Raw genomic sequence first — 72,089 nt, 5'->3', positions numbered from 1 at the left:
CAGGTGGGGTGGCTCTCCAATCTCTTAAGTTCTAAAGGGTTTCCTCGAAGTCCTCCTTGAAGGGTCCTTAAACTATAAAATTGCAACCGTGACTTCCCCAAAGAATGGTACGGAGCCCGCAGTCGTGTTAGCACACTGCACCCGTCCTCCGTGGGGTTCCTATCTAGTCACCTTGGGTGGTTCCTTGGGGTCGTAATGATTCTCCCCTGGAGCTCACTGTGTATTGTGCTACTTACAACTGTTCTATTGATCTCGTATTGTGTGCTTTGTGTTCTATCCTCGGGAAGAGGATACTAGAGAGTGTTATATTAATAAATAGATATTTTTCTATAACTACGGCGTGGTTTCATTTAGTTAATACAGGAAGTGATATTCTGGTAAAACAGGCTGCTTTACATTCCTTCAAGATTAAACCTGAAGGCTGCTCTCCACAGCTAACACTAGGATAGCTTTCTAAAGGTTATCTTTGACCTCATATATCATAAGGGTCATTTGGACAGGCGCAAGGTGCCCACTTTAATTAGTGGACATCATACACCAGGCCAACTTCTCACAACAGAGAGGGATGAAAGAGAGAAGAGTGAGAGAGATGTATATAGCGATGGAGGAGTGTACGGATACTGGTGACAGAGAGAGATGAAAAAGAGGTGGTAATGATGTCGAAAAAGATATGCTGGTGTGAAAGAAAGGTATCAATGCATGAGTATGGAGAAGAGGCGAGACAGAGGGTACAGAGGCAGAAAGGGAAAGGGTGGTAAGGGAGGAGAGGTAGAGTTGAAACAGCGAGCTCAACTGAGAGAGCAGGTAGTGTGCACATATGTGTGTGAGAGAGATACACAGTGACAGGGAATGATGTGTGTTAGAGTGAGATAACATGAGGTGAGTTATGGAAAGGACTGTGAGGTAGAGAGAGAAATGAGGCAGAGAAAGAGAGGAGGTTACCAAGAGTGAGATAGAGGGACCAGTGAGGTCAGAAAACTTGCACTCATGCCATGCTTTGGTCTGATCCCTTCTTAGTCACATTTGAGATCCCATATATGGCACATGTTTGACATAGGGCCAGTAAAGTAAGCCACTTTTCGCTGCTGGAATCACAACACCCTAGCACCTTGACGGTCTCCTAGCATGATAGTCGTCCGGTTTTCAGCACTTGGGTTGCGGAAACTGTTCTTGAATTTACAAACTGAATTAAGGAAACCATGCCCTAGCCAATGCCCCTGAAGATCTCTATCTATCCGTATGGTTATCCCTAAGAGATATGTAGAAAAACACCCACAAAGGATGCACACATACGGTTCAATCTCAAGTTACCACATATAATCATACCTGATGGCCTCGACCAAAATAAATAGTCATATATTATCCCTGAATGTAAAAGGCATCAATCACACATTCAAGAGAGGGAAGATACTTGTATATATATATATATATATATATATATATATATATATATATATATATATATATATATATATATATATATATATATATATACATATATATATATATATATTCACTGAAAAAACCATAGGTTATAGACCATATATAGTTAGGAATTAGCATTTAAAAAACCTTATTTTACTCACACAAAACCATTGAAATTCCATATATAGTTAGTTGCACTAACTATATATCGCGCACCCGCAATCCACTGCTGATGATGTCACATATTACATCATTCATGACATGGTCAGTGACATCACTGATGACATCACTGATGACATCTCAAATGACATCACTGATGATGTTTAGTCTTTGCAGATAACGAAAAATCGTGTAAAAAAAAAAAGAAAAGGAATCGAGCAAAATCAGTAGGCCACTAATGGGATCTCTTTTTGACCTCGCTAAAATAGAAACATTAGGAACAACCCCTCATGACAAATACAAAACTAGTGAAATGAACTGAACTCCACACAATGATGGCTGCAAAACAGCTTGGCTCCGCCACCCACCCCGCCCAAAATAACGATAAAGAGCGGCTGCCATGATTGGTTGCGGAATGGCCACGACGGAGCTACGAAATGGTGCTACTCTCATGCTAACCCCAGCTTCAGTCTGAAACATCCAGAAACACTGTAGACTACCAATTCGATCAGTTCCGGTAGCGCCCCAATGTAACCCGGTAGAGAAGAACTAGCCCTCCCCTCTTTGACTAATGGTTCTTGTTGCCTGTCCCTTCTGTTGTCATTTAACAGAACTATTTAGCCTGCTGAAAGGGGTTGTGTTCCGACCGCTGGTTGGTGGAGACATTTTGACTATATTCTGGACCTGCGTTGTCGCGTAATGCGTCATATGACGCGCCGCGTTAGCGCATCCGGAAGTCATCCGGGGCGCGCAGCGCGTAACGTAAGCATAACAAGTCATGTGACTTGTTAATAAAATTTTTCATTGGTTCATTTTACTTTTCTTATTCTAATGATGAAAGGCTTGGTCATATGACCTAAAAATTACGCTTTTTATTACTTCCGAACATTATTTTTTCTTAAATATATGTTATAATGTTCCAGGCTAATGTACTTTCCCGGAAAATTTACAACTGTCCTGCAAGTAAAATATATTCTTTTTTCGAGAAAAAGAGCGTTTCTTCGTCCCATGACGGAGCCGTTGAGCAAAAGAGGGTCGACCTGCTGTCTTAGTCGCCGATACGCCTGAATATGAAATTCTTATCGATCACTTTATGTTGCAGGAATAGAAAACACAACAGCCCTTGACCATTTATCTTTACTGCGTTCCTTCGTATTATACCTTTTACCCTTCATGTAATTGGTCTGCTTTATTTCACTTGCCTTTTAATGATTCTAAAACAGTGACTATTATTAAAAACTTTACCAATGTATATACTACTACCATGTTTTCTTTTAAAAACCTTTATTGTGAAAATTTCATTATACAAATACGAGCCTATAACCACGTGGGCCGGCCACGGAGCAAACTGTAATCGTATATGAGTAGACATTTACACTGTAGAGGAACGTAACGGGCGGGCCATTAGGTTGCAAGAACTAAGGTGTCTAACAGTTACGGAATAGGTGGACGTACATTTTATAATTAAAATACGACAGGGCCAGTTACAATAAAATTATCTAGATATACATTTGCGGGCAAGTACCATGGGTGACGTTAATTCGAACTTTCAATAGTACAGTAATCAATAACACATCAGAACTTAATATCAATAGGGATGTCAAAATATTCAATCAATTCTCGTCCCCGCCCGCCATGTGCTTCAAAACTGCATACGTATCTCGTGATTTCAAGGTTCTGCAACCAGTACACAACAAGGAGTTACGAGTCCCATTTATTCCGGCGCCATTTTGGGCGAGGACGGGCAGGTCCAGGATATAGTCAAAATGTCTCTACCAACCATCGACTATGATGATGTTCATATGCTGTATTTATTAGAGTAACACTCATCTGTCCACATGAAATTAATTTGCCACAATCTAAACATGTAATTTTAATCTTTCCAAAGTTCTTCTAAATATTTGGGACTGTTTCCCTTGCCTCTGATGCTGTCAGTGCCACTTCTTTGATGAATGTACTAGCAGGTCAGGGGTTCTCCTCCAAATCTCTCTTTTATGCAGCACTATAATTAATTGGTGCCACCTCTCCATATGACGATGCATGGTATAGTTACCATAACTATATTTTTTTTCGGTTCCTCTGGAGAGTTCATCGTGGCAGATGAAGCGTGTAACGTACCGGGCATTTACCTTTTTTTGCATGTACAGGAAAGGAAAATAAAATCGAGCGTCCGAGTTCTAAGGTGTCCCAGGGCCATTTTAGTGGACCAGGCCCAAATCCAAAGAACAGGCCACCATTTTGAGAGTCCTGTTGCAGCCGCCTGTCGCTGTAGCATCAAGAGCAGCCGAAACTCAGCTTAATGGCAACTGAAACGGTAAAGGGGCGCCCCACTGCAGCAGACGAGCCTCCACCTAGGAAGGCCCGTTCACGCCGCCCCCCCCCCTTCGGGCACCCCACGCCGTTATTCGGAGCAGTATTGTAGGATGGCCACACCAGTGCGGCAACTTGCTACACATCACCTCGGTGGTAACCGAATCTCAGCGCCTTGTGGTGTCTTCTCTTCAGAAAATATTGTTGCGCTGCCTTTGGCCCCATTCGCACATCGGTCCGCTACTGACGCCATCTCACAGGCTAATGGGGCGCCCCACGCCGAGTTTCAGCATTGTAGGATGACCACACCAGTACAGCAACTTGCTAGACATCACCTCGGTGCCATCCGGATCTCGGCGCCCCACTGCAGATGAAGTGCCTCTCAACTATGAAACCACCATGGTGACATCCGGATCTTGGCGCGTTGTGCTGCCTTCGGCCTATTCGCACATCGGTCCGCTACTGACGCCATCTCACAGGCTAATGGGGCGCCCCACGCCAAGTTTCAGCATTGTAGGATGACCACACCAGTACAGCAACTTGCTAGACATCACCTCGGTGCCATCCGGATCTCGGCGCCCCACTGCAGATGAAGTGCCTCTCAACTATGAAACCACCACGGTGACATCCGGATCTTGGCGCGTTGTGCTGCCTTCGGCCTATTCGCACATCGGTCCGCTACTGACGCCATCTCACAGACTAATGGGGCGCCCCACGCCGAGTTTCAGCATTGTAGGATGACCACACCAGTACAGCAACTTGCTAGACATCACCTCGGTGCCATCCGGATCTCGGCGCCCCACTGCAGATGAAGTGCCTCTCAACTATGAAACCACCACGGTGACATCCGGATCTTGGCGCCTTGTGCTGGTTCCGGCCTATTCACACATCGGTCCGCTACTGACGCCATCTCACAGGCTAATGGGGCGCCCCACGCCGAGTTTCAGCATTGTAGGATGACCACACCAGTACAGCAACTTGCTAGACATCACCTCGGTGCCATCCGGATCTTGGCATCTCAACGCCTAGTGGTATCTTCCATACAGAAAATATTGTTGCGCTGCCTTTGGCCCCATTCGCACATCGGTCCGCAACTGACACCATCTCACAGGCCAACAGGGCGCCCCACGCCGACTTTTACCATTGTAGGATGGCCACACCAGTACAGCAACTTCCTAAACATCACCTCGGTGCCATCCGGATCTTGGCATCTCAGCGCCTTGTGGTGTCAGTCAGAAAATATTGTTGCGCTGCCTTTGGCCCCATTCGCACATCAGTCCGCTACTGACACCATCTCACAGGCCAACAGGGCGCCCCACGCCGACTTTTACCATTGTAGGATGGCCACACCAGTGCCACAACTTGCTAGACACCACCTCGGTACCATCCGGATCTTGGCATCTCAGCGCCTTGTGGTGTCTTCTATTCCGAAAATATTGTTGCGCTGCCTTTGGCCCCATTCGCACATCGGTCCGCTACTGACGCCATCTCACAGGCCAACGGGGCGCCCCACGCCGACTTTCAACATATTAGGATGGCCACACCAGTGCGGCAACTTACTAGACACCACCTCGGTGCCATCCAGATCTTGGCGCGTTGTGCTGCCTTCGGCCTATTCGCACATCGGTCCGCTACTGACGGGAAACTCACAGGCCAACGGGGCGCCCCACGCCGACTTTCAGCATTGTAGGATGGCCACACCAGTGCTGCAACTTGCTGGACACCACCTCGGTGCCATCCGGATCTTGGCGCGTTGTGTTGCCTTCGGCCTATTCGCACATCGGTCCGCTACTGACGCCGCCTCACGTGCCAACGTATTTTCTCCGCATTTTATACCCTATGCCGCATAACAGGTCATGTGACTTGTTTATAAAACTTTTCATTGGTTCATTTTACTTTTGGTTTCCTAATGATGGAAGGCTTGATCATATGACCTAAAAACAACACTTTTCATTGGATGAAAACTTTTTTTTTTCCCAAACGATGAAAGCCCCACCTTGTTTCTGGATGTTTCAGACTGAAGCTAGCGTCAGCATGAGAGCACCACCATCTCGTAGCTCCGTCGTGGTCATTCCGCGAGCAATCATGGCAGCCGCTCCCCACCAGAAGCCTACAGGAGTCGGGGGCCCCCAAAACTTTTGATGAATCCTCAAGGCGGAGGGGACGCTTTCGAGAATGGGGTCCAAGACCTAGCAGACAAGCGTCCGATTTCCAAGGTGTCCCAGGGCCATTTCAGTGGACCAGGCCCAAAAAGGAAACAGCCTGCCGCCATTTTGAGAGTCCTGTGACAGCCGCCTATCGCTGCACTGCAAGAGTGGGCGCAACTCAGCTGAATTGCGGCTTTTGACACAGTGGACCAAAAACGGACGGAATGGCAACTGAAACGGTAAAGGGGCGCCCCACTACAACAGATGAGACTCCACCTGGAGAGGCCCGTTCACGCCGCCTCCCCCGGGGCGCCCCACGCCGTTATTCGGAGCAGCATTGTAGGATACCAAAACCAGTGCGGCAACTTACTGGACATCACCTTGGTGCCATCGTTCTGCTGCCTTGGAACTATTCGCACAACAGTTTGCTACTGATGACCCACCCCCCGCGACGCCCCACGCCAGAAATCTGGACGTTGTGCTGCGTTGGGACTATTCGCACAGCCGACCGCTACTTCGTTGTTTTTCCCTAAAAATGTTTATATGTTATTACTGTTTTTGTTTTCTTGTATATATTTATAAGTTATTAAAGTTTTATAATCTTACTACTTTGTCGGAGTGCTATATATTTTTAATGTGACACATAATTGTAAAAACTTTGATGTACAAAGAGTCATCCCTGGAATCTTCCGCTTCAGGCTCGGTCCCCTCCCCAATCACAATACAGGATGGTTTTTAGATAATAGGAACGCGTCTGCTGTGACGGATCTCATCGAGTGTGGGCCTTGATCTACTATAACTCCTTTGAAGAGGGGTGATTCTTTACAGCTGGGGCCATAAACTACATCTGCAGGGCTAGCTGATACCCTAGGACCGGCCTGGACAATCGGACACAGAGGAAAAGGAGTGTCAGAGGGTGCGGTAGTGAATAGGGCGAAAGGGAGGTGTCGGGCGGGCACAGGGTGTGATTCTCAGGGAAGAGCAGCGCAGATGGGGGGAGGTTTATTACCCATGCATAAGACAGAGAGCGGGGGTGACCACTGCCTGGGGAGATGCTTGCGAGGGTGGGGAGCCATGCTAAGGATCGACAGCGTGCACAGAGTGGGTCTGGTCAAGGCATCTAAAATGACTGCCGTGCACGACAAAAGTGTGGCATTTGAAAAAAGACAAGATGGCGCAGACAATGTTTTTCAACACTTCCTGATTTCCTTCGAATCGAACGTTAACAGACGTTGGGGCATATTACCAAAGTTAAGCGATATATCTATCCCTAACGATGCTTAGCAACGATTTTTTTACCGCTAAGCATCGTCAGAAATTATCGCAGATAAACCTTGCTATTATCAAGGTTTATCGCAAATACGATAAAAAATGACCGCAATGCATTAATATCGCTGAAAACTCGGCGATATTCATGCATTACCGAGCTAATGCTCTTAGCCATGTTATCCACCTCCCATTGGATAACATGGCTAAGAACTGCTCAGGGCAGGTGCTAGCTTTTGGAGATATTCGCGCTTATCGCGAATATTTCCAAAAGTTGATAATAGGAGATAGCGATGTTAGCGACTGTTTCCAGTCGCTAACATCTTGGCATGCCCACTTTGCATGTCATTAGTGATAAATATCACTCACATGCAAAGTGGGGCCCAAGATGGTCGCTATCTCCTACTAGCCGTCGCTAACTGGTGTTAGCAACAGCTAGGTAATACAGATATAATTTTATCTCCGCGAAGCGGAGCGCTGTTACAGATATATATCTTGTTTTTGAACGTTAATTTCTCAAAATCCACTGAAGCACATATATTGAGACCTAGCAAAGGCACATCGAGCTACCAGTCCCTACAATTTTGCCAAGTTTCGTGCAAATCCATTCAGCCGTTCGATTATTATTATTTTTTGCCCCGCGGGGCCCTTTTAAAACCTCCACATCAAACCTAAGAGGTCAAGGAGGATCTACTATGCCCCCTTATGGTCATTTGCCCCTTCGCTTTGGCCTCCTCTTGTCTCTCGATCCTACCGAGAGACAAGATGGCGGCCGCTACGGACTGTTTGGAATGTTCACAGACGCCGGAGAACCAATCAGCTTCGCTTCACAAAGCTCCGTACCGCGAAAAGTCCGCGAACCGGAGCGCTGCCCGGTCCGCTGTTACAGATATATATCTTTTTTTGAACATTAATTTCTCAAAATCCACTGGAGCACATATATTGAGACCTAACAAAGGGACATCGGGCTACCAGTCCCTACAATTTTGCCAAGTTTCGTGCAAATCCATTCAGCCGTTCGGGCTAAAAGTGAGGCCAACCGCCCTATGGAAAACTCAATGTTAAAAACACGTTTTGGGACCCCCCTTTTTTCTCGGCCCCTCCTTGACGAACCCCCCCCAAATTTTCAAGGGCTGCTCAGAAACAAAATGTGCCATTTTCTTGAAAATTTCAGCCAATTCCGTCCACAAACGCCAAAGTTATTAGACATAGAATTTTCAAAAATCCCATAGAGAAAAAATCCTAACTATATATACCTACTGGCGACCGCCAGTAGGTAATATATATATATATATATACATATATATATATATATATATATATATATAAAAACAGAAACATGATATTATTCCCCTCTAAGAAACAAAGATTGATTCCAAACAATTCAACTCACTTAGAAATAACTTCTACTCGGAGGTAACAGGTTCTGCTGCCTTAGGCAAGAAAAATGGGGTACTAACACTCATTGCAAAGAAAGGAAACATCGACCTAGTTACAAGCACAGTTGATTCGTAAGGTAGATAGGTCATTTTGAAATTGATTAAATATGACACATAATTTTACATCACAAACATATATGCACCACCTCTTTGACCCTGGTTTCTGGAAAGATCTCACAAAGCAACTCAAGACAATCCGTGACACAGCCATGCATATACTTGTGTCAGGCTTCAATCTACCTCTAGATCCAGCTCTGGATAGAAACTCACTCTGTCCTTCCTGAGCCAATACATCAGACAAACGTCTTAGAAACATGTTCTGTTATGTTAATAAGCTTTTAAAGGCACTTCTACCCAAAGATGTCCTGACACTGATCCGTGCCCAACTGGTTACCAGAAATGAATATGGCTATTCAGAAAACAGCCAAGTTTTCAGCCCCATCCTGAAGGAGAGGAGCTTGGTAGCATTCCAGAGATATACTGGCAGGTTGTTGCAAGCTTTAGCAGCACAAGCTATGAAACTTCTGCCACCCCAATTGGCTTTTTTAAGTTGGGGGACGGACACTTGCTTTGCCTCTGCGGATCGCAGTGTTCTCCCGGGGACATACCATTGAAGGTAATTCCTAAGATATTCAGGGCCCCTGCCTGTCAGATACTTAAAAACCGTGCAAAGCGCTTTGAATTGTGCATGCTGTTTCACTGGGAGCCAGTGGAGTTGCCTAAGTTCCTTCCTAACAGAGACAAACCTAGGGGTGCCGGTTAACAACCAGGCTGCCGCATTTTGCACCAGCTGGAGTCTGTTTAGATGTTTCTTGTGAATGTTCAGAGACAGACTATTACAATAGTCCAGCCGAGACAAAATGAGCTCTGTAACTGCCGTCCTAAAACTATCCTCAGGTAGAAAGAATTTTATTTTCCTCAAAACTCTGAGGAGATAAAAGCTTGTTGAAACAACTCCGCTAACCTGTTCCCCAAAAGTAGTTTTACTATCCATGATCAACCCTTTAAGTTCTTGGCTTTCCTAGTAGGGGTCGGGGCATTCCCATTTCTTCAGGCCACTAGTCAGGGTTCCAGATGTTAGGGTTGTTGCCAAAAATAATGACCTCCGTCTTGCCTGCATTTAATTTCAGATAATTTGAGGACATCCAGCTGGCAATCGCTTTCATGCATTCACAGCCTTTTAGGCCAGTTTCCAATTCCTTGCCTCGCTGTAGGGACAACACAATTTGTGTGTCATCTGCATAGGATGTTAACTGGAGCCCATACGATCTTATCATTGCTGTCAGAGGGCCCACATATATATTAGGAAGCATGGGACTAAGGGAAGAACCCTGCGTGACCCAGCAAAAAAGAGAAAACGGCTTTGACCTATGCCTACCCAAGTCACCGTCTGAATTCTGTCAGCCAGGAAAGATTTCAAAAGATTCTAGGCTTTGCCCTGAAACCCTGCAGCCGATAACCGGTCCATCAGAACTTTATGATGGACCGTATCGAAGGCTGCAGACAATGCAGCATACTCAGGATTGCTGCGCCACTCTGGTCCATCGCCTCTCGAACCTCCTCCGTAGCTTTGATCAGGGCTAGCTCTGTGCTGTGTTCAGCACGAAAGCCGAATTGAGTAGGATCCAGCATGTTGTTGATCTGAATAAACTTGCTAAGTTGTGCGTTCATAGCCCTCTCAATAATTTTGGCTGGTAATGGGAGGCGAGAGATAGGTCTATAGTTGTTCGGATCCAGCAGGTCCACATTTTTTTTTATCAGCGGAAGTATTGACTCTGATTTCCAGGATTTGGGAAACTGGCCAGAATTGCGAATGATATTGAACAAAGGAGTAAGGATAGAGGCAATGGCCTCAGGGACACTTTTAATCACAGACACTGGACAAGAGTCCATTGGAGATCCGTGCGCAAGCAATTTAACCTGTTTGACATCTCGAGAACATATAATCCCACAGAGATAGATCATTACTTTCTACTTGTTCCCCATAACTCATACTCATGCATTGATTACCTTCTCATAACTGGTAATCTCATAAATAGGATAGATCAAACTTCCATTGAGTCAAGAGTAATATGGGACAATTCATGCATTACACTATCTATTTCTCATCTGATACCTGTTAAAAAACAGCCCCTTTGGAGATTCAATTATGAAGTTATCTCATCAGTAGAAAATAGGCAAAGCATTGAAGATATGATTAACAGTTTTCTTAATGAAAATAATTTAGGCATTGCGACACTTCTGAACTCATGCGATGGGATGCACTAAAAAGTACACTGAGAGGAGAGATCCTCAAAATAAGATCCGCCATGAGTAAAGAAACTAACAGCAACCTCATTAGACTAGGAAAAGAAATTACAGAGCTTGAGAAAAAAACATATCTCCTCCAGATATGGTCAACTGCTAAACAAAATAGTGAGAAAGAAATACGAGTATACTAAAATTATAAGCACTAGAGCAGGGGTATGGGTTGATAAACAAAAAATTATCAGACTCTGTGAATCTAATAAAGCTGAAAATTTGCTAGCCTCATACTTGAAATTTAAACTCCAGAAAAACACAATAGGTGCATTATTAGATTCTAGAGGCACTGCACAAACCAACCCCCAAAAATATCAGATATATTCAAAGAATGTTATCAACATTTGTATTAAAAAAATCAAGAACTAAATGCGTCTAAATGCCAAAGCTGTTTGGATACTTGTAAATTGCCCACTCTTTCAGAACACAATTGAATTTCAATCAATGGTCCAATAACCTCAGAGGATATCGTTGACACAATTAAAAAACAAGGAAAACTCTGTCCTGGGCCATACGGCTACAATGCCACATACTTTCAAACCTTTCGCTACCCCTCTAATTCCCCCTCTTCTGAATCTATTCAACCATTTTGCTGATGCAGACCATGTAACGCGGACTCCATCAGAAGCAATCATCATGGTAATTCCCAAGGAAGGGAAAGACACTTTACAGCCTAAAAATTATAGACCAATTTTGCGGATAAATTTAGACTGTAAGATATATGCAATTATCCTTCCTAACTGGCTACAAAAACATATTTCTAAACTCATACACCTGTCAGAAGTAGGTTTTTTAAGCAATAAACTCTCCAGCGACAATACCTCCTATCCTATGCCATGCGTTAGAAAAAGCCAAATTAGCAGAATCCCCCACAGTAGCTATTACGTTGGAAGCTGAGAAAGCGTATGACAAAGTTGATTGGACTTTTTTCTTAGAGCAACAATTGAGAAATGTAATCTTGGCGAAACTGACTGCTAGAGTAAGAGCTGGCGGGACGATTTCCTCAACTTTCAACGTAATCAAGGCACCAGACAGGGCTGCCCACTCTCTCCCTCCCTATCCCTTTTAGCTATAGAACCCTTTGTATACCAACTAAGGGAAAATAGAGATGTCGCAGGACTTCGGTTCATTGATTGTACAATCAAGATTTATGCATACGCAGATGACGTCTTGGTTATCTCGGAACATGCTGACACCGCTATCTCAACCTTATTGTCCTCAGTACAAGAATTCTCCAATGCCTCTCGATATACGCTCAACAAAGATAAAATAGAGGTCAATCTGCTCAACGACATAGGTAGCAAATAAATCATTGGAAACTCTGGCCTGACATGGCAACCCAAATACATCAAATACATTGGATTAGAATTTACAAAAGAATTTATCACTACTCTACAAACTAACCAAAATTCCTTAGTCAAAAAAATCTCCACCCTTCTAGAGGGGTGGTCACCTACATTTTTATCATGGTGGAGTAGGGTTGAAAGATTAAAAATGATGATTACTCCACTAGTCAACTATCTAATATGCATGCTACCTATGACCCTAGCTAACCGATTTATTATGAAATTAGACAAACTCTTCAACTCTTTCCTTTGACAAGGGAAGAAACCCAGAATCTCCCTTAAAAAACTCCAGCTAGCTGAAGAGAAAGGGGGAGTGGGCCTCGCCAATTTCAGAAATTACCAGCCGGCATATCTCTGCATTCAAGGTTTCAATTGGTTTCTCAATGACCCAGATTATCTTCCGGTTTGGGTGAATATAGAGAAATCACTCAAAAACAATATCCCACTGCCCCCATTTTTAACAATGAACATCTCACATCTCCCTCACTCTATGTACATCAAACAGAATACAAGACAAGCTCTACTATGCCTAGATTACCAAACTGGCGAAAAAATCAGTTGGTCAAATCTATCCTCACTATGGTACAATCCAAGCCTAAAAATAGATGGTGAAATGACATTCTGGCAAAAATGGTTGGATAACGGTATAAACCTTGTCAAAGATCTCTATGTGGACAAACTCCCACATCCCATCTCCAACCTTCAAACAAGATGTAATCTCAACACCATTGGCTTTTACAAGTTCTTGAAACTGAAAGCCCAACTAACGTCAGACTCAATGTTGCCTATAAATCTGACAATCCTTACACTATTGGGTCACCTACAAAAATCGGGACACATCGTTTCCAATATCTATAAATTGCTACAGTCAAAGCCACACAAATCTCATTCTCGTAACAAACTAAAATGGGAATCTGAACCAAATTGCAGGAATATTTCTTTTGGCTGGACAAAGATACATAATACCCCCTTCTCAAACAAGATCTCACCTCTACTTTCCCAAACAAAATGATAATCGATAGAACATATCAAGAATTTTTAAACTCAATCTAAGTCAAAGCCCAACCTGCTGGAATTGCAAACTACACAAAGTGGACCTAGCCCATATGTAATTCCACTGCCCTACTTTACAAACCTAGTGGAACAAAGTATTTAGCTGCATAAAATCTCTTTTAATATTGAGCCTTCAAGAGGATTCGCCTATCTGCTCTTGTGCTTCCTAGACCCCCAACTACAAAAAGTAAATGACTGCTTCCTTCTGGACTTAATGCTTACACCTGCATGTCAACTAATTCTTACTAATTGGAAGAACTCCAAAGCATTTTCCTTTAGGATGTGGCAATATTGACTTTCCTTCCTTAGAGACGCTGATAATATTGCCCTACAATACTCACCATGGTGATTCCCCCACAGGAAACTATGGGACTCTCTTGATGCCTTCTCCTTTACATGTGATCCCCCGTGAATAAACAGAATAAGGACACACCTTGGGAGTATAATATAATATTCTCACTAGATGATAACATATAAATGATACTTAGTCAATGCTATCAACTTTCACTTAAGGCACACACTGGTGCTCACGGTCTCTTCCTCTGTTCCACCATTTGGAGTTTATGTCAAAATGGACATGCTATACACTATTAGAGGGCTTTAAACTAAGGTTTTAGGATGGGAATAACAATGCATTAGGAAAAGAATATGTTACATTTGCGAACTAAGACATCACATAGAATGTAATTCATGTATAGGATGTGTTTTACTTGTTTATTGCAGTGTTTGACACAATGCCATGATGTCATCTTTTTCAGCTGTACTCATAGGTCGAACACATATCAAAAATCATCATGGTCACAACTTTGTACTTTAAGTTACTCCCTCATAGCATGTCTACATAATGGAACCTTCCTTTCCTCCTGTATTTGTGTTTGTTATTTGTCAATAACTACTGGTTTTTTTTCACTTCTGACCAATTTTTGAAAATTCCAAATAAAACTACTTGAAAAAAAAAATGTAATTGGTAGTTTCTGGAATTCAAGTGTATTAGAGTGTATGACTTCCATGGAAAGACATTAGGTTCAACCCCCTACTCTAGGGTTCGTTTTTCTCCGCTCAGTGGTAGAACTATGGAGAAGTATGTGTTGGTATTCAGCCCTTCTATGTTGAACCAAGGACAAACTAGGAACTGGAGCTACTCCTCTGTAAGCAGCTTCCCACAGGTCTCTAGAAACCGAATGGAGAGTGGTTGAATGAAGGAGGTTGGTTTGCATTCTCTCTCACCTTTCCTCATCTCTCTTGTGTTAACAACAGTTGAGGGAGGTATGGAAATGTAAGTGACACTCTTGCCCCAGTAACCACTGTCTTCCCTGTCAACTCCTGGTCTGTAGACCAGCGCTTGATTGAGACTCGGTCTGAGCAGCGATTAACATGTCTCCGGCTCTGCGAACTCTCATTGGACGGGGTAGAGGTGGATGTTACTAAGTACAGTGGAGAGGATTTTAGGATGCTGTATACCTTTCTTCGAGGGGTAGCTCCTCCGTTAGGGCAGACGGGTGTTGCCCCACTACTTTCTCGCAGTGCAAGAAGCAGAAACATAAAATGGTAAAACTAACATTTTGTTTTTGCTTCGGCACTGCAAGAAAGCAGAAGTGGCTGGTTGTGGGCGGGCAGGTCTGTTGGAAAGCAGGGGAGGCGCTTCTAGCCCACAGTCATGCGCCCTTTCCCTTTTTTCTATGTAGCTGCACCGAGCCATGCGTCTCCCATTAGACGCCTGGCTGGGTGCCGTCCGCACCAACCACAGAGATGCCTTTGCAGCGTTGTGATTGGTGAAGGGGAGGGGAGGAATGCTGCCTGTGGGTGTCTACTTCCTGAGGAGAGCTGGGGCAGTAGAAAAACTCAGGACCCGGGTGTAGGTAAGTTTTATTTAAATTAAACCTCTCCCGCCTCCCTCCCCCCACGCGCTACCCCCACACAATCCTCCCTACCCGCCCTACATGCCGGCCGCGACTGCACTCTATAGCAGTACTGATCGCTGCCAACTTCCTACCTAGCTCGATGGTAAAGGCTGGCACATTCCGATGGTTGCACCCGACTTGCTCGGCTGTGATCACTGGTCTGGACCACATCTGAAATTGCTCTGTGCACACATGTTGCACACACACATGCCCCTAGGACATGTGTGTGTGTAACCTACAACTTTTAAAAATGCACTTTAGTGCATTTTTCCAAGTTTTTGCAGATTACCATCAAGTTCAACTTGAAGGTAATTTGCGCCCCCTAGAAGCAAAATTGTTATTCTAAAATGGTTCTTGCACTGCATTTAAGGAATTGCAAATTGCAATTCCTTATATGCAATCGCAATTTGAGAAATCACAATTAATTTCGAATTCTCAAATTGTGAGTGCCTTGAACCTTGATGCATCGCAAATGCCATTTTTGTGGGCGCCAACTGACGATTTTAGCGATCGCACCATTTGCCCCCTTGAAAATGGTTGATGCATGTGCCTGTAGGTTCCCAAGAATCTTTACTTTGCAAAACTTCATTTTGGTCAATCTATCTGTACTAATATAAAGAGAGAGCCCAAATCTTTGAGGCGGGTAATCTCAGGAACCACAGCACCAATCACAACACCCAATACAGCGTTGGAAAGGGCAGTTGCAGCAGAAGGACATAGGCTATGCAGACACCCAACATATACATTTAAAAGGTAAAAGAACCGTGCCAGCAAAGTAGTCCCTTGTGGGAGTGTCTGTGTTGTGCTGTGGGCGTGTGCTGGGGGCGTGACAAACGCTGGGGGCGTGTGGTACGTTCCACCCATCATGCCATGTCTCATATCGTGTGCTATGGGCATGTGCTGTGGGCGTGGGCGTGTGCGGGGAGCAAAAAAGCGAGCGTTGTGCCCAATATTTCATTGTTTTTTCTTCCCAGGTTCTGTACATTCCAGCTCCGGGTGTGCTTGCCCCGCGCTCCCAGTGACGTGCACCTGCTTTACTGTATGGAGGTCAGGCATGACGCTATTCCCAAGGGCCGGAAGGAGCGCAAACAGGGGCCATTGTGCAGGAAATGTAATCTCGCCTTAACTTCCGGTGACGCCTGAAGCGCATACTGGAGATTTTCCACATCTGTTGCGCACAGGCCTCGCGCCACGCCCATCCGGACACAAGGCCCGCCTCCACGGAAATAGCAAGAAAGGGACTATCCCTCCCCCGGGAATATGTGATGATATTCCGCAAACCAGCATCCCGAATAGCATCACTCCGCAATTTTTATAACGCGTAACTATAACTCTGCAAAGACATCATTTCTAAAACTTTTACAACGCGTATGACTTTATCACGCATGCCATTATAACGCAAATACATGTGTGGTAAAGTCATATACATTGTAAAAATACATTATTAAAACATCAAATATATTTTATATATATGTGTATGTATATATATATATATATATATATCTTCACCCTAGAAATATACCCTGTACCCCAAAACCCAAACCTATCCATAAACCCTAAAAATACCCCTGTACCCCAAAACCCAAACCTAGCCCTGAACCCTATAAATACCCAGGTACCTCAAAACCCAAACCTACCCCAGAACCCTAAAACAACCCCTGTACCCCAAAACCCAAACCTATCCCTGAACCCTAAAAATACCCCTGTACCCCAAAACCCAAACCTACCCCATAACCCTTAAAAAAAACCTGTACCCCAAAACCCAAACCTACCCCATAAACCTTAAAATACCCCTGTACCCCAAAACCCAAACCTAGCCCTGAACCCTAAAAATAACCCTGTACCCCAAAACCCAAACCTACCCCTGAACCCTAAAATACCCCTGTACCCCAAAACCCAAACCTAGCCCTGAACCCTAAAAATACCCCTGTACCCCAAAACCCAAACCTAACCCTGAACCCTTAAAATACCCCTGTAACCCAAAATCCAAACCTACCCCTGAACTCTAAAAATACCCCATTACCCCAAAACCCAAACCTAGCCCTGAACCCTAAAAAAAACCCTGTACCCCAAAACCCATACCTATTCCAAAAACTTAAAACTACCGCTGTACCCCATAACCCAAACCTATAACTGAACACTTAAAATACCTAAACACCCCAAAACATATATCTCTGTACCCCAAAACATATACCCCTATACCCATACTTACCTTATCCAAACATTAAAAAAACCATGCTTTTACCATTCATGCATTTGCAACGAATTTCGTTGTAAATGTATGCATGGTAAAAGCATATAAAATGTAATGCCATGGATTATAATGGCATTGCGGAGTCATGGTACTTTTGTAATGAAAGTATGCGGAGTGATGATATGCGGAAAGAAAGTTGCGGAATAATGGGTGTTTACCCTCCCTCGGTAAGTACATTGGTGGCATGGCGGCCCACATCTCCAGCAACATACTCATATTTTTTCACCACCCATTTGAAAAATGCACAGGTCTCTCTCATTGATGGTCAGCACCGACATACACTTTTAGACACACCTCCCGCCACAAGTTCTAGAATTGCGAAATTTAGAGCTGGGGAGCTACGTTCGAATCTCGGCATCAGCTCAACATCCTGTGATTCCAGGCAAATTGCTTTGTCTCCCCGTGCCTACCACAAATGAATGTGTTCTTCTGTAATGTAAATTGTGCTCATGCCATGTTGTTGAGTTCGCGCTATATAATATTGCAAGGAAAAATAAAGTAGGGAAACTCGAGTTCACACACTACTGAACGCGCACTCATAAATGCATCAGCAGTGGACTGTGAATCGGAGCGTTTTACAGGCCTGTCACAGATAAGAAATGCTATAAAAACGAAACCCTACAAAACAATATACTTCTGGCCGGCAGCAATTCATACCCGAACAACGTCGGGACGGGCTGCTAGTTTAACCATAAAAGCATTTGAACAAAATCTAACCAAGCCAAGCCAGAGAATTTAAATGTGTCTCAATATGTCCCTTGTGGGAGTGTCTGTGTTGTGCTGTGGGCATGTGCTGGGGGCGTGACAAACGCTGGGGGCGTGTGGTACGTTCCACCCGTCATGCCATGTCTCATATCGTGTGCTATGGGCGTGTGCTGTGGGCGTGGGCGTGTGCGGGGAGCAAAAAAGCGAGTGTTGTGCCCAATATTTCATTGTTTTTTCTTCCCAGGTTCTGTACATTCCAGCTCCGGGTGTGCTTGCCCCGCGCTCCCAGTGACGTGCACCTGCTTTACTGTATGGAGGTCAGGCATGACGCTATTCCCAAGGGCCGGAAGGAGCGCAAACAGGGGCCATTGTGCAGGAAATGTAATCTCGCCTTAACTTCCGGTGACGCCTGAAGCGCATACTGGAGATTTTCCACTTCTGTTGCGCACAGGCCTCGTGCCACGCCCATCCGGACACAAGGCCCGCCTCCACGGAAATAGCAAGAAAGGGACTATCCCTCCCCCGGGAATATGTGATGATATTCCGCAAACCAGCATTCCGAATAGCATCACTCCGCAATTTTTATAACGCGTAACTATTACTCTGCAAAGACATCATTTCTAAAACTTTTTCAACGCGTATGACTTTATCACGCATGCCATTATAACGCAAATACATGTGTGGTAAAGTCATATACATTGTAAAAATACATTATTAAAACATCAAATATATTTTATATATACCTCCACTTCCGCTCGTAACTGGATTCAGGGCACCGACGGACAGAGCGGGGCCTCGCACTCCCGAGCGGTCGCTGGGTGAGGAAGAAGACGCATATCTTCCCTCTCAGTGGACACTTAAGTATCTAAGTTCATGATATAGATGTAACTCTCTAGTAGCACAATCTTGTTACTTGTTATGCAAATTATCGTATGTGCCTGCAGTAGCTAATTCAATCCAAGGTCCTGAAGAAAGCCGGGCTAAATGTCCATCAGGCTGAAACATGTCGACCGTACTACACAGCGCCATAGGTTAACTCAAGTACCTGGCGTGTTTTTAAATATTGACACTTAGCCTCCTGTCCAAACTCTGCCTGGGGTCTGAGTAGCCATTTTTATTCACTATCACCATTTAAGCACTGTATTTTTTAGAATCCATACCACTCTAGGATGTACGCTATTAGGAGACTCTTGACATCTTGTCCGTACCGGCACTTTATGGTCGGATTCGGTATGGTATGATCAGCAATTTCCACGTGATGTAAAACTCCACCGTGAGGGGGGTCTGATGGAAATTGTTGTAGCCTTCTGTTATCAACAGTTGCTGTTCTCAACAACTTGTTCAACGCATCCACCTATTCTGCTTCACAGTAGCCGTGGTAGTTACACACCATTCCCTGACCTGGTCTGCTCTTGTGTGTTTTGTATATGGATACAGGGGATTGAGCAGACAGGTCATAAAATATTCCCCTAGACCCTCCACACATCTGTTTTGTTTTTTGTTATATATATATATATATATCTTCACCCTAGAAATATACCCTGTACCCCAAAACCCAAACCTATCCATAAACCCTAAAAATACCCCTGTACCCCAAAACCCAAACCTAGCCCTGAACCCTATAAATACCCAGGTACCTCAAAACCCAAACCTACCCCAGAACCCTAAAACAACCCCTGTACCCCAAAACCCAAACCTATCCCTGAACCCTAAAAATACCCCTGTACCCCAAAACCCAAACCTACCCCATAACCCTTAAAAAACCCATACCCCAAAACCCAAACCTACCCCATAAACCTTAAAATACCCTTGTACCCCAAAACACAAACCTAGCCCTGAACCCTAAAAATAACCCTGTACCCCAAAACCCAAACCTACCCCTGAACCCTAAAATACCCCTGTACACCAAAACCCAAACCTAGCCCTGAACCCTAAAAATACCCCTGTACCCCAAAACCCAAACCTAACCCTGAACCCTTAAATACCCCTGTAACCCAAAATCCAAACCTACCCCTGAACTCTAAAAATACCCCATTACCCCAAAACCCAAACCTAGCCCTGAACCCTAAAAATACCCCTGTACCCCAAAACCCATACCTATCCCTAAACCTTAAAACTACCCCTGTACCCCATAACCCAAAACTATAACTGAACACTTAAAATACCTAAACACCCCAAAACATATATCTCAGTACCCCAAAACATATACCCCTATACCCATACTTACCTTATCCAAACATTAAAAAAACCATGCTTTTACCATTCATGCATTTGCAACGAATTTCGTTGAAAATTTATGCGTGGTAAAAGCATATTAAATGTAATGCCATGGATTATAATGGCATTGCGGAGTCATGGTACTTTTGTAATGAAAGTATGCGGAGTGATGATATGCGGAAAGAAAGTTCCGGAATAATGGGTGTTTACCCTCCCCCGGTAAGTACATTGGTGGCATGTTCGGCCCACATCTCCAGCAACATACTCATATTTTTTCACCACCCATTTGAAAAATGCACAGGTCTCTCTCATTGATGGTCAGCACCGACATACACTTTTAGACACACCTCCCGCCACAAGTTCTAGAATTGCGAAATTTAGAGCTGGGGAGCTACGTTCGAATCTCGGCATCAGCTCAACATCCTGTGATTCCAGGCAAATTGCTTTGTCTCCCCGTGCCTACCACAAATGAATGTGTTCTTCTGTAATGTAAATTGTGCTCATGCCATGTTGTTGAGTTCGCGCTATATAATATTGCAAGGAAAAATAAAGTAGGGAAACTCGAGTTCACACACTACTGAACGCGCACTCTTAAGTGCATCAGCAGTGGACTATGAATCGGAGCGTTTCACAGGCCTGTCACAGATAAGAAATGCTATAAAAACGAAACCCTACAAAACAATATACTTCTGGCCGGCAGCAATTCATACCCAGACAACGTCGGGACGGGCTGCTAGTTTAACCATAAAAGCATTTGAACAAAATCTAACCAAGCCAAGCCAGAGAATTTAAATGTGTCCCAATATGACCCTAACACACTTATCAGTGTTAAAATTGCATATGACATTCTTCAAATCGGCATATATATTCCAAAAAGGCATGTGTGTTTATATATTTTTACACATGCTGTCACTTCATTTAACCTGACTTGTGCCTAAGGCTGCATTTAACTTGAGATGTTTTAGTCTGCCCATGTGTGAATTCTTTACATGTAGTTATAATGAATAACACTATGGACCAGATGCATCAAAGGGTTTTGCCCATTCTGTGTCTATGGGAAAATGTGTTCATGCATATGGCCCTATACTCGGCGATATAGTCACCCTCATATAATTTAGAGGGAGGCAGAATGGGTCCTGGCAACTCAAACCATGCCCCTTTTTAAGAGGTCTTAGCAGAGGCACAAAGATCATTCAATGCCAAGAGGGTTGTATCGCAGCAAGGTTATTACTCTCATTTCTTCTTTGCCTCGGGTCTCTTAAATGACCTCCAGATAATTGATGGCACTGCCCAAGACTGCGTGGTATCCATAGTGCATGGTCTTGTTTCATCAAGCAAAGCTTTTGGCTGTCTGAAGTAGCTGGGGAAGAAGGGAGAATTATTGGTTGGTTTAGGCCCATAATTACAAATTGACCTGCAAATTACTCGGTTCAACTCAGAAGCCGTGCCACCTCCACATCCCTGGAGTTAGCTCTCACGGTGCTGGATGCAATCCGAGGGCACTAGTCATGAGGCGCAATACTCACAACGGTGGATGCCACCAGTCTGGAACACTGTTCCCTCACTGGGGCATTTCAGATGCATTGAGAGGAGCATGGAGGTGATCGTGAGCTGGTTGGGGACACAGGCTGCACCCGACCTTGCCGACTGCTGAGAGACGACCTTCACTCTAGCTGCCGGCTGGGTCTCTTCCTCCTACCTCATCCTGCACCTATAACAGCCCAGCATACTGTATGAGCCCCAGTGCAGGAGGAGGCCCTGGCTCTCAAGGGCAACCGGTCTACTTTCAAGTCTGTCCACCCTCAATGGTCTCTTCCAGCAGCACCTGACAACAGAGGGTCAAGTGGCTGTCTTCCTAAGACACAGAAGCTGAATAATACCATCATTTAACAAACCAAAGCACTCAAAGTGGTATTGTTTCAAAAAGTACAATGTCCAAACGGTAGGATCTTATTAAGGAGCACTGTTCTTGTTTATTGTAGAGTGTAGACAGTCAGACAATCTTCAGATATAGATGGTTCACAAATTAATGTTCTTCAGGGATGAACAGCCAACACGTGTTTCGCCACTACGTGACTTTTTCAAGGCTGTGAAATATTAACAAATTGCCAACATGAAATAGACATTACATAAACATCTGTCAGAAGAGACAAGAGAAAAAGATGATGACCTCGGACATGCTTTGGGATGATGGGCATACATCAGAAGGGCGGAAAGGATAAGAACCGCACTATTGCAAGACATATAAAAATTGGAAGAAGACATCAAAGGCCTTAATTTAGTTGAGGCCACTTAAAATAATTACAAAATTCTCAAGGATGTACTTTGTGCAGATCAAATCTACATTAAAGACAAAAAATGATGGAGCTTAGGAGAGATGAAAAAGACTAGTGGAATGGCAGAATTGTAACTTTTGCTTGAAAATTTGATGGTGTCATATCTAGACCGAGTCAGCCTATTGAGAACAGTAAGACTCCAGTGACTTCTACTTCAGTCAGTGAATCAGACATATCTATTGTGACTAGCGACACTCGAGATGTCATCCCACTATTCCTGGCCCTTCAACCAACTTAACTTTGTCTTCTTTTTTAGTTTACAACATCAAAAGAAAGGGACAAGACACAATTTCAACAAACCAAACATAAGAAAGCAAGAAGGGGAGGAAACAAAAACAAACACAGTAACACTAGAGTGCATGACAAACTAACTGAGTATTAATGTTCACTCTTTTCATCAAGTGGGATAATGATTGTAGTCATCGCTAAGTCTGTTTCTGGGAAATGCAGCTTTATATTCAGAGTAAAACATATTTTGGACTTGTTTTCACTGTAAAGCTGTTTTATTTCTGCAAGGAAATGTGGTTTATTATATGGTGTGACTGTGCGATCTCACTGTGCAATAAATTCACAAAGCTGTCATGTTCCTGTCAGGGTCTATGTAGAACCTCAGCTTAACCATTGGTAGCTGGTGCCTGAAGCAGTCAGGATTTAACAAAGGAACAAGTGCAAATCATTTAGCAGCACCAAAACAATCAAATAAGAAAGAAATATGACACAAAGGAAATCCAACACCAATTTATAAACATTGATCATAATTTTATGATTTTTTAGACACTAAAATTAACACAATCCGCCACATGATTTCTGATATCTGAATTTTTAAGTGCATTGTAAATCATAGCTTTTCACTGAAAATGCAAACAAGCAATTGAAACTACCACATTAAGCAGTTACATGGAAATATTTGAAACATTTTAGTAAAATTCTGCTCATTTACACCAGTTTTCTCTGGGCGACCAACTCTGGTAGAGAGCAAAGTGGGGTGGAGGGGGATTAAGGCTTAGTAGGACAGTTACCTTGCAGTCAAAGCAGTCTTCAGTCCAGTACCAGGCTCTATCAGAAAACTGCCATAGACAACAGTGGAGTGGTCCTGATAGAAGAGATACAGCATGCTGCAGATGCTGGAGGATGCTGATGGTGCTGATCTGGTTGATGGGGCTCTTCCTGGGGCCACATATTGGTCCGTGAACATGATGGGGTTACTTTGGCCATGGGGGTCTTTGTCCCCAATAGTCAAGGTGAAATCCAGGCAAAATACAGTTGCCACTTGCCTACTGGTCTCCAGTCACAGAGGAAACAGTGGTTCCCTTAAACTGAGGCTAGTGCCACCTTGTGTGGCCAAGCTGCACTCTAATGACTCCAGAGCCAGCAGACTCGGGTGCAACGTTTGGGAATAAAGAAATTGAATTTTATGCAGGTGGCCTAGGTTGTATCAAAACAAGTGACAGAGATAGAAAAGGCCTAGTCATACTAGTGACTTCTCTTAAATATGCTATTCCTCTACCACCACTCCATGTGCTATACCCTTTACAAGTACAGTAATCTACTCTCAGCAATGATGGTACGATTGGGAAGCCCCTCCAGGTCAAAGGTCAAGTCCTGCACATCACATAGTCAGCAATAGGCCTAGGGGTTTGTGTACATCGTTAGATTAGTGAGCTGACTGGGCCAAAACAAATAGACAGAATACCAGATACACACACGATTGAGCACTCAGTGTTGGTAAACGTGCCCATATACCATGCAGGGAATGTTTCCATCTCAACAGGCACATGTTATTCCTACAATTTGTTAATTTGTAGTAATTCCTCCTTTCATTATGTACACTTTTAGTAGATTTTTTCTCATGTTTTTTATATATAGGTGGAGCAGTGAAAAGTAATAACTTAGTGGGTTTTGGCAACAGTGACATCTTTGTTTTGCAAAAAATAACACAATGTGTCCATCATCAAGCATAAAATAATATACCATATTCCTTTTTTCTTTTATAGATATAATGTAGTCTAGTAAAGTCAACTTCATATTCCACATTGAATGATGTATTACATGAATCCTTTTCGAAGTGGGATCCGTAACTTATTATTTTGTAATTATGGTATATAATTTAACAAACAATCTAAATACATGTATGTGCTGACTAAACCTCCTAAACACCTCTGACTATGTACAAGAAGCCCAAAGACAACTTGAAGACAAAACATGTTACCAACTGTTGGACCACAATCCTACCAAACATATCCAAGAAAAGCTAACTACTTTACTGGACTTTTGGTATGAAAAAGGCCTGTTGAGCATAGAAGAAAAAAACGTACTTTTCATAAAAAACCCCATCACACCAACACTATACTTGCTGCCCAAGGTGCACAAGCCGGGAAGAATACCGAAAGGACGACCAATTATTGCTGGAATCGACTCCATCTGCTCAAATGTAGGGGCCTTCATCGATGCAGAATTACAACCTCCGATGAAGGCATTACCATCCTTCCTTAAAGACACCAAGGATGTCCTACAAAAACTAGAAAATGTATCGTGGCAAGATGACTATCTCCTTATTACAATTGACATTTGCAGTCTGTACACCTCAATAAAGCATACTGATGGCCTAGCTGCAGCAAGAAAATATTTACAAACAAGATCAGTCCACCTAACTGCACGGAACAAAATGATTCTAGATCTATTGGAATTCTGCCTCTTCAATAATTACTTCTCATTCAATGGCAAATACTACATTCAACTACAAGGGACCGCAATGGGGGCCAAATTTGCCCCGCCATACGCCTGCCTGCTGATGGGTACAGTCGAAGAACACTGGCTGTGGCAAGAAAGATCTGAAGAAATCATCGACAACATAATTATGTGGGGTCGTTACATAGATGATATTCTCCTAATATGGCAGGGCAGCGAACAAAAACTGAGAACTTTCATCAAATCATTAGTACCAAACAAATGGGGCATCGAAATCACATACAATATCTCCAGAACAGAAGTCGATTTTCTAGACCTAACTATATATGTTTCGGACCAGCAACTACAAACAAAAATACATAGGAAACCTACATCTGCAAACTCGATTCTCCATGCCTCGAGCAGTCATCCACCACATACAATTGACAACATCCCAGGAGGAGAATACAGACGGGCCCGTCTAAACTGCAGTGCAGAAACAGAATATCAAAATCATTCAGAGGCTGTAACCCAACGACTAAAACAAAGAGGCTATAATGAACAAAAACTCTCTAAAGAACAAGAGAAATTCCTCAAAACTGACAGACAACCCCTACTTTACAATAACTCGGTCAAAAAGAACAAAACAACCATTCGCTTTAATACTGAATACCACAATGGTGAACACACAATCCGAAAAATTCTAAACAGACACTGGCACCTTTTGAGAGATAATCCAACTCTAAAAGACTCTCTGACAGCCAAGCCACAACTAGGCTTTTCCAGATGTAGGAACCTACGCGATATACTCTGTCCATCCTTCTTTGAGGCGAAAAAGAAACCTTTGAAATTTCCCCCACAAACCACAGGTTTTTATACCTGCACAAACTGCTCAATCTGCAAACTTGGCCAGTCTAAGACCAAAGAAGTCAGTATTAATGGACAAAAATACACAATCAGAGACTTCATCAATTGCGAAAGCACCAATACGATCTACCTTATCACCTGCCCCTGTGGTAAAAACTATATTGGTAGCTCAAGAAGACCTCTCAAAATTCGCATTCAGGAACACTATCGGAACATTCATAAAACTGACACCAGACAATCTCTTGTAGAACACTTTCTGCAATACCATGAGCACAATCAAACATTTACATTTGTAGGTATTAAAAGACTTAAGACACCAAAACGTGGAGGTGATGTGGACCGCCTCCTACGAAGAGAAGAAAGTGCGCTCATTATAAAAATGGACACAGTGGTGAAGGGCCTCAATCAAGAATATGAATGGCACCACTGGCTGGAATAAATGACATCTGAGAACAGCATATGGGACAAAGAGACAATGACTAGCTTATCAAAGTTAAGAACTGTCTTGATTAAGCTTAGCATAGGTTACAACTTTTTATTAAGAGTACTGAACAAGATGATGCCTAACTGTGATAATCAATAGATAGACTGAACTAAGAGCAAACTCCAGGAGACCGTTAACGGCTGTATACGCATTCATCCTCTGTCAGAACGCTGTAGGCTCTAAATCAGATATAAAGGCATCCCTTCCATAAAAGTAGAATTATAAAGTACAAGGGCACCTGCTCTGCCCGTCTTTCACATATAAGACTCAAAGCGAGGGAGATTACACTCTATCCCTCCACCCCTAAATAAATGGTAAGACCAATGAACACTAGACAATGATGTATAATCAATTTTTTCTTGTCCACTGTCATCATCCACTTAGTCAATAACCGCCATATATATCACTTATATATGGCGCTACCCTTACATATGCTCCTTTTTCTACAAAAGTCCGTTCTTGACCCTCATTCACACACCATCAGTTTCCAAAAATAGTCCGTTTTTTATTTTTTCACCCACTTACGCCCATACATCACCTTTGGGTCATGTGATGTAAAAACAGCAGGACAATGCGTATATTTATTTTAAATGACTTCGCTAAATGTAGACTATTTCCTGATCTCTCACATTGCTTTCCTAAATTATATGCTTAAACACGAAAACAATCCGTGTAGATTTATACCTCAGATCAGCACTTCCGGGTCAAGACTGCTCTTCCGGTTTAAAATGGGAAGAGTGCCGCAAATGCGCACTTCGTGGAAACGGGACAAGAAACGAGAGACTCTGAGTAATACGCTAGGGATTCAACCCCTAATAAGTAAGTGACTTAATTTCCGGAATTCCGTCCCCGGTTGCTAAAATAACAGTTAGCTGCATGTAATATCAATTGTCGGACATTTGTCCCTCAACGCACACACCCGTATGGTGTCTTGCCAATTAAGCCGTGCTACTCGAGCATCACACAAAATAAGCCCGCCAAGCTGATTTCTCCACACTGGAGTATGCGGTACTGTATCACCTCTTGTCGACCTACCATCTCCGGCACACATATTCATTGGGTGTGCTTTTAAGAAACTGCATAAGAGTCTGTATACTCTAAGTAAACCTGCCTAGCCCGTGTCCACATACCGAAGGGCTCAAACTGCTGAGGCTTGTACAACTGTTTGTTGATGAAATTTAAACTGCTTTCCCCCTTGATGTTACAAACTAGACCTTATATGCAATAAACCTATCCAACTACCTACTGCTTAAATATCTGCTCTAACTCATTTACGATTAAGCTCCATAAACTAAGGGACTTCCCTTTCCAACCTAATATCCGTTCATACGACCATTAGACCTCAATCGATGACCCTGAGCTAACCTCTTCAACTACGTTTCATCGATACTTATCAATTGATAATCTTGAGATATAGGTCGGAATTTTTGGGCTCATATGTTGTGAATCACAATATGGAAACAATGATATTCACGTGAATAGATAGCGGCATACTACACTGTATCCTTCGTTTTAGTTTGTTATTAGACATAGAAACAGACATAAGCATGTTCCTAATGACCACAGTAGAAATGGCTCTTTACTATATTACAATTCTTTTAGAAAAAATGCAAATGCTGAATCAGACTGTTACTAGACTTAGAAACAGGCAAAAGTATGTTCTTAACAAATATAGTAAAAATGGCTTTCTTACAATATAACAATTCGTTTCTAAAAAATTGAAAATGTTGTGTCAACAGATTTACAAACCAGATCAATTGTTGAAATACACTGTGTATATTATGACGAAGTCTACAGAATACAATTCATTGTAAATAGGTATGAAACAGACAATGTTAAATTTTTCCTTCTTTCCACGTCCTCTAATCTCTTTACCTTGGTAAAATATCTTTATTCTCTTTACAATTAGACTTGTGGTGGCATCTGCTTACTTATGATCATCTAGACCTTACCTAACCTCCAACTAATCTAAACTGTAAATTTCAAGAGCTCTATACCCAACTTGCACAAAATTCGTGGTGGCAAAACTGTTAGTGCTTGAGGCTTTACGCCTGCATGCACACACCCGTCTTTAAAACTCACATAAGGGACTTCCCTTACTCGGTGACTACACACCACACTCCTACACCAGTGAATTTGCACTCTATACTACCTCTTTTCTGTACTCTTGCACGGTCTTTGGGGTCACAGGTGTTCCCTTTTCAATTACGTACACTTACAATTTTCTATTGTGATCTATTACAGCCTTGAAAAAGCCCTGGCGCAATTCGCCATAGGGGCGAAACACGTGTCGGCTGTCTACGTTTTATCTACACAAATAAAGAGCAATTTTTCATAAAGTACGGACTCTTCTGATTCTATTCATACAAAAAAGGATTGAGCCTAAGGACACCAAGATGTAACGTCTAACACACTCATCACCCCTTTCAAATACCTTACTGTTTGAAAACTCAAGAGGTCCAGAGTTTTCTTGAGTGTGTTAGTACTATCAAAAATCTGTGAAAACTAATGTGGACTTGGATTCCTCTGTGGACCACCTCCTTTCTATAGAAAACTTTTGTAAGGACTTCCAAGTACCATATTCGACGCAATAAAAGTCTACAATCAGAGTGCCTTAAAATCAACAACCATTTTGGCTTAAAAAGGAAGTTTATATTCACAACTAGCATGTCATCCTACAGTAATCGCCGGGACAGACGAAACAACAGACTAGCAGAAGCCTTTGACCCCTCCGGAGCCGCAATCAGGAAAACACCTAGCGCAACCAATCTAACATCAGCAAAAAGCACCTTTCAAGCATTAGAAAGAGCTGCCAAGAAAGAGACCTCCAAATGGTGGGAAGGAGCGTCACTCAAAAAATATCTGGAACACAATCTTATCCCACGAGGCCTACGCATTCTTATTTTCCCCCCAATAGACACTACATCGCCAGAAAGATTACAACTTTGGGAGGAAAATCTCCGCACAGCATCTAACAATATGATAAGGCAATTAATTGATATTGCACAGGAGGAATATGAAACCAACAAAAAAGAAGTGGACAACCTATCCAAGAAAATTGAGGAAGCTAACTGGGGAGATATCACCGTAAAAAATTATGACATCTTGAATACATATTTGGATGAATATGAGGAAGACATCATACAGAGGAAAAATCGCAAATTCAGACGTGATCTAAATGATTACCAACAAGGAAGGGTCTATACATTTGCCCAAAAGTATGATAACATCAATACCTCGACAATCAACAGCAATACCAACACACCGATCCAAACTCCAAGCTCATCTGAGGCCGGATCAGTGGAAGACCTAACCACACCAAACAATTCTCGTCCACAGTTAAATTTTCGGGAGGAAGTGCAACGACATCGATTGGGGAATGTACAGGAGAATCGACAACGACCACCAAATCTAGGGACACCAACACCAAATACAACAGGTGTACAGACAAGAGCAAGGATGAAGGAACAGCACTCACTGAAAACCTAAGAAATAACTTGGTCCTAAACCTATCGACAGAAGTCCTATCTGAAACACATTATAACATCCTTAACAAAGGTCTCTCATTTTGCCCTACGTCACAATGGGACTTGGTCAAAACAAAGGTTGACCTTTTCAAGTTCACAAGGAAACTGAAGCTCCAATCGTTTTTCAATGAGAACCCAAGACGACAAAGCATAACTTATAACAATCAACAAACAAGTGACATGTCAGCACAAGATCTTGAAAACAGTAACCTGCTATTACACCTCGCGACAGACACAGATCCAGACCATCTGGAGCTCCTGACTACAACGGCAGAAGACCTGGGCATTGACATCTTCCATTCCAAACCAAACACCCTAAAGAAAAAATCAAAATTCACTCCCTCATTGCCAGCAGGAAACTCCATTGATATGTTTTCCAAAAGAGTAGTAGAAGATCTTGATAAGGAATTTCCCAAGTATAAAACTAAACAGAAATATATCCCCAAGAACATCTCTGCAAAGGAAAGAATGGCACTAAAGGACTTGAGAAGCAATGACAACCTCACGATCAAAGAAGCGGACAAAGGAGGAAATGTTGTCCTCCTAAACACCTCTGACTATGTACAAGAAGCCCAAAGACAACTTGAAGACAAAACATGTTACCAACTGTTGGACCACAATCCTACCAAACATATCCAAGAAAAGCTAACTACTTTACTGGACGTTTGGTATGAAAAAGGCCTGTTGAGCATAGAAGAAAAAAACGTACTTTTCATAAAAAACCCCATCACACCAACACTATACTTGCTGCCCAAGGTGCACAAGCCGGGAAGAATACCGAAAGGACGACCAATTATTGCTGGAATCGACTCCATCTGCTCAAATGTAGGGGCCTTCATCGATGCAGAATTACAACCTCTGATGAAGGCATTACCATCCTTCCTTAAAGACACCAAGGATGTCCTACAAAAACTAGAAAATGTATCGTGGCAAGATGACTATCTCCTTATTACAATTGACATTTGCAGTCTGTACACCTCAATAAAGCATACTGATGGCCTAGCTGCAGCAAGAAAATATTTACAAACAAGATCAGTCCACCTAACTGCACGGAACAAAATGATTCTAGATCTATTGGAATTCTGCCTCTTCAATAATTACTTCTCATTCAATGGCAAATACTACATTCAACTACAAGGGACCGCAATGGGGGCCAAATTTGCCCCGCCATACGCCTGCCTGCTGATGGGTACAGTCGAAGAACACTGGCTGTGGCAAGAAAGATCTGAAGAAATCATCGACAACATAATTATGTGGGGTCGTTACATAGATGATATTCTCCTAATATGGCAGGGCAGCGAACAAAAACTGAGAACTTTCATCAAATCATTAGTACCAAACAAATGGGGCATCGAAATCACATACAATATCTCCAGAACAGAAGTCGATTTTCTAGACCTAACTATATATGTTTCGGACCAGCAACTACAAACAAAAATACATAGGAAACCTACATCTGCAAACTCGATTCTCCATGCCTCGAGCAGTCATCCACCACATACAATTGACAACATCCCAGGAGGAGAATACAGACGGGCCCGTCTAAACTGCAGTGCAGAAACAGAATATCAAAATCATTCAGAGGCTGTAACCCAACGACTAAAACAAAGAGGCTATAATGAACAAAAACTCTCTAAAGAACAAGAGAAATTCCTCAAAACTAACAGACAACCCCTACTTTACAATAACTCGGTCAAAAAGAACAAAACAACCATTCGCTTTAATACTGAATACCACAATGGTGAACACACAATCTGAAAAATTCTAAACAGACACTGGCACCTTTTGAGAGATAATCCAACTCTAAAAGACTCTCTGACAGCCAAGCCACAACTAGGCTTTTCCAGATGTAGGAATCTACGCGATATACTCTGTCCATCCTTCTTTGAGGCGAAAAAGAAACCTTTGAAATTTCCCCCACAAACCACAGGTTTTTATACCTGCACAAACTGCTCAATCTGCAAACTTGGCCAGTCTAAGACCAAAGAAGTCAGTATTAATGGACAAAAATACACAATCAGAGACTTCATCAATTGCGAAAGCACCAATACGATCTACCTTAACACCTGCCCCTGTGGTAAAAACTATATTGGTAGCTCAAGAAGACCTCTCAAAATTCGCATTCAGGAACACTATCGGAACATTCATAAAACTGACACCAGACAATCTCTTGTAGAACACTTTCTGCAATACCATGAGCACAATCGAACATTTACATTTGTAGGTATTAAAAGACTTAAGACACCAAAACGTGGAGGTGATGTGGACTGCCTCCTACAAAGAGAAGAAAGTGCGCTCATTATAAAAATGGACACAGTGGTGAAGGGCCTCAATCAAGAATATGAATGGCACCACTGGCTGGAATAAATGACATCTGAGAACAGCATATGGGACAAAGAGACAATGACTAGCTTATCAAAGTTAAGAACTGTCTTGATTAAGCTTAGCATAGGTTACAACTTTTTATTAAGAGTACTGAACAAGATGATGCCTAACTGTGATAATCAATAGATAGACTGAACTAAGAGCAAACTCCAGGAGACCGTTAACGGCTGTATACGCATTCATCCTCTGTCAGAACGCTGTAGGCTCTAAATCAGATATAAAGGCATCCCTTCCATAAAAGTAGAATTATAAAGTACAAGGGCACCTGCTCTGACCGTCTTTCACATATAAGACTCAAAGCGAGGGAGATTACACTCTATCCCTCCACCCCTAAATAAATGGTAAGACCAATGAACACTAGACAATGATGTATAATCAATTTTTGCTTGTCCACTGTGATGATCCACTTAGTCAATAACCGCCATATATATCACTTATATATATGGCGCTACCCTTACATATGCTCCTTTTTCTACAAAAGTCCGTTCTTGACCCTCATTCACACACCATCAGTTTCCAAAAATAGTCCGTTTTTTATTTTTTCACCCACTTACGCCCATACATCACCTTTGGGTCATGTGATGTAAAAACAGCAGGACAATGCGTATATTTATTTTAAATGACTTCGCTAAATGTAGACTATTTCCTGATCTCTCACATTGCTTTCCTAAATTATATGCTTAAACACGAAAACAATCCGTGTAGATTTACACCTCAGATCAGCACCTCCGGGTCAAGACTGCTCTTCCGGTTTAAAATGGGAAGAGTGCCGCAAATGCGCACTTCGTGGAAACGGGACAAGAAACGAGAGACTCTGAGGAATACGCTAGGGATTCAACCCCTAATAAGTAAGTGACTTAATTTCCGGAATTCCGTCCCCGGTTGCTAAAATAACAGTTAGCTGCATGTAATATCAATTGTCGGACATTTGTCCCTCAACGCACACACCCGTATGGTGTCTTGCCAATTAAGCCGTGCTACTCGAGCATCACACAAAATAAGCCCGCCAAGCTGATTTCTCCACACTGGAGTATGCGGTACTGTATCACCTCTTGTCGACCTACCATCTCCGGCACACATATTCATTGGGTGTGCTTTTAAGAAACTGCATAAGAGTCTGTATACTCTAAGTAAACCTGCCTAGCCCGTGTCCACATACCGAAGGGCTCAAACTGCTGAGGCGTGTACAACTGTTTGTTGATGAAATTTAAACTGCTTTCCCCCTTGATGTTACAAACTAGACCTTATATGCAATAAACCTATCCAACTACCTACTGCTTAAATATCTGCCCTAACTCATTTACGATTAAGCTCCATAAACTAAGGGACTTCCCTTTCCAACCTAATATCCGTTCATACGACCATTAGACCTCAATCGATGACCCTGAGCTAACCTCTTCAACTACGTTTCATCGATACTTATCAATTGATAATCTTGAGATATAGGTCGGAATTTTTGGGCTCATATGTTGTGAATCACAATATGGAAACAATGATATTCACGTGAATAGATAGCGGCATACTACACTGTATCCTTCGTTTTAGTTTGTTATTAGACATAGAAACAGACATAAGCATGTTCCTAATGACCACAGTAGAAATGGCTCTTTACTATATTACAATTCTTTTAGAAAAATTGCAAATGCTGAATCAGACTTAGAAACAGGCAAAAGTATGTTCTTAACGAATATAGTAAAAATGGCTTTCTTATAATATAACAATTCGTTTCTAAAAAATTGAAAATGTTGTGTCAACAGATTTACAAACCGGATCAATTGTTGAAATACACTGTTATATTATGACGAAGTCTACAGAATACAATTCATTGTAAATAGGTATGAAACAGACAATGTTAAATTTTTCCTTCTTTCCACATCCTCTAATCTCTTTACCTTGGTAAAATATCTTTATTCTCTTTACAATTAGACTTGTGGTGGCATCTGCTTACTTATGATCATCTAGACCTTACCTAACCTCCAACTAATCTAAACTGTAAATTTCAAGAGCTCTATACCCAACTTGCACAAAATCCGTGGTGGCAAAACTGTTAGTGCTTGAGGCTTTACGTCTGCATGCACACACCCGTCTTTAAAACTCACATAAGGGACTTCCCTTACTCGGTGACTACACACCACACTCCTACACCAGTGAATTTGCACTCTATACTACCTCTTTTCTGTACTCTTGCACGGTCTTTGGGGTCACAGGTGTTCCCTTTTCAATTACGTACACTTACAATTTTCTATTGTGATCTATTACAGCCTTGAAAAAGCCCTGGCGCAATTCGCCATAGGGGCGAAACACGTGTCGGCTGTCTACGTTTTATCTACACAAATAAAGAGCAATTTTTCATAAAGTACGGACTCTTCTGATTCTATTCATACAAAAAAGGATTGAGCCTAAGGACACCAAGATGTAACGTCTAACACACTCATCACCCCTTTCAAATACATGTATGTGCTGAGATAGCATGCTTTCAGACAGAAGGTCCCCGTAGAGCAGGTCGGTCCAGTGTGAAGTGCAAGGTTCATGATGGCTCCACTGATGTCCTACTCAAAAGACAGCAGAGGCTGAGCTGGACTGTAAGATTTGTGCACCCATGAAACAACAATTGACTGTTTATAATTCTGTAAATGGAGGCATCACTTAAAAGGTGAAGGGACACAATATGTGAGAGGCTTGGGTTAAAGATGCACATTTCATCTGATACAAATCTCTAGATGTAGGTTTGCTGATATTTGGACAAGTCTAAGACCCTTGAAAAGGCTTTTAGCTGAATATAGTCAATTTCTACCTATCAGCTGTGAGTCATGAGAATTGCTTTTATTTAAGTTATAATAATTTGTGGCTTTGAAACTCATGTGAGCAACCTGCCAGTACAAACCTTGAGGACACATGGGGTGCTTTCAACTGTGCTGGTTATTAAGGGATCACAGCAAAAGGAAAGACAAACAACCCCATTCATATACAGGCTGTGAACAAGGAACCCATTCAGCAGCCCCAGGTTTTTAACTTGACTGAAGGTCATGAGAAATACATTTCTCCTTTTTTATGATCCATTCCTGGCACATGCCAGACGAATCATCATAGACGGGAACAAGCTCACACTAAGCAGACATAATTATAATACTAAGCAAAGAACACATTCCAGCTGAAAGACCATATAGTTAAACATCAAGCATTGAGATTCTGCATTTGGCCATCAATTTGCTGTAAGGGTGGTGGCCTGGAGAATAGAACCACTGGGTTAGCTTCAGGGAGCTAAAATAGAGGGTCACACAGCAAGTCTAGAAGGTGAAGAGAATGGGAAGAGGCAGTGTTGGGGTGATCCTCTTGGATTTCCAAAGACCGCTGATGAGATGTGATGCTGAAACAAATGAGGTGGACTTGGACGTGAAGTGATCAGTTCAGTAGTCTAGAGATACTTTGACATCTTTTGGATTTCCATTGAGTTTGGCATGGCTGACACAAGGCACAGGAGAGTTGAAAAAAGTCATCACCCCTGTTGTAGCTACATCCTGAGCCAGAGCAGCAGGTGCATGTGTGAGTAGTTGTACCTCGTGTAAACACTAACAATCATTGTGGGGGCTCCACAATGAGATCTGAAGGATTTTGGGGCCTCTGGGAAAGTAATATTTTGAGGGCCTCAGTACAGAAAAAGTATTAATTGCATTACCTATGTTCTGCTAATTCAAGCAACACGATACAAAACAATACTGAGTTATATGTTAAACTCTTACAGGTTAGCATGAAAGATATCTCATACAAAAATTCTTCAGATGACACTAGAAAGAGAGACAGAGTGAGAGGTACAGTCAGTCAAAGAGGGAAAGAGATGTAATTATAAAATAGATAAGACAGAGGAGGAACTGAGAGAAAGTTTTCTTTCCCACACGATCAGAGGTAGAGGGCAAATGCTGCAAAATTGTCTCGTTTTTTTACACTCACAACTTCCTCCAAGTGCAACATGACAATCAAAAACAGGGGGGGGGGATATTTACAACAAAATCCTGGAGAGTGGTGTTATGCCAAAATGAGTAATGCTGCGCTCGAATATTTTAAAATACAGGGATGCTCTGCAGTTACAAAAATATAGCGCACCCCTGTGTTTACCCTAGTGCTGGTGCCAATAAAGCACCCTAGCTCCAGCGCAGGCACCCTTGAAACATGTTGCAAAGATGCCTGCAGTGCAGGGGTGATATAGTTTATGTGCAGAAAGGGACAATTTCCAGAACAGAAACAATCTTCAAAGGCGATTCGCTCATTCAGTAGGTGATGTGGAATGCGGCACAAATGGAAAGAGCAGAGAACAGTGAGAAGTTAATAATTTCCTTTTGTATCACCATCCCAAAACCAGGAATTCCCTGGTCTTATGGGCAGATTTACAAGGAACTGACACATCTGCATAGATGTGTCCGTTTTCTTGCCCCTGAGCCAAATGTCTTGCTTCATGGTGCAAGGATTAACAGATGTGTCAGAAATTCTGTTGACCCAGAAGTGACGCAGTGCTGAAGTTGCTCATGAAAGCACTACACCACAACAGATAGGTGAGTCCCATTCAAAAACCCCCAGCATCATTCCTTACACCTGGTCTGAGCATTCGTAGGGATTTTGACGCAGTGAAGGCATAGAGTGAAGCAGTGAAATGTTGTAAATTTCACTGTGTCAGTTCTACATGGCTCTTTGCATTGGAACGCCTACCCTGCAAACATTATACCTGACGCAAGTATAATGTGATCAGAGATTTCCAACGAGACGCATCTCCCTAGATGCGTCATGTAGTAAATTGGCCACATTGTTTGTGCCACCATTGTGTAAAAAAAAAGTGATGCAATGGCGACGCGAGGAGGTGCAAGGGGCTCGTAAATCTGCACCTCAGTTTTTGATGCTGCCCTAACCTTGTAAATACGGGGCAGCGTCAAAAGCAATGGGTGGCGGAACATCCACTGCACACTAAGTGAAGCCTGAAATGGGGCATTATTAACTATGTCGCATTAAGCCATGTTAAGTGGCTTACAGCCACTTTGAAAGTAAAAAGAAGGGGATATTGCCACCTGAACATTGCTACAAGTGATGTTCTGCTGGTGATATCCCCTTGTAAATATGCCTCTTGGTGTTAAAGGGACTATTATGAGGTACAATTCCGCATTATTTTGCATTGCAAGAGGCAAATCCCTGAACCTGGTGCAGATTCCCACCAAGAACAACAAGTCAGCTGTATATCCTCACCCAGTCTGTGGGCCACATTTGCCTCCAGCAGTCAGAATGCAGCAGTAAAGAGACAGCACTCTTGGGCAGGACCACTGTCGGAGTCAGCTATGGTGAAGCAGGAGTGACCCGGAAGCTGCTCTGGGGACTTCTCATTCCTCTTAACTCTCACTGTGGATTTGTTCCTTTTACCATCCACTGGATTGAACCACATGTTTAAATGTCTGTACGATGGCAACGTGAAGAACAGTAAATCTAGGCAGGAGTTTGTATAATACTCCACTGATGATTATTTTATAAGCTGAAGAGTTTTTCAAGATATAGATATCAAGTTTTCATTTTCATCTGCTTTCCAAAGGTTTCTAGAAAGTGAAGTTTGACGTCCTATTTTTGTCTGATGGTCCCAGTAATTGTAGTGTGATTTGATATGTTTGAAGGTTTTTGCCAAGGTCATGTCTACTTCCAAGAACTACTGCACATTCTCTATTGTAAGGAGAGATATCAAACTTGCAGATAACTGTGCCTTTACTGGAAATAAATCAGTAAGTTAACTAATTATCAGATATTCTCAGCAACTCCTGAACACACAGTGTCCCACCCTGTACAGCCCTGCACTACTGTGACACAGTAAAGGTTATGCACACATGGAGAGAACAATCAGCTTCTCAGAGTCTTCTGTTGGTGCCTGCTGAGGTGGAATAATCCCTTAATCGATGGGCGGGGCTTCTTCAGTTCTGCTATCTTGACTTTGCCTCTGAAGTCCTATAAGTGGGGGATGCTCTGGTCCTCATCTCAGTGGAAAGAGCTCTTCTCCCCTCATTCCTAAGTGCGGATCCTGAGACTGCGCTGAGTGCTGAACCGCCATGAGGACCCTCCTTTTCTCCACGCTCCTTGCTCTCGCAGCGGCCAACGTCATACCGGCAGGTAAGTCCTTACACACATAAGCCCTAATCATTTGGTTCCCAAATCATCTTCTCCCTGTCAGAATCAAACCCACTGATCCCATCCCGTCTTAAACAAGGTCTCCAAAATATCTTCAGCTGGATGTCCACTAACCAGCTGAAGTTAAACGAAGATAAGACCGAAATCCTTGTCCTGGGGAAAAACAAAGACCTATGGAACGCAACCCACAGGCCCTCTGAGCTTGGTACTATCCCCACACCAGCCACTCAAGTAAGAAATCTGGGGGTTACCATTGATAACACCCTGTCCATGAAGCAACAGGCAAATAAAGTGGTCGGCCTTTGCTTCACCATCCTGAAATGGTTAAAAAAGATCCTTTGGATGCTGCCCCTTGCCACTCAAAAGTCCGTAGTCAATGCACTCATTACATCTCGTCTTGACTACGGCAACATTCTTTACTTGGGCTCAAACCAAACCATCATTAACCGTTTACAACTGGTCCAAAACTCAGTGGCAAGACTACTTTGCAACATTCCAAAAACCTCCAGTGTGTCAAAACATCTGAAAGACCTACATTGGCTCAGGGTAGAGAGCCGCATCAGGTTCAAAGCCCTGAGTTATATGTTTAGGATCAAATCCGGCACCGCACCTAAATATCTACAAGCCCTTGCAACCCCCTACATTCCGGCAAGAGCATTGTGCTCTCAATATTCTGCAAATTTTACGACCCCGAGGTTCAAACTCGCGAGAATGGGAGGAAGATCCTTCTCTGTCCTAGGGCCCTCTCTCTGGAACAAACTCCCTTTCCATATCCGCAAAGAAGACAGTTATGTCAGTTTTAGAAAGCACCTGAAGACCTGGCTCTTAACTCCTTGTCATGTGATCACCTTTCCTCAATCGCTTCAGTCTGCCATCGGCGCCGGGAAACCCTTGTTGGGTAGCTGCGCGCCATACAAATGTAAAAAATAAATAAATAAAATGAGTGTCTACATATTTTGAATGGGGTCATTAACTTCTGTTAGCGGCCCTATCAGGAATCGAAAAGAGTGCAGTGGTAATTTGGGGTGCAGTAATACTGCATGGTCATACTTTGAAAACTTTGCCGACATAAGGAAGCAGGGATGCAAGTTGGCATGTGGCGATCACTGCTGCAGCCAAGGTTTCCTAGGGCATCGACTTGTGTTCTCCCAGTATTATCAAGACACAAAACTACTGATTCACCCAGTGTTACAACCCCTTAGTCCTGCACTATCCCTAGTGAGCCACTTAAAGAGGCCGGTTTGTTTTCTGGGTCACCAAAGCAGGATAGAATGAATTGACAATCCCAAGGGATTCAAAGTCAGGAATAGACACCCAGGCCACAGAATAAGGATGACTCCCACTGGTAGCAAGAGTATTAGGTGACTGCTAGCCAACCCAATGTGTCTCAGCACTTGATATATGAAATAAGGTTCTGCTAACTAAAATGCCTACCACATGGTCTTGAAAGTTCAAGGTGCCTCAGATAGCACTAGCTGGGGCATGGTTAGAGGGCTCCATTCACATAGAAACCTTCTTTACAGCAAAGAGGCAGGATTAATTAGAACGAAAATTTCAAAGTGATTAAGAGAGAGCAAGCACTAAAGACAGAGGAGTGTAGAGAGCATGAGACACAACTAGAAGTTGTTATTTACCAACAGTACTTTTCCAAACCGAAGTCCTGATTTGTTTGCAAAAGAACCTCTCCTCCTTCAATGGCGTGTCGATGGATGTTACTATTCTGTCTTTGCTACATTCTCAGAAACACTCGGGCAGATTTTCCAGTTTCTCATTCTCATTTCTTATTCCTTCTTCATAGCGCCTGGTTGAAGTGTACGCTATTTTCTGATGCTAAACCCTGTCTATTTGTTTTAGTAAATAGGGTTTAGTATCAGAAACCTTGGATGGTTGCATGGCAATGCCCATGAATCATCCATGGTACACCTTCTTGGCGCTAGGTAATGCAAAGAAGCGATTTGTGCTACTTTGCGCTACTTTCACGCTATTTCCAGCGTGAAACAAGTTTGGCACTGGAAAGTAAATTGGGGGTAAAGGATTTTGCATCACTTTAGTTATACAAAAATGGCAGAAAATCTTAGTAAATCCCTCCCTCCGTCTTGAGTGACAAACTGTTGGTGAAAATATTCAGGGGTATCCTGGGGTCATCGCATCCAAAGTGTCCCTTCCTCCAAGTTATTCTGCTCTGTCATCTGCTGCCACACACTCAACTGCATCATTCAAGCCATTGCAGCTGAGTCTGCTCCTGGCTGAAATTATTCAAATCAGCTCTACTGAAAGCTGAAAAAACAGGTGAAAAGATATGAGATGTACATTACAGAGAGGGCACTTCAGGTGCTCACCCAGAAACTCTCCACAGTGTAAGATGTTTGACCTGCAACTTCTACTTGGTCTCAAAAAAAAGTTTGTAATGCAAAATGATAACTTTACTGACAGAGTTGTGCCAAAGTGAGAATATCGTAGCTTTGTAAAGCTCACCTCTGGACTACATTTCCCACAAACAAATCTTTCTCAGAATATTATTTCATCCCATATATTTTTGCAGCGAAATTGGTTAGTAAAACTAGCTTTAGTGTTACAACTAAGCATGAAGTTTTTAAAGTTGGAGACTCAGAAGAAACTTCTCAAAGATGGCAGAAATCAGCTCCATTACCTTTGCTCGGCACAGCTCAAGATCACTGTATCTTCTCTATCTGTGATCCCTTCTCCCTTCTCTCTCACACGTTGTGCTCTTTAAGAGGTGAACTCTACATCCTGCTGGTAGCTTTCGCTGGTCTCTTGTGTTACATGTCACCCTACACAGATTTACACGTGAGTAGAGTTACACTAAGATTGAAGAAGTGCCATCAGGTATATAAGGCTTTGAGTCAGTGGCCATCCGTTCAAGTCTTGGCTCTGTCCCCCTTAAACTTTCAGTGGTCTTTGTTAAACACAATATCGACTATGGGTGTTAACTTTGAGACATGAACACTCAAGTCTGGTTTTGAAATGGTGATTGGAAATCAATAAAGAGGGTCAATGGGTTCATCAATCCAGTGTATATTGTGGTTGCCGGTCAGTCGTCAGTAGTGCATTTCCTGTGAAGTTAGGATAGATGTTCTGCTAGATGTGGAGAGCTGAATTTTAAAGACTTTTTAGATGAACTTGTGTCTGTTTTTAAGCCTGTTTTATCTGCATTGCGTTGTTTTAGGTGACTCCCAGCATGAGGGTGTGGATAAGCCCGGGATGTGTTTTGGTGACTACATCCAAAAACATGGCAACAAGTTTGAGAACTTTAAAAAGGAAGAAGGGCCAAGTCCCTCCAGGAACAAGAAACCCTGCAGTAAACCCGACTTCTCGAAGCTGAAGAACTGCTCAGTGGACTGGGACTGCGACGGTGACGACAAGTGCTGCGGCAGCAGCGTCGGCATGAAGTGCACCAGGCCGATGTTTGATACGGGTTGACTATGTCTTTTATCTCTCGTGTGAGGGTTTTCTGCGCCCTGTCTCTGGCTTCCATCAACAGACAAAGCTTTCACTGTTGTCAATAGGGTACACCAGACAATAGGTTACCCCATCTCACATGCTGTCACCAACAGTGTCCACAAAGATCAGTGGGCTCAATTCACAAAGAAAATCTTACACTTTTGTGTAAGTTTACTACTTTCCGGTATTCACAAAGGTAAACTTAGACCAAAAGTCTAACTTAACGAGTTCTAGTTATTCTCAAAGATAAGTTACTACAAGTAAACCTAGACTTTTGGTCTAAGTTAATCTTTGTGAATACTGAAAAGTAGTCAATTTACACAAAAGTGCACGTTTATCTTTGTGACTCGGGACCATTATATTTCCTATTTAGATTTCTAGGGCACTTAGGGGAATTTCAGTTATTTTACTTACACCGCATACACATAGTTGATGAGTGTTATCAATTATTGCGGCAAAACCTCAGAATAATATTTGCCAATATCTAGGAGGTTACACCATCCTGGTTACATTTATTTAAAGGGCCACAAACAAACAGCAGCCTTTCCCACCTATGGCGAAAACACGAGTGAGGTTTTTAGATGACGAGGAGTTGAAGCCCTAGTCTTGCAAACAATCTTTCTAGCATTGACCTCTTGAGTACCTAACAGCAATTAATAGAGGCTTATTTATAGGCCCCTTGCACCTCCAGTGAGCCACTTTTTGTGACACTCTTGTGGCGCAGGAGCCTGCTCCATATTTGCCAGTCAGCACTAAGCCACTATTTTGGCGAGGTTAAAGCTTCTTGTAAATATAATTCCCTTTAAAGCAGTTTTCTGCATTAAAATGGCATGCAATGGGTGTTGCTGGGGGCATTCCCAGCAACTTCCATGGCTTTTTGACACTGCCCCAAACTTACAAGCTATTGTGACAATGAGGCAGTGCCAAAAACACAAAGACATGAAATATCTTTATTTCTCCTCGTTTTCCTTTTTTTTATGTGTGTTGCATTGTGCAGCACAAATAGAAAGAGAAAAAAGCCTCTTGTGATTGTTTTTGAGCAGGGAGGTTTCCCTTCCTGCACAAAAATTATCATCCATGGTGCAAAGGTGCCTGCGTTGATGCACAGCAGCCAATTGTGCCCCCTTGCAGGGGCAAAGGACCAGAATGCACCGTATCTGATAGATACGTTTCATTCCTGCCCTTTTCTTTTGTCGTAGGGCACCGCAGCTCGAAGGCCTGTTATGCTGCCCTACGGCAAAAAACTCATAAATGAGGCCCATAATCTGTTAACTACTCCAAAGCTGGTCCTGTCACACTGAAGTATATTTTCCTCCCTCTCAAACTTATTTTCTTCCTTTTCATTAAGGTAGACTTGTGTGAGTTTGCAGCATAGAAGCAAACCTGGGGCAGATTTACAAACCCCTTGCGTTGTTTTTGCGCCGCCGTTGCGACACTTTCTGTGATGCAGCAGCAGCATAAAAATGCGGTCCATTTACAACGTGACGCATCTAGGGAGATGCGTCACGTTGTAATGCCCTGCGTCACATTATACCTGCGTCAGGTATAATGAATGCAGGGTGGACGTTCCAAACGCAAAAAAGCCTCGTAGAAGTGATGCAGTGAAATCTACAAGATTTCACTGCACCACTTCTGGGATGCCACTGCATCAAATTCTTATGCCTGCTTGAAGCAGGCATAAGGAGTGACGCAGCAAAATGAGGATAGGCCTCCCCTTGCATTGCTGGAGTTGTGTCATGCTTGCAACATCACTCCAGCAATGTGTGACTTTTGCATCAACAGATGTGTTCGAATTTCTGGCGCATCTGTCAATCCTTGCGCCATCATGCACAGTATTGTAAATACACGCATACATAGTGGCACAAGCGTTTCTCAAAGTGGCACAGGGAATGTGACGCATTCTTCACAGATGTGTCACTTTCTTGTAAATCTGCCCCATTGTTGGCATCAGAAGTGTTTCTAAAGCTGGAAAACGGAAAGAGGCATATTGAGGTATACTAATGTCATTCACACTAGAGTGCATCAGCTAATCCTGATAAATGCTGTTGATTACTCCACTCAAGGGTCAGGCTGTTCCAGTCCTCACTACTGCCAAAGTCAGCAGCAAGATGGGGGAACTTTAGGTGTTTTCATAACAGGCGAATGGTATCCCACCTACTGTCTGCAAGCCGTAATGTCAATAAAAAGTCAATGCAGGGCACCAGTGTTAAACTGCTGGGTTGTGCAAATGTGTTATAACAGAGATCAGGGTGTTTGCGTTGTTTGTAGTGAATCTGCAGCACCCGACCTAATTCAATGCACCCGTGTAAAGTTCAGTTCTCTTAAGCAGAAGCAATGCTCTGGGAGATGTCATGGAGAGGGAGAAAGAACTCCCAGGCCCCTGTTACAGATATTTGCAACACGGGCAGCTTCAAATAGGTGCGCCATACACAAAAAAGGAAAGAGCACTATAATGTGGAATGTGCTCCCCTCAGGGCAACTTTCAACTCATGCTGCCATGGGGGCAGTTCATTCAAGTAAAATATCGAGCGGGTGCTTCAAAGCCGCTCCATGTCTTACTGTGCAGGCGGCAACCTGCCTGCAATTTTAAGAGGGATTAGAGATCTCCTTGCAGCCGGGTGCAGAAAGTGTTAGCTCCCACCTCCAAGGGGATGTTTGAGGGGGTCCATAGGACCCACTTCCCTCCTCCAGAGGTCTGCCATCAGGTGGTGCACTAACAGTGTGCCAAATTTGTGTAGCGCACTGTCAACGCGCCACCCGACATTTTCTTTCCCTTTGCACCCACATCCAGAATATGTCGGGTGCAGAGGTGAAGACATTCCCTCCTTTGCGTGGTGCCACGCCTGCACGCAAATGAGGAAACACTCTCTTTAACACATGTATTTAGGTAGGGGTTCAACAAGTGTCTGCATCCTCTTCTGTAATACCAAAGTGCCCCGGTGGAACACAAAGCGGGCACACATGCCTGCTGAGCACTTTCTATATGATGACCCTTGGTCAAGCTTATGGTGAAGCCTGTCCATTTATGGTCAGGCCGTTTCTGCCCGTCTCATCCTTCTGCGCAGGAAGCACATAGACTTCTCTGGCAAACAGACTGGCCGACAGGAATACAAAATGAAATGTCCATTCCCCCTGCAGTCCTGTCCAGGAAGTATTTCTGCTTTGTTGCCATATTCTCCGCTCTAGGGACATGTTGCTTCTCTGCGTAACTCAAGTGAAAGTAAAAGCTAAAGATACATAGAAGGTATGTGTGAAAGGACCATGGCAGTATTGGCTAATGTTGACCACTGTAGCTTTCATTCCCCTAGTCTGGGTGGTGTCTTTTCTATGCTGGATGTCCTCTGCTTCTCTTATAGCCCACAACAACATAACACAAATAACAACTAAACAAGAGCACAGCACATCATCACAACATAAAATAAGACATGAGATATAAAGACAAAGCAGGTATAAAGTAAAAAAAAAAAAGAATAAGACACTCAACAAAATCACAGCACAAAAAATCTATGTAAATACGTTAGCACAGCATCATAAGGTCACAACATCAGACAATGCAACAAAAGCTGGGAGCTAGATAATAGGAGCATGAAGGCCATTGCAGATTCTGTCACTGGTTTATCTTTCCCCTCTTCTCACTCTTGATGTTCTGTCTGCTCTTATCTTCTTGTAAGTCTTTAATTGGGTGGACAAGTTTAAAAAATGTATTCATTGACCAATCCACATATTTATCAAGAAACAACTGACTTTTATGCAATACCTATGCGACCCTACAGGCGTGAGAAATGTGCCAAGTTCTACCTCATGACCAAAAGGTTTGAGTCGCATCAGCAGTGTATTGTCCGCAATGTAACAGATCCTGTGAGACATTCTCTACTCAAACCAAGTTAAGATTCACTCAGGAGTGAGCTTGTGTGATACAAAGTGTGCACAGGCCAGGCCTATGTGTGCTCAGAGTCCAGGTGCTTCATATGTTTTCCAATTGAAGTTACTCATATATGTTACCTATGTCTCTCACAGTGAGCCTCTCTCATTTATTTCAGTTTCAAAATGTCTTAACAACTGCTATGACGTAGCAACAGTTGATAACAAAACTGGTTACCCATTGTTGCTACGACATGAAGGGCTTCCGGGCCAGGTGACAGGGCTCTGAGAGCCGGTCAGAGCAGTGCTGCCTGTCAGCTGTGACTGAAAGCAGGAAGCACAGCTGCAGGAGGGGGAAGGAGGGCAGGGACAGTGTGGGGGCTGGGACAGGGACACATAACAAAGGTCAGGGTGTCTATCTCTCCCCATTACTCCAATGACCCAGTGCAGTAGTTCAAGGCAGGTACAGATGATTTTGGGGGCCGTACATAACATAAATTACAGCTGGGTAAAAGTAAATTACAAGGATGCTTTTCACCTCGAGGTTCTGAGCTGACATCATGGACAACGCAAGCTTCTCTTTCGTTATATATTTGAAGTCACTCAAAAACCCTTGGTGAAAACATCTCTGTAATTGACTGTTACCCATCAATGATCTCGCTTTGCACTATTTAGAGCTCTTCTCTTCCTGCATCTGCTTCTCAGCAGATTTGAATCTTTCTGCCTCAGTCACTTGTGTCTGTCTTGGATTCAATGTTTTTTAAAGTTTGAACATGCTCAGGAGGACCCCACAGACCACAGAATTCAACTGTGTGTGCTCCATGTACAACGAGCCGTAGCCACCCAGCATTCCTAATAAGTTTTTGACATTAGTGAAATCTACAAAAAACTCTGGGGGACATATTTATGAAATAGTGACGCAGGGCAGTGCAGCAAGTCACCTCACTGAGCTGTAGTACGGGGAAGTGCAGGAATGTGCCACATTTGAGGCATACTGTGACTTTCTGTCCGTTCCCATGCGTTGGGACACAGTGTGCTGCCGACCACCAAAGCAGGCAATCTTGCACCATCGTGCAAGTGTGCCCCTGTTCTCAGGTGAATTGTTTTTGTGCAGGAAGGGCTACCTTCCTGCACAAAAAACAATCCTGAGAGGCTTTTTTCAATTTCTATGTGTGCTGCAGAATGAAGCACACATAAAAAGACGAAGTGACAGGGAAAAATAAAGCTTTTTCCCTTGTTATGCCTCTGCTGGGCAGGTGTATCTTTTTGGGTGATTGTCAGGTTTACGAGGTCTTGCAAATCTGGGAATGCATCAAGAATGATGAGAGCTGTATGAGAACACCTAGTAATGCCCACGAAACGCCTACCCAGGGCAGAGTAATGCAACGAAGCGATTTGAGTGGCAATACTCCAGATTATTGGATCATGCAAAGTGGCTTTGTGTGGCTTAAAAAATCTGACTTAAGGTTTGTGCCGCTCTTACACCACGTTGTGTGGTGCAATGACGACGCACACTGGGTAATAAACATGGCGGAAGAAGTTCCTGCATACATAAACATGAATGTTTCCTGAAAATGTACTAAGGGTACATGCACGAAAGCACAAATGTAATACATCAAAGCCATTTACAGCGTTCCATTGCCCTCTGGCTACGTTAACTGTATAGAGATACATAAATACAAGTTTCAATGCACTTGTATTGAAATTCTCAGTTCCTCGGTGGTTGACTTATTATCCCAGCAGGAAAAAAATCATTGCGCCCATATGCCCACTAATTTTGGGCTAGTTCATTACCAGGGACATCTTCAGTATTTTGTTGGCCCTGGGTTTTTGATGGAACAGCTTTGAATTTATGATCCAATTTCAGCTCTTTCATGCCCGCTGTGGCTAGGTCACTGGCACTGCACAGGCACGCCGATCCAGGTTCTTAGTATGTTTACATCTAATATTAAGGGATAGTGACATATTCTCTCATATATCATGTATTGTTTTGAACTAAGATTTTTTTATGGATGTTGCATGAAAAAAAAGCAAAATAACTCTTTGCAAAATGTTTATAATAAACTCACATACATCACCCACATTAAAAATAAATTAAAAGGAAAATGGTATTTAAAACAATCCGTTTAAGAATTATTCAAGGTCATCAGGGCAAGATTCTCTGCAGAACTGAGCTGTCTGTATCAGGACCGGACTGGCCGTAGCAGGCACCGGGCATTTCCCCTGTGGACCGAAGGGGTGGGTGCGGGTTTTGTGCCTGGGGGTGTGCTTTTGTCACTGGGGGCTGGTTTTATAGCAGTGCTGTAATATCAGACCCGCATAAGAAAAGCACGATCAGTACTTCTCTCTAGCACCCGGTTCCTCCCTCCCCTCCCAGTTCCCAGAGCCAGTCGAACAGCACCCTGCCAGAGCTGGATGCTGTTCCCACCAGTCCGGCCATGGCCCCCCGAAAAGCTGGGGCCCGGGGCCAGAGCCCATTTTGCCCATCCTTAAAACATCTCTGTTCATTACTCTTGCACTCTGAAAGCGCTTTGACTCTTGCCCTGGGCAGGAGTGGTTCTTTTTCAGGGTGAGACATGATGATGACGCCATCTTTCCTCTGACATTCCTTAAAACTTCTTTTCTTTCTAGAAGAACCCAAGGAGGAGAGAACAGAGAACAAGGGAGCTGCAGAATCAGAAAACGAACAAGAGAGAGGCGCAGAACAAAAGAGAAGAGAGAAACGACATCACAGTGAAGAACACGAAGAATACAGCGAAGAGTCAGAATCAAAGGAAGGAAGTGAAGGAGAACAAGGGAAAGAAGGAAAACGAGAAAAAAGGAGTGAAGAGGGAAAGAGGGGAGGGGAAGGAAAAGGTGAAGGAAAGGGTAAGGGCAGAGATGGAGTGAAGGGTGAAGGAAACGGAAAGGGCAGAGATGGAGTGAAGGGTGAAGGAAAGGGTAATGACACCAATGGAGAGAAGGGACATGGAGAAGGGAAAGGTGAAGGAAAGGGTAAGGGCAGAGAAGGATGGAAGGGACAAGGGAAACAAAGAGGTGAAAAGGAACTGGGTGGAGACAATAGCGAGGGAAGAGAGAACCAAAAGGAAAGAGAAAAGAGGAGTGCAAAGTGAAAGAGCGAAGGAAAGGAACAGGGAGGTAAAGCAGGGGGTGAGGGAAAGGGACAGGGAGGTAAAGCAGGGGGTGAAGGAAAGAGACATGGAGGTAAAGCAGGGGGTGAAGGAAAGGGACATGGAGGTAAAGCAGGGGGTGAGGGAAAGGGACATGGAGGTAAAGCAGGGGGTGAAGGAAAGGGACAGGGAGGTAAAGCAGGGGGTGAGAGAAAGGGACAGGGAGGTAAAGCAGGTGGTGAAGGAGGAAAAGGTGCAGAACATGGGAAGGGGGCAGCAAAAGGTAAAGGGAAGAAGCAATGGTGAGGGAAGGGTGTCAAAGAACAACACAAGGGCATTGGAGGGAGAGGGGATAAAAGCAGACGAGAGAAGTGGGAAAAGTAAGGAAAGTGACGGGGGAAGGAATTGATCACTCTCAAGTGAAAGGAAAGTAGGACGAGAAGAAGGAAAGGTAGAACAGCCTGGGTGTGTGGTCAGGGATACAGGAGTAGTTCTTGCATTGTTTTCTTCCATCCATAGATGAAGTTGTGGAAACAATGTAAATCAAGATGCTCATAAAAATACTGTATATATAGAATAAAACAGCATTTTAAAATCCACGCGCAGTCATTTTAAATCATATTCTGTCGCTGTCTGTGTCTGGCGAGGTACAGGATTGTGGGGTGATGAAGAGAGCCCTGGCAGCATTCCTATTTTTTTAAATAGATTGGACAACACTGAGTCATGGTCCTCACTATATGGGCTTTTACACAAAGCAAGCAAAGAAAAGAGAAAGACAAGCACTGGCAAGTCCAATAGCTTTTGGCTCTAAAATGCAGACCGCATTGCCGATGCTTTTTTCATTAGTGTGACAAAACGACCGCCAGTGCTTCACAATGCACACAGTGCCTGGATACCCTCACTGCTGACAGGTAGCGCTCTACAGGGCTCGAGTCGGGGGTACAAGCAGGTACACAGAGCCCCCCCACTCTTTTCACAGGGTGGACGCCATACCCCCTGCCAAGAAGTTTGGCCCCACAGAAATATGCTGAACTTGTCCCGCTGTAATTTTCAGACCCTGGGATGCGTTCAGCGTCACCTGCCCGTTGCCTGCGTTCCATTCCCAGCAGCAACGTGCAGGCAGCGAGGGAGCCTTCTTTCACCTCCAGCTGGGCCTGAGTTAAGGGGCCATCCGGCCTCCTTTTGTATGTATATGCTGACTGGGGGCAGCCTGAATCCTTACATTTAAATGTAAACGCCACAGAGAGAACCAAAGGCACACAGCTTGCCTTCTCTTCACAGGTACTCAAGAGAGGCAGCTTTTGCCTTTGTTCTGTCCCTGTATATAAATGCAGACACCGTAAGACTGTCAGATGGGTTAGTCTGTCCCAGTATTTACACAAATAATTTAAATAGCACTATTTAATTTCTTTTATAGTGCTACGTCGTGACGTCATGAGGTCATTTGTAGGACTTTTAATTTACCGCTCTGACATGGCGGGTGGCCATTCTAGAGAAGCAAGGAAGAGGCAGCGCGCGGCAACAGGAAACAGGAAGCAAGGAACCCAGGGGCACTTTCCATCCGCCCCGCCCTCATTCTAAAAACCATAATAATGATAGAAAGAACAGAAAACTGGGAGCAGAATGGGGAATATTGTGGAGACAAAAGAGGAGGCACACAGTGCGGAGGAACAAGCGAGAGAGAGACTGGAGAACAAGGAAACATATGCACTTCTGTGTAAACTAATAAAACAAGCATTGTGAAAGACAATCTTTTAGGCTTTAATGAGCTAAAGCATGTATATAGCAGGGAACTGGCCTTTGTTAGCATGTGTTATGACTCCAATGCACACACACTTTTACTACAGAATGATATGTTTCTATTAACTGCTGAGTACAGCGTGGTGCTCATTTCGGTGAAAAGGGGCATAGATTAAACGACCAAATATGGGAATCTCACAAAAAATGAAAGTCCCTGATTGTAGAACTTTTTTCCCCAGAATATAAGGAAAATCAAAAGAATGCACTCATTACAGCCCACAATAGCAATACTGTGGCATAAGTCTGAAGCCTGCCGTCTTCACAGAAAAAAAAACAAGCATTGGCGATGGCAATAAGTCTGGCTTATGAACTAAAGTGGCTCCTCAATCACTGATGGCTTTGGGCAATCAATAAGTTATCATACAAGCTCTCTAGCACTCATTTATTTACACAGCACAATAAAAACATAAACTCAACAAAATCCGGGGCATATTTACAAGGGTTTTATCTACGCTTTTTTGGCTTAAAAAGCCAAAAAAGTGGAGATAAAACTATTGCCCTATTTACAAAAGGGTGCTAACATGAATAATAGCATGTTAGCACCCTTTTTCCAAAGGCCTCCCTTTCCATCTCTCATGAGATGCAAAGTGGGCATCACTGGGCGTACCCCGGGTGGACTGCCTTGCAAATATCGCTGATGTTCACATCGCAATATTTACAAGGCTGCCCCAGCATTTTAGCACATGTTAGTTTTTGGAGAAAACAGCTGTTTTCTCCAAAAACGAACGTCTGCTAAAATGCAGACTTATCTATCCCTAACATTGGGGTGGATTATGCTGATATGACCGTGTGGGTCGTATTAGCAAGGTTATCGCTGTTTTGCAGGGAACATCGATGGAAAACCAGCGATGTTCCCTGCAAAACGGCGATAACCTCGCTATCTCTGAAAATGTTATTGCCCTGGAGTAACGCGTTGTCAATAATGCGCTTCCAGAGATAGCCTGCAATAAAAAAATTATCGTTAAGCACGGCCAGCGTTAATTATCACTGGGCGTTGATAATATGCCCCTAAGTAGGGTAATTTACATGAGTAAAAGTTCAAAAAACGAAAACATTCTGCCTCTTTTCCAGGGTGGATATTTGCATACAATAACAGATCAAATTAAAGAGCAGGTGGGCGCCTTGTAAGGGTATTTGTACCAAGTGTTTCATTACTTCCATTGGCTGGGACAGCCACCATGTTTAGAACCAATGTCTTGACTATTGTGGAATGATGCATACATAGACAACACCATTCCACAATGGCTGTCTGGTTTAGAGCCAGTGGCCTCATGGGCTGCAGTGCACTGCAGATGAAATGTGCGGCAAACACGTTGTCCATTAGCACAATCTGAGCAGCTGCATCATGCTCCAAAAAATAGAAACAGATTATGCAAACGTTAACCTGAGACTATGCAATGCAGCGAGCTACAGAGACACAGGCTTGACATGATACATTATATTCTTCTCATCTGATGGTACCACGGTTGGCAGCCCACACTTCTGTGCTGTGTCTGAAGATCATTTGTCTGTATGCACCTCCTGGGTCTCCCTTCTTTAATATAATGACTTAGGGCCAGGTTTATCAATCTTTCAGGCAACGCAATGTGGCAATACAACGTGCTGCGCTGCAAAGTGTGAAAGGGAGAGGGCAGGAATGCACCATATTTACCATTATACGTCACATTCCTGTTTTCTGCCTGAAGTGACACACAATCTGCTGCCAAGCGCCAGTGCAGACACCCTTGCGCCATGATGCCTGTCTTTAGTTTCAGGAAAGGACACCTTCCTGCACAAAAACAATCCTCTGAGGCTTTTTACTCTTTCTAACTGTGCTGTTGAATACAACACTGCAAAAAACACAGTTGATGGATAGAATGTAGAACAATTTCATACATTCACCCCAGTACAAGGATCTGGGCCTAAATCCATCGTTTTTTTGCACTCCACACCACCCTGGGTTAGACACTGGCTATATGCAAATCAGCTCTGACCCTGTGCCTCATGGGAACAGTCCAGTCCGAACTACCAAGCCATGTCTTTCCCAGACCGGAATCAAGCATCCAAGGACCGGTTTCTGGCTATCAGCCTTCATCAGCCTGGATAGCTTGACTCCAGTGGTCAGCTCGTCATGAGCACACGAGCGCCGTGCCTCATGACGAGCTGAGCTCGTCATGAGCATGGGGGTGCTGTGCGTATCCCCCCGCCCCCCAGCACAGCGGGGGAATTACCCCCGCATGGAAGGGGTTAAATGTTGGCTCTCATGAAGCTCACTCTACGAATGTGATCTCTGATTCCATTAACAAAAGCCTGCTTCCAGGCATCAATGGGGACATTCTGATTCTTTGTACTTGCATTTATGCTGGCTTCTCTTTTCCTGGCCAAGCTCACTCTTGTTGACTCCTAACCTGCAGCTTTTCAGATATGGAAAGGGAGGTCCTACATATACTCTGATTCCTACTAGTCACAATTTTTGGGTCAATCTCTGTCGCCTCCCTGCAACCTACTGTTCTTTAAGACCGTTTTGTTAAATAAAACTGCTCATCTCGCAAGAATATCAGAACATTGATGCTTTGCTGCATTGATGCAATTGCTGACACAACATGCAAATGGCAAACTCTGCTTTGTGTAATGTGCTGTAGTTGAGGAAATCCCCACTGCCTTATCCGTCTGCTTACATTTCCTCGTCACCCATATCAGCTGCTGCCACCTGTCTCAATATTGTTGTTCTGCCGACTAGTCTCTTTTGTATAGTTCCTGACACATCTCTCTGTGCCAAATAGACCAACGCAAAATGTCACCTTTTTCAATAAACACGTCATAGCACTTTCACAGAGTTTCAGTACCTTCTATTGCACAGCCACAACTTACAACAAAAACAGCCTAATATTAATCACGGAGGCGAAACCTAATGCATTTGCCAATGCTTGTTATAGTCTGGCATGACAGCGCAGCTTTCGCCAGACAATTATATGAGAATGACAATAACCAAGAGTGGGGCTTTGGTTCCGCCCACATGTTGGGCTTTTGATGTACAGGATTTGATTGGGCAGCAAGTATGTTCTTACTCTGAAAAAAGAGTTCCAAAAGTTGTCGGATATCCCAGCATACACATGTGCTTCAGACCTTTTGCACCGGAGTGGCAGAGTGTCTTGAATGATGGGGAAGATACAAAATTAGAAAGACCCCTCTTTGCTTTTAAAAAAAATAAAAATGTACGCAGTCAATTGGTACATACATACAGGGATGTGCCACAATCAAGACAAAGAACTTTGGAGCATACCATTGTTAAAGGCAATGACCCCTGTGGTAATTGCATGATATGTAGTCAGTGTATTAAATCAAAAATACTACAGCACAATGGAATGACAATAGAGACACACACATTGAATAACTGTAGAAGCCGCAACATTATATATTTCCTACGCTGCCCGTGTGGACTAGCCTACGTGGGGGAAACCAGTCGCGAATTGAGAACTAGACTAGCTGAACATAAGTCAGCAATAAAAACTAGAAAAATGACAGCACCCTTGGTAATGCATTTTCTAGAGAGAGGACATAAAGAATCTGAGTTCCAGTGGTTCATTTTAGAGAAAGTGACCTTAAATAAAAGAGGTGGCAATATGGAAGATAAACGTAAAATGCGTGAGCAGTGGTATATCTCTATTTTGAATACTGTACGACAAGGGTTAAATTCAAGAGAGGAATGGCAGAAACTAATAAGGTGAAACTGATGACTATTTGAGATTGTAGATGTGGTCTGATTTATCTAGAGGTGGATTATATCTCACTTAATATAGATCTGGACAGATGAACTCATGAAGCTTTCCTGCTTCAGAATTATTTAGAAATCGTAAACAACTTTACTAGATATATAGATATGTAATAACAGAATAATATTGTGGAAAAATGAAATATGAATAACAGAATAATATTGTGGAAAAATGAAATATGAGGCCCAGTATAGATATTAGTGATATTAATATTTAGGGTAACGAAACTCTAGGCTTAATACGATGAGACATATAAAACCATCTGAAAATGACGGTAGGACCTATCTATAACATTTAAAATATTCCATAAATAGTCCCAGGTTAACAGGATTAGGACTATCTGCAATATCTAATACATAGACCTTGATTAACAAAATAAATAAATATTGAGATTCACTTTATGTGGTTCCCGAACTATAAAAAACATATTTTAAGAATATATATTAATTTAGAATGAGGGTGCAGCTGTCACTATAACCTCGATTTAGCCCGATAGCAATGGTACCTAACATTATTTGTTTTGCCGCTAAATAATGATTCGTTCCTATTCTAACAGGAACAATACCTCGCAATAATCATCAGGGCACATTTCTAAAGTATCACCACAATATTGGAGATTGTAAGTGCGGCATACAAGGCCATTCCAAGATGGCGGCTTCGTATGACTTGGTTGTTGTTGTATACAACCCGATGATGACGGTTGGTGTTCCGGCCAATTAATAAACATATTTAAGGGGTCGGCAACACTCGCTTTTGACATACGCCGTTTGGAAGAAGTAAGGAGATTTATGAATCCCGGTAAGTCGGATGGCCCCATGTTGGTGTAAGGAAAGCCCGAGGGGTTACGTTTCTGTAAGGAATGCCGTGCATTTGTTGGTAGCGGGGGACCGTATTCTCATCATGGACGGCGGGGTCCGGCTTAGTTCAATGCAAGGGAAGTCTTTAGCAGTTGTGTTGTAGGGGATTCCCTGTACATGTAACCAGTACGGGACCGCACCCTCAACTATTTAGTTGGAGACTACGGGGTCAAGCACACGCCAGACGGGCAAGAGTGTGTGACAGAAGCTTTATGTTAGGTGCCCTCCTCAGTAATTTATATATAACACTGACTGATAGAATGGAGCTGACACTCTACGTACATACAGAGTGGGTGAGCTAAATAGTCCTAAGAACAATGATAGAACGGTCGAGTGGCTATTTTAAATAGAAGAGTAGCAACTAACAGTTCCTAAGACCCATGACAGAACGGTCGAGTGGATATTTTAAATAGTAGAGTAGTAGCAAACCGTTCCAGAACAATATGACTTTTTATTAAAAAATAGATGGCCGCAATGGCGAACACTTTAATAAACAAATTACAAGCAGATTACGCAAATAGTCATAATATGTATTTCTAACTTGACATTAAACAACAGTGATCAGTAGTCCCATTTGTTCTAAAAAAAAATATATATATGACTACAATTGTTTTTAGATTTGATTGCCAAACGTGTGGTGGACAATATCAAAAGGAGAAAAAGGAATAACATCCTTCCTAAAGAATCAAGTGTGTATATATATGAGAAAAATTGAAGACCTGGAACCCTAATTTTACAGGTACTATAAGAATAGAAATAATAAAACAAGCTTTATGGTAATATATCCACACTATCTGAGTAATAAGGGGAAAATATTTTGTTTTCAGGACTGTTTCCCTGCTATTGTCGGAAATTATCTGACCAATCCTTTGTGTGCTTCAGGCATATCAGCCTTGGTATGTATATACAACCTTACTGATGAGAAGAGTGACTAGTAGATTACTCATCTTCAAAAAATAATTGAGTTATTTTAACCCAATTGTAGAAAATCCAAAGGAAGCTTTTTAAACATTCCCCGAAGCCAAGAGGTTTACCATATTTGAAAACCAGACAATATCTTGGGGAACCTGTGCAGAATTTTGGTGAGTACTATGGATATTACATGTACCTTATAGATTAAAAAGGAGGTTTTTAAATCCCCCTGTTCTTAGGAGTAAACACTTATTTGTCTAGATAGTATAACCAACCTACTAGCATTAAACAAGAGTGGGTTGGTCATTTATGGTTACAAGCCATTCTGTATAACAGAAGAATAGTGAATGAATGCAACAGTGAATGAGTGGATGTGTGGTTTAAATTTGTTTCTGACTCTCGTAGAGGTCCTTGAGTTGGGTCTATCCTTTGTTAACAACACCAGTCACTCAAATAGTACAGTACAGTATATATAAATTTTTTGGGCCTACCAAGTCAATAAATTTACCAGAAATGCTAACAATTTAAACATAGAGGCAAATGTGTAATATACGTTGTTGTTAAACAATATAAATAAACAAAACAATTTTTTTGTATGTATATTTATATAGATATGCAGTGTGAAATAGATGTGTAGCAAGCCTGAAGAAGGAGGTGGATCACCAGAACCCTCCGAAACGCGTCGCTGTCTTTTTGCTCACAAATTACTAAACGCATTCTTTATATGATCTTCTTCTTTCGATATAAGTGATTAATGTCAAATCTTTGTTGGAAACTGTTATTAACTTTTATTATATTCATTGTATTTTGTGACTTGGATTTTATGATTGTTTTTAATTTGTACATTGTTTGTGCCATTTTGTAGCAAGACATCCTTTTAATGTTTTTTATATAATTAAGATCAAATAACAATAAATACTTTCCATATGAGAAATAGGTTCTGTCTATATGTTGAGTTTCTGGTGTTGTGAGTATTGACCCAATGAATGATGTGGAGTGTTGTTGATTATTGAGGCATACTGTATGACAAGAGAATATCCCAAAGGGAATATTTCATAGACTAAAGTGTCTTATTGGTGTCCTGTCCCTTTGGGTGGTTGGACCCCTCTCTTATTTTTGAGTTCTCAAGTACAGTCCTTGTGACTAAGAGAGTTTGGGCTTTGGCCCCCCTCGTATGATCAATAGAATACATTACAATAAGGATAAACCAATATGGATCAGTTCAAGACCTTTGGTTTTAATGATGATCAGTTCAATAAAATTATGAACACACGGAAAGGTAATAAATATACTGTGATCACCGGTAAAGGCGAAAAATGGGTTACCTTATTAAATTTGAGGAAAAAATTCGTTAGAACTGAGGCCCATGCAGACTTTCTTATTGATTATGTTAAATCTGGGGTGATACCTATTGGGTTACAGGTTCGTAATGAACCAGGACTATTCCTTGAACACAAGAAATTTTTAGAGGTCTGGTCTCAAATATCCAATCGCTGCAGTCGCGATTGGATGTTGTTGATAATCGAGATGGCACAGGAGGTAATTATTTTAGAGAAAGAGGCAATAGAAAAATTGGAAGCAGAACTAAGAGATAGTCAAGCACTTGATGAGGCAAAACTAAAATTGGAGGAGATCAACAAGGATGTAGATGGATACAGGGACTATCTTATTAACAAGAAGACAAATAAATGAAAAAAGGATATAAACAAGTTCAGTGCAGAATTGGCGTACCCATATCTTAGGGAACACTATTATGAACAAAAGAATGAACAAGGATGGGGAGGTTACTCTAACAGACCCAGATACACAAGGGGTGGTGGAAGGGAGGTAACTTTCTCTGACACTTCTGCTTCAAGTGGAGAGGATGAACCTGTTGCAAGAGGAGAACAAATGGGGAGAAACACTAATGATAAATATGGGGATTTTTTAGAACAAAACAACAAGAGGGGAAGGTACAATGGAAATCAGATGAGAGACCAACAAATTCGAACTCAACCACCCCAAGAATACATGCGAACCAGGAAACAGAGTTATTGGCGTTAGATAAAATCTCCATCATAAATTTGACCAATAGAGCCCTCAATAAAAATGAGAACGAGATTTTAGGAAAAGGTTTTAGTTTTGTACCAACGGCCAAAATAAATAAATTTCAACTAGAACGAGACATGAGAATGTTCTTTAGAAAAATTAGACTTAGGAGGTTTTTTGAAGATAGACCACCCATTGATTCTAACAACATTACAGGTTTGAAACCAAAATCACTGTTTACGCCTTCAATTGCCCAAGTAGGAAAAAATGTAGATATCTTTGAAAAGGTTGTGGAAATGGAAGTCCACAATATTATCAAGCAAGAACGCACGTTTGATCTTAACTTAAATAAAGAACAGAGGATTGCAATTAGTACACTTAAGGAAGATCAGTCAATTACCATAAAACCCGCCGACAAGGGCGGCGGGGTGGTGGTGTTTAATACACCTGACTATGACAATAAGATGTTAGAAATGTTGGGAGTGCAGGAACATTATGAAAAAGTAAATGGGACTGAATTGTCTGCACTAAATAGGAGATGTAATGATCTCCTGTTGACAGCTAAAGAAAACAATTGGATTTGTGAAGCAGAGTGGAAGTTCCTTAACAACAAGAACCCTAACACTCCCGCTCTGTATGGACTCCCTAAAGTCCATAAAGATGCCAGCAACCCCCCTATGCGACCAATTGTTAGTTGCTTGGGGTCACTTTTAGAGCCCCTAAGCAAGTATGTTGACTTTTTTCTCAATCCGTTGGTTCTTAAATTGAGATCATATGTAATGGATTCTTCCCATATCATGGGCATACTTGAGGGTAAACCCTTTTGCCGAGAGACTCAGTGTCTGGTTACACTAGACATTGAGTCTCTCTATACAAATATTCCCCAGCAAACAGCAGTTGAGGTAGTGGGCAATATTTTGGAGAATCTCACCCTTGAAGGTGCCAGCAAGGATGTTATAATACTATGTCTGGATATGGTGCTAAAGAATAATATCTTCCTATTTAAAGATCAACTATATTGTCAAAGGAAGGGGACCAGCATGGGGGCTACTTGTGCCCCCAGTCTGGCCTACCTTTATGTTGGCGAATTTGAAGACCGGCACATTTATAATGAACTCGCCCCTTTTTATGAAAATGTGTTGGAATGGCATTGATTTATTGATGATGTCTTTTTTATTTGGGACAGACCAACTAATCTCCTTAACGACTTTCTCATTTGGTTGAACTTAGGGGAGAGCAACCTTAAGTTTACTGCCCATCAGAGTAATGTAAATGTGGACTATCTTGATATAACCATCAAGGATGTGGGAGGACAGTTGGCAGTTGAGTAATTCACGAAACCCATGGCAAAAAACACATTGCTCCACTACTCAAGTTTTCATCCTAAAGCACAAAAAGATAATATACCCTTCAGCCAGTTCCTCCGTCTCAGGAGGAATTGTACAGACTTGCAAGACTTTTATAATCATTCTGATGTGTTGAAAACTAAGTTAAAAGAGAGAGGATACCCCAATATCTCACTCATTTAAGCGAGCACGCTTTTATGATCGTGGTGCTATGTTACATGAGCCTAAAAAATCAAAGGAACAGCAGCTAATTGTTTTTGTGAGCCAATTTAGCTCCATGAGGAATAAGCTCAAAAATATAGTCATTAAAAATTGGAATATCTTGAATGATGGGGAAGATACAAAATTAGAAAGACCCCTCTTTGCTTTTAAAAAAAATAAAAATGTACGCAGTCAATTGGTACATACATACAAGGATGTGCCACAATCAAGACAAAGAACTTTGGAGCATACCATTGCTAAAGGCAATGTCCCCTGTGGTAATTGCATGATATGTAGTCAGTGTATTAAATCAAAAATACTACAGCACAATGGAATGACAATAGAGACGCACACATTGAATAACTGTAGAAGCCGCAACATTATATATTTCCTACGCTGCCCGTGTGGACTAGCCTACGTGGGGGAAACCAGTCGTGAATTGAGAACTAGACTAGCTGAACATAAGTCAGCAATAAAAACTAGAAAAATGACAGCACCCTTGGTAATGCATTTTCTAGAGAGAGGACATAAAGAATCTGAGTTCCAGTGGTTCATTTTAGAGAAAGCGACCTTAAATAAAAGAGGTGGCAATATGGAAGATAAACGTAAAATGTGTGAGCAGTGGTATATCTCTATTTTGAATACTGTACGACAAGGGTTAAATTCAAGAGAGGAATGGGAGAAACTAATAAGGTGAAACTGATGACTATTTGAGATTGTAGATATGGTCTGATTTATCTAGAGGTGGATTATATCTCACTTAATATAGATCTGGACAGATGAACTCATGAAGCTTTCCTGCTTCAGAATTATATAGAAATCGTAAACAACTTTACTAGATATATAGATATGTAATAACAGAATAATATTGTGGAAAAATGAAATATGAATCACAGAATAATATTGTGGAAAAATGAAATATGAGGCCCAGTATAGATATTAGTGATATTAATATTTAGGGTAACGAAACTCTAGGCTTAATACGATGAGACATATAAAACCATCTGAAAATGACGGTAGGACCTATCTATAACATTTAAAATATTCCATAAATAGTCCCTGGTTACCAGGATTAGGACTAGCTGCAATATCTAATAAATAGACCTTGATTAACAAAATTAATAAATATTGAGATTCACTTTATGTGGTTCCCAAACTATAAAAAACATATTTTAAGAATATATATTAATTTAGAATGAGGGTGCAGCTGTCACTATAACCTCGATTTAGCCCAATAGCGATGGTACCTAATATTATTTCTTTTGCCGCTAAATAATGATTAGTTCCTATTCTAACAGGAACAATACCTCGCAATAATCATCAGGGCACATTTCTAAAGTATCACCACAATATTGGAGATTGTAAGTGCGGCATACAAGGCCATTCCAAGATGGCGGCTTCGTATGACTTGGTTGTTGCATATGGACGTATTTGAGTCCGTCATCGGTGTTGTATACAACCCGATGATGACGGTTGGTGTTCCGGCCAATTAATAAAAATATTTAAGGGGTCGGCAACACTCGCTTTTGACATTCGCCGTTTGGAAGAAGTACGGAGATTTATGAATCCCGGTAAGTCGGATGGCCCCATGTTGGTGTGAGGAAAGCCCCGAGGTGTTACGTTTCTGTAAGGAATGCCGTGCATTTGTCGTTAGCGGGGGACCGTATTCTCATCATGGACAGCGGGGTCCGGCTTAGTTCAATGCAAGGGAAGTCTTTAGCGGTTGTGTTGTAGAGGATTCCCTGTACATGTAACCAGTACGGGACAGCACCCTCAACTTTTAGTTGGAGACTACAGGGTCAAGCACACGCCAGACGGGCAAGAGTGTGTGACAGAAGCTTTATGTTAGGTGCCCTCCTCAGTAATTTATATATAACACTGACTGATAGAATGGAGCGGACACTCTACGTACATACAGAGTCGGTGAGCTAAAGAGTCCTAAGAACAATGATAGAAAAGTCGAGTGACTATTTTAAATAGAAGAGTAGCAACTAACAGTTCCTAAGACCCATGACAGAACGGTCGAGTGGATATTTTAAATAGTAGAGTAGTAGCAAACCGTCCCAGAACAATATGACTTTTTATTAAAAAATAGATGGCCGCAATGGCGAACCCTTTAATAACCAAATTACAAGCAGATTACGCAAATAGTCATAATATGTATTTCTAACTTGACATTAAACAACAGTGATCAGTAGTCCCATTTGTTCTAAAAAAAAAAATATATGACTACAACTGTTTTTAGATTTGATTGCCAAACGTGTGGTGGACAATATCAAAAGGAGAAAAAGGAATAACATCCTTCCTAAAGAATCAAGTGTGTATATATATGAGAAAAATTGAAGACCTGGAACCCTAATTTTACAGGTACTATAAGAATAGAAATAATAAAACAAGCTTTATGGCAATATATCCACACTATCTGAGTAATAAGGGGAAAATATTTTGTTTTCAGGACTGTTTCCCTGCTATTGTCGGAAATTATCTGACCAATCCTTTGTGTTTTTCCTTTGGCATATCAGCCATGGTAAGTATATACAACCTTACTGATGAGAAGAGTGACTAGTAGATTACTCATCTTCAAAAAATAATTGAGTTATTTTAACCCAATTGTAGAAAATCCAAAGGAAGCTTTTTAAACATTCCCCGAAGCCAAGAGGTTTACCATATTTGAATACCAGACAATATCTTGGGGAACCTGTGCAGAATTTTGGTGGGTACTATGGATATTACATGTACCTTATAGATTAAAAAGGAGGTTTTTAAATCCCCCTGTTCTTAGGAGTAAACACTTATTTGTCTAGATAGTATAACCAACCTACTAGCATTAAACAAGAGTGGGTTGGTCATTTATGGTTACAAGCCATTCTGTATAACAGAAGAATAGTGAATGAATGCAACAGTGAATGAGTGGATGTGTGGATTAAATTTGTTTCTGACTCTCGTAGAGGTCCTTGAGTTGGGTCTGTCCTTTGTTAACAACACCAGTCACTCAAATAGTACAGTACAGTATATATAAATTTTTTGGGCCTACCAAGTCAATAAATGTACCAGAAATGCTAACAATTTAAACATAGAGGCAAATGTGTAATATACGTTGTTTTTAAACAATATAAATAAACCAAACAGTTTTTTTGTATGTATATTTATATAGATATGCAGTGTGAAATAGATGTGTAGCAAGCCTGAAGAAGGAGGTGGATCACCAGAACCCTCCGAAACGCGTCGCTGTCTTTTTGCTCACAAATTACTAAACGCATTCTTTATATGATCTTCTTCTTTCGATATAAGTGATTAATGTCAAATCTTTGTTGGAAACTGTTATTAACTTTTATTATATTCATTGTATTTTTGTGACTTGGTTTTTATGATTGTTTTTAACATGTACATTGTTTGTGCCATTTTGTAGCAAGACATCCTTTTAATGTTTTTTATATAATTAAGATCAAATAACAATAAATACTTTCCATATGAGAATTAGGTTCTGTCTATATGTTGAGTTTCTGGTGTTGTGAGTATTGACCCAATGAATGATGTGGAGTGTAGGTGATTATTGAGGCATACTGTATGACAAGAGAATATCCCAAAGGGAATTTTTCATAGACTAAAGTGTCTTATTGGTGTCCTGTCCCTTTGGGTGGTTGGACCCCTCTCTTATTTTTGAGTTCTCAAGTACAGTCCTTGTGACTGAGAGAGTTTGGGCTTTGGCCCCCCTTGTATGATCAATAGAATACATTACAATAAGGATAAACCAATATGGATCAGTTCAAGACCTTTGGTTTTAATGATGATCAGTTCAATAAAATTATGAACACACGGAAAGGTAATAAATATACTGTGATCACCGGTAAAGGTGAAAAATGGAGAACCTTATTAAATTTGAGGAAAAATTAGTTAGAACTGAGGCCCATGCAGACTTTCATATTGACCATGTTAAATCTGGGGTGATACCTATTGGGTTACAGGTTCGTAATGAACCAGGAGTATTCATTAAACACAAGAAATTTTTAGAGGTCTGGTCTCAAATATCCAATCGCTGCAGTCGCGATTGGATGTTGTTGATAATCAAGATGGCACAGGAGGTAATTATTTTAGAGAAAGAGGCAATAGAAAAATTGGAAGCAGAACTAAGAGATAGTCAAGCACTTGATGAGGCAAAACTAAAATTGGAGGAGATCAACAAGGATGTAGATGGATACAGTGACTATCTTATTAACAAGAAGACAAATAAATTAAAAAAGGATATAAACAAGTTCAGTGCAGAATTGGCGTACCCATATCTTAGGGAACACTATTATGAACAAAAGAATGAACAAGGATGGGGAGGTTACTCTAACAGACCCAGATACACAAGGGGTGGTGGAAGGGAGGTAACTTTCTCTGACACTTCTGCTTCAAGTGGAGAGGATGAACCTGTTGCAAGAGGAGAACAAATGGGGAGAAACACTAATGATAAATATGGGGATTTTTTAGAACAAAACAACAAGAGGGGAAGGTACAATGGAAATCAGATGAGAAACCAACCAATTCGAACTCAACCACCCCAAGAATACATGCGAACCAGGAAACAGAGTTATTGGCGTTAGATAAAATCTCCATCATAAATTTGTCCGATAGAGCCCTCAATAAAAATGAGAACGAGATTTTGGGAAAAGGTTTTAGTTTTGTCCAACGGCCAAAATAAATACATTTCAACTAGAACGAGACATGAGAATGTTCTTTAGAAAAATTAGACTTAGGAGGTTTTTTGAAGATAGACCACCCATTGATTCTAACAACATTACAGGTTTTAAACCAAAATCACTGTTTACGCCTTCAATTGCCCAAGTAGGAAAAAATATAGATATCTTTGAAAAGGTTGTGGAAATGGAAGTCCACAATATTATCAAGCAAGAACGCACGTTTTATCTTAACTTAAATAAAGAACAGAGGATTGCAATTAGTACACTTAAGGAAGATCAGTCAATTACCATAAAACCCGCCGACAAGGGCGGCGGGGTGGTGGTGTTTAATACACCTGACTATGACAATAAGATGTTAGAAATGTTGGGAGTGCAGGAACATTATGAAAAAGTAAATGGGACTGAATTGTCTGCACTAAATAGGAGATGTAATGATCTCCTGTTGACAGCTAAAGAAAAAAATTGGATTTGTGAAGCAGAGTGGAAGTTCCTTAACAACAAGAACCCTAACATTCCCGCTCTATATGGACTCCCTAATGTCCATAAAGATGCCAGCAACCCCCCTATGCGACCAATTGTTAGTTGCTTGGGGTCACTTTTAGAGCCCCTAAGCAAGTATGTTGACTTTTTTCTAAATCCGTTGGTTCTTAAATTGAGATCATATGTTGTGATGTATTCCTATAGGTTCTGTATCGATCCCCCTATTCCTGACCCTGTTCTGGTTAACAAGTTAACTAGCAGCCATCCCATGATGCAGAAACCGTTATCTGATGATGCCACACCACGGCATAGGAACGTGTTATCTGATTAAGTCATAACGCTTGCCATCTAATTAGACAAGCGATATTCCTCCAGCCCCTGATAAGGCATACGGAGATCTCAAAACAAATCAAACCTATGACAACCTGGGAAAAACCCTGCGGCCGTTGTTTTGATTTCACCGAGAACTTCAGCAAAAAAATGTGCTAACGACCAAGTCGTATGACATCCTTATTGACGTATCTATGTCCATCCTTACGTCAATCTCGGCACCTTACAGGTATAAATATTACCGGTATTGCCTTAAGCAAACACACGCGGTGGTGACGAGATCGGAGCAGCCAGACTTGCCGAAGCCCAGAGCAGAGCAGACCCCGCTGGCGCAGCCCCGCCTTCCTGAAGCGCTGAGAACGAGACGCTGCTTTCTCCTGCCGAGAAATCCAGCTCCGGCGCTTCTGGGCAGCCCTCGCAGGCAGCCTGGAATATCGAGACCAGAGACGAGAGATACCATCCCTCATTCATCCTAGATTCCAGGTACAGAACTGAATAACCCCTCGCAGAGAATTCTTGAGTTAGTCACTTGGCAAAACAAACTTAACTTAAACTGCTAGTTTCTATTCCCGCCCACGTATTAGGCTTAGGTCAGGTACACTGGGGTAGGCGTAGTTAGAAACACCAGTTGAGTACGTTTAGTCAAATGTATATGTGTATATATCTATTTTTATCCATTTTAAACCTTCATATGGCTTAGAAACCATATAAATGTTTTTACAGTATTATTTTATACTTCTGCTTTTATTGTATGCACTTTACTTAACCATAAGTATTGCGATAATATCGATCCATTTCTCTTGTATGAGAAAAGAGACTGATCAATAAATAACATCTTTTATTGAACACGCCCGTCTCTTCCTTTTCTCTACAATCTGGTGAGACTAAGAATGCACGTACTGACTGAGTAAAATAAGTTGTCTTTTGTTTTCACACGACTCTAGAGATACACTCTTGATTAGGGGAGAGCCAAGTTGTCATGTTCTATGGTTGTCAGAAACTAAATCCCTTCTTGTCTATCCAGGGAGGTTCAACTCCTCCTTGCCTATTCGAGAAAGTTTCTAGTGAACTCTGAGCTAGCTGGCAAACCCAAAACTTTAAGTCTAATATCGACAATAGAAGACCTAGTTAACGTCTGGTCTAGGCCTATACTATTGAAGGTATTATTCCAATGCGCAGAGCCTATTGGGATAATAGGAACTACACTACATGGCGCCCAAACGTTTGGAAAGGCGATAAAACTAACGCAAGACATTAGAGTAACTCAGTCGTGCTTTTTCACTCAGACCCCCTTTTTCCCATAATACTCCAAAGACGTCTGGATTGGGTGAAAGGTCATATCCGCCAGACCTCGCAGGAAGAAACTCCTATGTATGGTTCTTGGGATAGTCAACGTTGAAGGATACACTGTTCCAAAATATTGTGCATCTAATCTTTGTTCCCATAAGAAACCTGATCTGCAAACAAACAAAATAACCTTCCTGACAGTAGAATGTCAGACACTGAAGAAGAAAGAGAGATAGCTAGAGTAGCAGCTGAACTCGTAGCAGCTGATAATACTATGCAAGAAGCAGACCCGGATATAATACTCATCCCGGTCAACAAAAGGAAATCTATAACTTTAAAACTTATAGAAAATGGACTGACACCTAGAGGTGGCACAGTCATATTCGTAATAGAGGCACACGAATATCGGCAGACAGAGGTATTCTATTCATGGATACACTTTCCAGCAGCAAATGCTGTAACAAAGGTCTTCCACTATTACAAAACAGAGGAACCTCCTGATGAATACACTCCTTTTGAGGAGGTGGAAGTACCACTTAAATTTCAAGAGCACGCGCTCTTGTTTAATGGCGCCCTAAAACACAACAATCACATCACCAGGCTCGGTCCATTAGGTAGACCTGGAGCAACGTGGCCGGTCCTAGCCGGATACACACCACATCCAGACATCGAAAGAATGTCTGCAGCAGATCTTCTAATACAACTAAAACAATTAATAAAAGTACATAGACAATTAGTCCAATATGTAATGCGGACTTCAACAATCCAACCAGCAATTAAAATTCCACAGCTGACCCCTCATCAGGGGAACACAAATAAAATTACACCACAGAACATACAGTCCTGCCTAGGTAAAGTAACAGCTAAAAGGGAACAAATACAATTCTGGTTAGCACAAAAAATCACCCAAATAGAGGCGGTGTTTCCAGACACCACCCCTGTGGATAAACACAGGATTCTGACTATCTGTCTTCCAATGGGAATCGCACCACACGTGGAGGACTGTGACACTTGGGGTACAGTCCTTGCTTCCATCTACACAAAAACGCATGGTGTTCCATCCATTTCGGTAATACCAGATGTGCTAAAACAAATTCAAGACGAATACGGTCCAGAACCCGCTTTAACTCTTGGTATGAAATTACTGAAAGACTTCAAGCAGGTCTCGGCTATATTACTAGCCAATATAAAGGGAGAAGCAGCAAACGTGGCGATCCGCCAAAGGTTAAAAGAAACAGATATAGCAGACCAACCAGATGAAATTGCCAGAATTATAGAAAAATCCTATGAGGAACTAGGTAGAGATAGTTTAGGTGGAATACCAGTAAAACCCCAACTGATTGAAAGTCCTGAAAAAATATTTATTAAAAATCATCTAAACAGTCAAAAGAAGAACTGGGATGGAAACAAACAATCCAATCCAAAAGAAAAGAGATTCCAGTCCAGAGGAAGGTCTCCTCGGCGGAGAGAAAGATCTCCGACCAAGGACCCAAGTCTCCCCAAAGTGAGCCCTCTGTGAAAAAATACAACCTTAGAAATAGGGATAATATAAAGAAACCGGATAGATATCAAGATTTTGATACACGTCCCTCTCAATCTTTTCAGACTTCCTCGCAGAAATCGGAAAGAAGAGGACGATCAGAACAAAGAGAAGAGCACGCCAAGTCCAAAGACAAGGAACCTGCTCATCTAAAAAAGAAATTACAATTTCCAAAAAAGAAGGTAGCCAGTATTAAAGTAGTTAACAATGCCGAGAATACTGAGGACACAACTGAAAAACAGAGAATGGGCTCAGACAATGCTAGACAGCGCAGCAGAAGTGAGCATAGCTCGCAAAGTCCTTATGAATCATCTGGAGACAGTGGACACGAATGAATATCTTCAAGTGGAAACTGCAGACACCAGAGTTAGCAAACCTCACAAAATATATGAAATAACTTTACGTATAGAAGGGGATAAGACTAGAAAAATAAGGGGCCTATTTTGGGATAATCTCTCCAAGGGCTATGACATCCTTCTAGCTGAAAAAGACTGGCCACCAGAGTTTGTCAGGGACTGCCCTCATGGCGAAGAAATAATTATGCCTGCCTTCTCAAATCATATCCCAATTCATAAAAAATACACACTTGCTAGAAAGTGGGCAGTAGCTCAAGCTCCTGCTTTATATAAAAATCATGTAGGATGGGATGAGGACTCTCCTCCTCACAAAATCCAGTTAAAATCACAACCTACTGCACAAAGACAGTACCCAATTAAGCAAGAAGCTAAAAAACAGGTAAAAGAAATCCTAGACCAATTAGAATACCAGGGGGTGATTGAAACTTGCACCTCACAAATGAACAACCCTTTGTTTCCGGTCTCCAAACCAGACAATTCATATCGTCTAGTTTTGGATTACAGACACCTTAACTCATGTTGCAAAACTTTTGCAGTGCAAAACTCGCATAGTGCTGCACTAATGAATAACATAGTGCGCAAAAAATACAAAACAACATTAGACATCTCTAATGGATTCTTTTGTCAAAATATAGCACCAGAGAGCAGATATTTGTCTGCGTTCTCAATAAATGGCACTCAAAAACAATTCTGTCGGTTAGCCCAGGGGTACAAGAACAGCCCAGGAGTATTCTCAGCGAGAGTAACAGAATTACTACAAACATATGATGACGAAGCATTATCGTATGTCGACGACAGATACTTAACAGATGATGACTTGGATACTCACTTGAAGAGAGTGAACACCATAATACTTGGGTTCGCAGCAGAGGGTTACAAATTCAACTTTAAAAAATCTAGAATTGCCCATCTGACAGTCCTGTTCTTAGGATATGAATTATCAAGTGAAGGCAAAAGCCTGGCTGACAATTTCCTAGAGAAATGTGCCGTACTCCAAGCACCTAGAACACTAAAAAACCTACAGTCAATTCTAGGCTTCCTAAATTTCGGAAGAACATACATTGCAAATTACGCAGAAAGGGTCAAACCCCTTTATGATCTAATAAAACCAGATTTTAAAAGACCCAATTGGACTCAAATACACACAGAAATTCTGAGATCCTTACAAACAGACATGTTAATTAAAACAAAATTAGAAACACGTGATAACACACGCAATCTTGTGATTCGAGTCATCCCAGGAAGATGCGGATTCACATACCTGACCTCTAATGAGGGAGAAAAGGTACCAATTGCATTCAAATCACACTTGTACACAGAAGCTGAAAAGAAGTTCAGTATTAAAGAAAACATTGTTCATGCAGTTCAAACCGCAATAGCTAGAGAAAAAGATAAAGCTGGCGGTAAACGTAGCACAGTCAGAACAGCAGAATCAGCCTTTGAGGCATTAACAACACCGTGTAATTTACCAACAACAACATTGAATCCGGAATGGATAAAATGGGTGAATTCAATTACAACGGACAAAGTATACTACTATTTTGATCCAGAATTAAAGGAATTAAAAAAATCTAGAATATGAAAGAACATTCCCTCTGCCAATCGACATTCTGCCCTTACGACAATACGCTTGTGTAATCTATACAGACGGACATGCTCAACCCCCCGTCTGGGGAGAACAAGCATACAACCCCACATGTGAGATTACAAAAGAAGTGTGGCGCGGAGGTAAACTAAGACCTCTATTAACAAAAACACACTCAGTAGAAACTAATTCAGAACAACAGACTGAAATTATAGCATTGAAAATGGCGTTAGATAATGCGGATCGCGAATTCCCGACACTTATAGTGTCCGATTCATATTACTGCGCCAAATCATATAACAACGATTTGCAGAAATGGATTCAAAACGGTTACAAAGATGACACAGGTGCAACAATAAAGCAAAAATTGCTTTGGGAACAAATAGTTCTGTTACAAAAAGAACTACCAAAGACTCACGTGACACACTCACTGAGTCATCAACGTGATGGCGTTCACGTTGCAGGGAATTCATTGGCTGAGACAGCCACAGCGGTAGCAACTAAATCGGCTTCCGTAGCTAGAAAAAAGCGTACAATGATGTACATTGACGGTGAAACAGTGCTGGCGGTGAAAACGTCATCAAAAGGCGACTGCTCAGCGCTACCGATCAACTATCCACTCAATTATACATACATAATCGATGCAAACTCCGTCCCTTTTGCTCGAATCCCTGGAGTGGGGGATAGAGTAATTCCAAACATGGACAGGAGAACTTTGTTAATTGCAGACTCACATATGGGTGAGGGTCTCGGACACCTCAAACTAAAAGATTCTCTGGAAGAATTACAATCAAGGTACTGGTGGCCAGGCATGAGCCTGCAGCATCACATTTTTGTAAAAAAATGCCCGGACTGCAACAGAGATCGCAGTGGCGAGAGAAACGGTATACTACCGTGGCGTTTCACTCCAGAAAAGATCAACAGTAAAAAGCAAAGCGTCCGATTAACATATACAGGCTAGTTTCCACTTATAATGTAGATCCCCAGCACTCGGCTGACGTCTGGACTGTTATACAAAGATTTGCGAGTCTAAATGGCATATACGCTAGGAGCATGCTACGTTTGACCAATGTTTTCACTTTGGCCCTCAAGCCTGTGGGGAAACATGGCCAAATGAGCATAGCACAGCGGGATTCTTCTCACTTCCTTCCTGAGGGATACGGGATGGTGTAAAGAAAAAACCAAGGCATAGAGCTATCTATAACGGAAAGGATATTAGGTTCGGGAGCTGGGTGGGTCAAACATCTAATAAGTGTCCAACGTAGTCTAAATAACCTGCCAAGAAATTCTCTGAGGGGATTCAGTCCGTACGAATTATTGTTTGGAACTAGGATGTTAGTCTTAGATCTCGACAGTCAGACTTCAGTGGTGAAGGAAAAAAGCTTTGATATCAAAGACCGTTTGGCTATTTTGCAGGACTAAAACGAAACAAGAAAAGACCTGAGCAACATAAAGTTGAAACAACAGCCAACAACCACTGAAGAACCACCACCTGTCCCAGCAAGACCTGTCTGGATTCCAAAAGTCGGGGATCTAGTCAGAGAAAAGATCGCGGTAAAGA

General features: G+C 42.1%; 1 protein-coding gene across 1 annotated transcript; it reads left to right on the top strand.

Annotated features, from left to right (window-relative positions):
• Positions 1-38,860: 38,860 nt before the first annotated feature.
• On the top strand, positions 38,861-49,678 carry LOC144769896 (uncharacterized). Its single transcript, XM_078654088.1, has 5 exons — positions 38,861-38,921; positions 42,127-42,375; positions 48,894-49,364; positions 49,467-49,499; positions 49,599-49,678. The coding sequence occupies exons 1-5, from the start codon at positions 38,861-38,863 to the stop codon at positions 49,676-49,678; spliced, it is 894 nt and encodes a 297-aa protein (XP_078510214.1).
• Positions 49,679-72,089: the final 22,411 nt, after the last annotated feature.

Source organism: Lissotriton helveticus, chromosome 7, assembly GCF_964261635.1.
Source record: "Lissotriton helveticus chromosome 7, aLisHel1.1, whole genome shotgun sequence".
Classification (NCBI taxonomy): Eukaryota; Metazoa; Chordata; class Amphibia; order Caudata; family Salamandridae; genus Lissotriton; species Lissotriton helveticus.
This window is presented reverse-complemented; position numbering and strand designations above follow the sequence as displayed.

Coding starts and splice junctions, on each gene's coding strand:
- LOC144769896 (XM_078654088.1), top strand. CDS start 38,861: ATGAGGACCCTCCTTTTCTCCACGCTCCTTGCTCTCGCAGCGGCCAAC. Junction 42,376..48,893: donor CAGGCCGATGTTTGATACGG/GTTGACTATGTC, acceptor TTTTCTTTCTAG/AAGAACCCAAGGAGGAGAGA. Junction 49,365..49,466: donor AAAGGAAAGAGAAAAGAGGA/GTGCAAAGTGAA, acceptor AGAGACATGGAG/GTAAAGCAGGGGGTGAAGGA.